Raw genomic sequence first — 70,235 nt, 5'->3', positions numbered from 1 at the left:
CCGTGGCTCATGACTTGTGTATTTCAGTTAGCAGGAACATCTTAGCCTGGGCATAGGGTGGAAATTGCCAGAAACAAGCTTACTCTGTCTTCTGACATGTACTCAGGCTGCAGTGGCTTTGTACCACATTGTCCAGCACCTGACACCCCGTACACTCATACCCCCGGCCAGTGTCCTTCTACAAAACTCAAGTGAAATAACCACCAGCTTTGGGCAGCTTCCATGACGCTGTGAAGGTTCCATGGTGAACTTGTGCTTCCTCCAGGCTCGAACCAGGATGCTGGTAAAGCTTCTTGTCTTGGGCATCCTTTCTTCATAACAATAATCACTCTTTCATTTAAACACTGTCTGCCATTTTCAGAATAATTTCAAGGCTCTGTCTGATTTGATCCATAGCTTCTGAGGGTAGGTGTGATTGTCCTCATTGTTGAGACCAGGCAAAAGAGAAATACTTGAAGGCACTCTGCAGCTTCCGTTCTCTAGGTTGTACCTTCCTGGGAGTTTCCTTACAAATCAGTGACATGAGCCCTGCAGATCGTACTGTAACTCCTTCATGTCTGCAAGCCCTCACTGGTTTGTATTCACCTATTTTCTGATGCTAAAATCAAAACACCACTAAGTTATAAAGGAAATATGTGATTTTTGTCCCATAGTTCTTTCTTGCTGGGTATCCCATGGCAAAACAAACAAACAAACAAACAAACGAACAAAAAACTTGTTACTAAAATGCCATCCTAGAGCTGAGTGTGGCAGTGCATACCTACAATCCTAGCACTTAGGAGGCTGAGACAGGAGGATTACCATAAGTTTAAGGCCAGCCTGGCCTACATACTGAGTTCTGGTACAGCCTGGCCTATAAAGTAAGAACCTGTTTGAAACAAACAAGCATTCATGTTAATATTAAATACAATGAAGCTTCTTCATATTCTAGCTTGCCTATGTTCCACGTGGCTACTTTTTTCCTGTTTCTCGTATTAGGTATGGCTTTACTTTATACCTTCAAGATACCCTACCTGGAATATTTTCATCTTTATGAAAATCTCTGAGGTTTCCTTAGGATCCATAATATTACTAGGAAGTGAGTTATGGAGCCAAATCTAGTATATGATAGTAGTCTAGTATAGTGGATTCAGAATCCGATATTCTGACTGTTAATTGAAACAGTCTTGTGTGTTTTCGAGGTTTAAGAGGTTTTCCCCCATTGACAGAAATTCAGTCTTAGAAATTGACCAGGGGCTGGAGAGATGGCTCAGTGGTTAAGAGCACTGGTAGCTCTTCCAGAGGGCCGTGAGTTCAATCCCCAGCAACCACATGGTGGCTCATAGCCATCTATAATGGGATCTGATGCCCTCTTCTGATGTGCAGTCATACATGCAAATAGAGCACTCCTATAAAAAAATTATTTTGGGGGTTGGGGATTTAGCTCAGTGGTAGAGCGCTCCTGGGTTCGGTCCTCAGCTCTGAAAAAAAAAAAAAAAGACAAAATAACAAAAAAGAAATTCACCAAGCTATGGACACTAAAATGATGTTATTTGTGTGTTAGATCCTGTGTGATTTGCTGTTGCTGCTGCTGCTGGCTGCTGCTGGTGTGTGTGTGTGTGTGTGTGTGTGTGTGTGTGTGTGTGTGTATGTTTGTATGTGAGAGAGAGAGAGAGAGCACTCTAGATACTGACACATGTCCTTCAGGTCTCACCTTTTTGGCCTAACCCCAAATTGGTGAAATGTTATTTAGAGATGTATTACTGAGTATGAAGGAGCGTGACAAAGTAGAGGACGGCAGGAAGGAGGAAGTAGCAAATGGCAGCTTGGGATGGATTCATTAATTTACAGCAGAGACTTTAAAAGCTCCTACTAGGTGAGACCCTATGGGAAATCACACAAGAGTTACCTCACAGAAACTTGAAGAGGCTTCAGCCTGAGGTGTGGAGCAGTGAAGATGCAGCACTGGAGAGACAAAGATGGATGAGATGCCTGTGAGGATTTTACTGCATAGCCAGTGGGTAGCCATTCCAGCCTTGGCCAGGAAGTTCCAACCCCCATTGAGGTTTCGAGGACACTGAAGACCCAGGATCGAGATGTGAGGGCTCTCTCTTGGTCCCTAGACCTGGGACGCTGGAGGTAGACCAAGCAGAGTTCTCCAGAGAACACCGCCGGACTGTGCCATACCTTTCCCAGACCCTACAACCTACCTATCCCTTCATTTGTAAGTTATCCCACAAAATAAACCTCCCTTTTAACTACATGGAGTGGCCTTAATAATTTCACCAATAGGTGACAGTGGCCGATAATTATCAGCCGGTTCCTCTAGACATGCAATGGCCACCTCGGCGTGACACTTCCAAAACAGAAGCCTAGACCTCCCCCTGTACCTGTTCCCTCTTTGCTGCCTTCCTTGTTTGTTAAAGAGAAAGAAGGAATGCATGTGTGCCTCAGCTCCCTTTCAACTCTTGCACAACTCATGACTCAGACCCAGGGAAGAGTGTCACCTGTTTTTAAGTCACGTCAGTCCCCCACAGACTTGCCCACAGGACAATTTGGATCTAGACAACTCATAATTGAGACTCTCTTCCCAGGGCGATTCCAGACTGTCGATCTGACAATTAAAGCTATCCATCGTGTTGCCTGCACAGGATAGAAATAGCATGTCAAGCCAGTATTCCACCCTGGTATGAGTGCCATCCCCTCCACCAACAGTCTCCTACCTTCACCCACTATTGCAAGGCCTCTCATTCTTTCTTCCCAAAGAAGCCAGACTGAGTTGTAAGTATCAGACCATGATGTTTGCTTAGTTAACACTTAGATTAAAATAAAAGGCTTATCTTTTAGGGCCATGTATTTTACAGTTTCTATATCCTCTGAGCCTCATGAGCCTCAGGGCTACTGCACTTAGCTGGTCCCTCTGCCCATGTTCTCTTCCTGGATCTTGGCAGAGTTCTCCAATACTCTTGCAGGATGCCTGAAAAATCTCATGATCAGACCTGCCTTCTTTGGACAGCCTACTCTGACCCATAACCACACACACTGCCATTTTCTAATCTCTTACATTTCTTATTTCTTCTGATAAAAAAATCTCTCTTTTGAACAAAACTTTGTTCCATGTGATAGCTAATCTTGGTTGTCAACTTGGCTACATCTGGAATCAACAAAAACCCAAGCAGCTGTGTATCTGTGAGGGTTTTTTTTGTTTTGTTTTGTTTTGTTTTTCTGTCTTTCTTTTTCGAGACAGGGTTTCTCAGTGTACCTTTGCACCTTTCCTGGAACTCTCTTTTGGAGACCAGGCTGGCCTCGAACTCACAGAGATCTGCCTGCCTCTGCCTTCCGAGTGCTGGGATTAAAGGCGTGCGCCACCACCGCCCAGTGGGATTTTTTTTTTATTAGTTTTTGTTGTTGTTGTTGCTTTGTTTTAGTTATGTTTGTTTTGAGACAGGTTCTCTCTTTACAGTCTTAGCTGACCTGTAGCTTGCAATGTAGTCCAGGCTGTCCTCAAATTCACAGATTTCCCCCTACCTCTGCCTCCTGAGTGCTGGGATTGAAGGTGTGTGCCACCATGCCTGGCTTTTGATTGGATCATTTGAGGTGAGGAGACCCATCCTAGATCTGGGCCTTCTGGTGGCAGCCCACATCAGTGTCTTCCCTGCTAGCCCTCACTCTTGGTGGCAAACTCATCTCTCCTCTTCCTGAGGCATCCCTTCGTTGATGGTAGCACCTACTTATTTGGATTCCAACACAGATTAGAGACTGGCTGTCCTCTAGGACTTCCCTGGGACTCCAGCACCAGATTGAGACATTCGGTCTCATGGACTGAACAACTACCAGATCCGTGGCCTTTCCATCAGGAGACAGCTGTTGTTGGTCTACTTGAACCACAGTCACTCTAATAGATCTAATGGATGTTTTAATATACATAAATATAGTCATTCTATCTGTTTGTTCCTTTAATGAACCCTGACTGACATAGTTCATATTTTTCAGGATTTTGAAATTCATGTTTTTTATTTCACAGTCAGTCAGTGGCTGTTAATAGAAGCAAGAACTCTGCAGTTAAGATTACCAGTGGTATTTAGAGCACAGGTACTAGGAGATGTTTATGCAGTATGTAGAGAGCCAGGAAAGGCAGCATTCAGATGCAGTAGAAATATTAAGACAAGAGCTGCTACAGGGCAGATGTACAATATGATTCAGATGATGAACAGCAATGTCCGTGAACATTCATTTTAGAATAATAATGCATACAGAAAGGCTTTGCCTGCAAGACTTTCAGGAAATTGTTGAATGGTTTGATACATAGATAAAGACTTGAGTTAAAATTATTAAACTCTTTAATTTAATAACTTTAAATTATTTCCTCTACACTTTTATTGTTATGTGTGTCTGTGTGTTGTGTTGTGTTAATGTGGGTATGTGCACATGTGTGTGCAAGTATGTATGCACAGTGTTTCTCATGCAAGTGAAAGCCAGAAATCAATGTCATGTCTTCCTCTATTGCTACCCACTTCTACTTTTTGAGATAGAGTCTCTCCCTGAAGCAAAGCTCATCGATTCTGCTAGGCTGGCTGGCTAATGAGCTTTGAAGACCCACTTATTGCTCTTTGCCCCAGTTCTGGGGTTACAGGTCCACACTGGTATCTCTGACCTTTTCTTTCTTTTCTTTTCTTTTTTTTTACAATTTTATGTGGTGTTTTGACTGCATGTAGGTCTGTGTGAGGGTGTTGGGTCCCCGGAACTGGAGTTACAGACATTTGTGAGCCACCAGTGTTCTTAACCACTGAACATCTCTCCAGGTCCTTCTTTTTCTTTTTTGAATGTAGGTGCTGGGGATACAAATTCAGGTCCTCACACTTGCACAGCAGGTACATTATGCTTGAGACATCTCTTCATCCCCTTTCTTTTTTCTTTTCTTTTTATATAGTTTTGTATAGCTCAAGGCTCACTAGGTGGCTGTGGGTGAACTTTAGCTCTTGATCCTCCTGTTTTGACCTCCTGGGTGCCAACATACCTGGTTTATTGCAGTCTTTCAATGTATGCTGCTGATAATAGAATTCTAAAAATGGGGTTGGGGATTTAGCTCAGTGGTAGAGCACTTCCTCAGCTCCAGGAAAAAAAAAAAGAGAGAATTCTGAAAATAAGGAATGCCTTGCTGGGCACTGTGGCCTAGACATGTGATCCTAGTAATTCGAAGGTAGAGGCAGGGGGATCAGGGGTTCAAGTATAACCTCAGCTGTAGTTGAGACCAACCAGAACTATATGAGAACCTGTCTCCAAAAAAATGTATGTAGATAAGTGTAGTACAGAAATAACTGCTAAATGCCTTAAGAGACAAAGCACTATGGTTGTTAAAGAAAATATTGAGAGAAATTCAGCCCATCAGTGAAAATATAGTGTGCCTCTGGTTTTCACAAAAACAATTTGTTTTGCTAAGAATGGCATATACTTATGGGCCTATGTGGTTTTATTTATCAGTAATGATACATTTTATAGTTATAGACAATTGAAGTACTATTGTTGGAATTTTACTATGATTTTTTTATTTTTAAATAAAAACATAATTATTAGTGATTAAAAATGAGTCAGTGCTGTTAAAGTTTACTGCTCCATGTCTAGAAAAAAGCTAAAGAAAATAAAATTTTTCAGCAGTTGTATTGGGAATATGTTATTGCTATAACAAAAATATGAGTCAAATAAATCCTTAACAACATTAAGAAAATCCTGGTTTCTATGCACCTGAAAAAATGAGGTTGGGTGTGGTAGCTCACACCTGTAATCCTCCCACCTCCCGCATCGGGAGACTGAAGCCAAAGGATTTCTGTGAGTTTGAGGTTAGCTGGGCTACAACAAACTGACAGAAACAAACAAACAAACAAATGCTTTATTTTAAAAAGAACCTTGTTTTTAAAATGCTTTATTCAGAAAGCTTTAGGATTTTCTGAAACTGTAATCTTGGGGAAAAAAATGAACAACTTTGTGATTCACAGAAGTCTCAGGAGAAAACAACCCATGGAGACATTATCGTATCCTAACTGTGGGTCAGTGAGAGAAAGTTTATAGACTGTGTCCTAGCTTTCTATTGCTGTGATAAAAACACCAGGACCAAAGGCAACTTGAAGAGGACAGGGTTGATTTGGCTTACACTTCCACACACATCACAGTCCATCATCAAAGGAAGTCTGGGCAGAAACTGCAGCAGAGATCACTGGTACAGGCTTGCTCCCTGTGTCAGCCTGCTTTCTTACACACCCTGGACCACCTGCCCAAGGGTGGCATTGCCAGGCTGGTCCCTCCCATACCAATCCTTAATGAAGAAAATGACTTATAGACGTGCCTATAAGCCAATCTAATGGAGACATTTCCTAAGTCAGGACTCATCTTCCCAGACAGCTAGCTCTTACTATTATTTTGTCAAGCTGACAAAAACTAACTAGGACAGACTGCTATATGCTATTTGTAGGTATCTTGTCAGCCTCAATCTATTAGCATCCTGGCTGCTACTGTCATAAACTGCACACACTGAATAATCTTATCAATCACATCATTCAGAAATCCCTATCCTTGATGTTCCCACACTGAGCCTTCATCATAGACCCCCACTTCTCTTTTTGTTGGACTCAGAGTTAAGTCCACTCTCCCTCTCCCTCCATTGCAAAACAATCACAGTGACTCCTACCTGCACTATTGCCATGACCCCACCTTGAAGAAAATCTCTTGCCATTTTTTTGGATTTCAAAAATAATTTTTAAAAACTTTGAAATTATACTTTATCATTTTCCTCTTCCCTTTCTTCACTCCAAACCCTCTCATGCATCCCTCTCTTTCAAATTCATAGCATCTTTTTTTTCTCGAGCTAAGGACCGAACCCAGGGCCTTGCGCTTGCTAGGCAAGTGCTCTACCACTGAGCTAAATCCCCAACCCCCATAGCATCTTTTTAATTGTTACACACACACACACACACACACACACACACACACACACACACCACATATCTATCTATCTATCTATCTATCTATCTATCTATTCCTAAATATGTAACTACAACCTACTCAGTTCATATAATGTTACTTTTATGTGTATGTTTTCAAAGCTGACCATTTGGGATTGAATGACTGATTGGTGTGCTCTTCCCTGGGGAAGACTGTTTCTCCTGTTCTTAGCACCCCTTTGTTGCCTGATGTTCTTTGTCTGGGGTTAGCATGTCTAGTGCTGTTGCTCTTGTCTAGGCAGTCGTGCTGGTGAGACTTCATAGGTGCAGCTTCTGACATTTCTAGGAGACACAATCTCACCACAAACTGTTCTGGCTCTTACGATCTTCCCACCCCCTCTTCTACAGCGATCCCTGGCCCTGAGGTGGATGAGTTGTGTGTGGATATATCAGTTGCCACTGCTGCTTGCCATTTTTACAAGAGTTCTTTGGTAATTTCATACATGTCTACAATGTATTTTGATCAGATCCTTCACCACCTCTGTGGCTTACCATCTTTAACAAGTGGCATAGATAATTTTTAACGATTATGTTGCTGTGGCTTAGACAAGATCTGATTTATCATTCAATTCCAAGACCTCAGCTGTGAGTGTTTGAAGCCTTTGTCTTGTTCCTGATGGACTGATTGGTGTAATGGTTCATTTACTTGCCTGAACCGGGATCACTTGGGAGGCAACCCCCAGGCGTGTCTGTCAAGGCATTTCCAAAGAGGATTAACTGACACGAGAAGACCTTCCTCAGATTGGGCAGTGCCATCCTGGGGCGAAGGGCTGGGGGAGAGCCAGCTAAGTTCCAGGAGTCCTTTGTCTCTGCTTCTTGACTGTTGATGCAATATGACCCGCTGACACACCCCTCACCAAATCCCTGCCGCCCTAGACTGTACCCTCGGACTGTGAATCAAAACACATCCTTCCTTCCTTAAGTTGATTCTGTTAGGTATTTGTCACAGCGCTAAGAAGAGTGGTGAGCAAGAATTTAATGACAAGTTGAGTTCGTGCACATCGTCAAGTTGTGAGTCTCAAGATTCTGAGCAGTTTCTGAAGCAGCAGTGGGGTACCAAGCTTCCTGTGAGGGGCACCTGCAGGTTGGGCGGTCTTCCTGAGTGGGAATTACTCCCTGCCGCCCTGGGCTGGAAGTCCTTACTGGCTCCGTGGGAGGTCTTTCTGTTCTCTCCATTATCCTTCAGCTCTAACGGAACTTCTCGGTTGGCTGAATGACCTTCTTAGATCCCTTCATGTTCAGTTCTGTGCTCTGCCAGACTTCTCCCTTTCCCAGTCCAGAACTCAGTGCTTTTAAAAGACACCGGAATCCCCAGGAGACTAATTGCAAATGGAATGACTCTTTTTTTTTATGATAATGGTGGAATGACTCTTTTATCTGCTCAACAATGCTTTGGAAACACTCAAACAGCCTCTGCTTCACTCCAGCCACTCACCTAAATCCAAAGCCTCCATTAAACTCACCTCTAAAAGACAAGTATGACTTAAAACTCCTTCCTAAAAACAAAACTCCAAAGCTGAAAAATAAATTTAAAAAGCAAACAAAACAAAATAAAGAAACACAAATTTAGAAAGCAAAAAGGGGTCTTGGAATGCATCTCACTTGTGCTGGCTGGGCACGGATGACTCCCTTCGCTTAGTCTTCACTATCCCAAGACAAACCAACAAGGATCATAAAGACCAATGGAAACACCCCCAACACACACACACACACACACACACACACACACACACACACACACAGCAAAAGAAAAACAACTTACCTCTGTGTTTCAAGACATGAATCTTCTACTTGGCCATCTCTAGGACCCGAGGGATAGCCTCAAGAACTGAGAGTTCAGGAAGAGCAGAAGGAATAAAAAAAGAGGGCCTTTCCACACAGAGCAAACGCTTTTAAATCTTCAAAGTTCTCCCCACAGATCCTGGTAAGAAAACTCTTTTCTGTGGCATAGGTAACTTACCCCACCAGCCAGGAGAGTGGCTTTGATCTACCTGAAGATCTTGTACAGAGAGTTTGGTACAATTACTCTGGCCCAAAGGCTTTAGTTTTTGAGTAAGAGCTTGAGGACTTCTGTTTGCATCTGTCAATATGTTAGTGTTCGTCAGATGTGTCATAAGTATGCTATCTTCCTACAAATAAGCTCTTATGTAATTAAGTATTCCTAAAGTTCACAGGAAACAAGAACTGATCCACACACTTAAGATTTTGAGTATCTTCTTTAAATAAAAACACTGTTGGATTAGGGGAGAGATTTTGAGGTTGGGTGTGGTAGTGCATACCTGGTCCCAGCTCTCAGGAGGCTAAAACAAGAGAATCACAAGTTCAAGTGTAGCCTGGAGCACATAGTGAATTCCAAGCCTACTACCTATCAGGATCTTATCTCCAAAACAACCTACCAACCAACCAACCAACCAAAGAAAAAACAGTAAAATGGGGGGGGAGGGGAATGGATGACCTCTCAGAGTTGTCAGCATTACAAATAATCCAGACATATGACTTTGACTGCACGCAGGTTTACCTAGTAAGTTCATGTAATTTCTGTCACAAAGTTTATAAGAAAAAGATGACATTTAAGTGACTAATATCTCATGAGATTTTTTATTAGTAAACCAACTACAATTGTTACAAACAAATGAATTATTAGACAAAAACAACATAAATAAATAAACTGCTCAATTCTGATTGTTTTGTATTATGTATGTATCATAAATACTTAGAATAACTTCCTAAAGTGGGTGTGGTGGTTCACTCTACAGGCTGTTTCATAATGAAAAGGAGGCTGAAGGGCACAAACTAAAAAACAAACAAACAAAACCTAATATGATGTAGCAAGCTGCAGAGAGAAAAAAGAGAAGTCAAATTGTCTAAACTTGAATGCTTTTATTATAATGTTTTAAAATAAGCTGTAATATACAACACATTGATACAAAAGTAAACTTTTGCCTCACCTCTGTTAAGATGGCAAAGTTTCCCTGGAGACTGAAAGTACGAAGTTTGCATAATATCAGACAAAACTGGCCTGATATCTTGCTTTAAAATGTTTCCAGCCGCTGGCCAGTGGTGCATACTCCTTTAAAATCCCAGTACTTGGGAGGCAGAGGCAGGTGGATCTCTGTGAGTCGGAGGCCAGTCTGGTCTACAGAGTGAGTTCCAGGACAGCCAGGAGCCAGGGCTGTTAAACAGAGAAACCCTGTCTGGGGGGTGAGGGGAGTTTCCAGCCTTATTCCCAGCCTTACATACGAATGTTTGGGAAATTCCCCAAAGTAGAAGAATTAACCAAATTAAAGTCTAACATGGAGGTTGGCCTTTCTATCCTTCAGGTCAAGGGGGCTTTAAAAGTACCTTCTGTGATATGGGAGATTGCTCAGTTAATAGAGACTTTGTCTTGCCGGATGATGCCCTGGATTCATTCTCTCTCTCTCTCTCTCTCTCTCTCTCTCTCTCTCTCTCTCTCTCACACACACACACACACACACACACACACACACCCTTCATATGAAGAGTTCCAGCAAAGAATACTTAAAGTAAACCGGTGTGTGGGTTGCTATTCTTGATGAACTTCTGTAAACAATCAGGCCACCGCCTTTAGCCTCACTCTGATTATCTTTAGTAGAAATGAGGGTGACTGGAGAGAGAGAGCTTGTGTTTTGGTAGAAAACTAAAGCATAACCATTATGAGCATGTTCATTGTCCCCAAGCTTTTGTTACCTGTAGGTAGGTGGTTGATACCTGAGTCCTGTCAGCTTCCTCCAACATCTGGCTATGAAGACCTTCAAACTGTTTCCAGTTTGGCTCTCGGCCTCCTGAATTTCTATCACTGGAAACTAAATCTGGAAAACTGACGCTAAGACTTGATATAACCTTTTAAAAACTCACCGTAATAGCTCAGGCATGAGCCACCTCACGGCACTGTTATATGGGTTATTCAGAAAGCTCACCTAAATACCCAATGCCACAACCAGGGACATTCACAGAATGTCCAGGAAAATCAGCAGAGTGCAGCTGCCATCTGCATCCCACCAATTAAAGACGCCTAGTGCTCATTCTAGAAATCCTGACTCACTGTCCTCTGGATCCAGAGACTTTGTTCTACTTGTTAAACTTCCCTCTTTTTCTTTTCATAGAAAGTCCCCTCATCAAATGCCTGGCTGCTTCTACAATCAAGAAAACACTCACTTTTACCAAACAACTAACTAAGCGAGTCCTTAAGGAACAGCACAGTTGTTTAAAGGAGATCGCCTCTTCCTTCAGTGACTCAGGAAACTAGTGACTCAGCTTTGACTTTCCTTGGTGAGGCTCCCTTCAGTTCCCTCCTTGACCCGGTGCACCTGTGGTGTTCTCTCTCTGTCCTCATTGAATCTGATTTGAGCAAATCCTGATAAAGCCAGGCATAACAGCCCAAGCCAGCAACCCCAGCACTTGGAAAACGGAGACAGGAGGATTGCTACAAGTATGAGATTAATCTTGACTACATTGCAAAATCTAGGCCCTCTGCCCTTGGCGCCCTGGCTTATTTTGGGAACAATCCTGTGACCGTTAAGCCCGAAGCCCTTATCTTCAATGTCAGTGACTAGCAATTTCCACCCACAGCCCCCACCTAACTACTGCCGTCAGCACTCCTTACCCCACCCCACCGGGCTGGAGAAGAGTCCAGTCTCTCTCCTCCCGAAGACCTGGCTGGAAAACTTCCTATACCAATTGCCATGGCTCCTTTTGAATAAAGTCTGCCTTGCCATCTTTAACGAGTATCATTAAAAGTCCCATTTCTTTCTTTAATGACTCTGAATGTGTATCAACATTTTACATAACAAACACATTTTAAATTAATGTATATTGCACATATTTACAGTGTGGTATTTCAATAGATGTATGCTTTGTGTGATGACCAAATCAACTTGATTTGCTTAGCTATCATTTTAGATATTTATCATTTCTTGGCATTGAGAACACTTAAAATTCTTTCTATAAATCTACTTAAAATACGTTGACAACCACAGTTATCCTACTGTGTTAAAGAAAATACTGGAAGTAACTCTGTTCTGAAGTCACAGCTTAACGGTAGGGCCCTTGCTAAGCATGTACATGGCTCTGGATTCAATTTCACTTCCTAGTAACACACACAAAACTACTCCATCAAACTACACTCCTGTATCCATAACCAAAGTTTTAGGGCGAAAGTTCTGGCTTTTGCAGCTCCACTAGTTCAAGCTCCACCACTGTCTCCAAATGCTCACTAAAAAGGACAAATGTTGGTGAAAAGCAGAGATTTCACCAATGTGCACATTGGAAAGAGGAACCGATAAAGGGTCTACTGACCCCAAATCTGTCTTTGGGGAACTTACAACAGCTTTAGATTTAGAGGAAGAATTGAGGTTCAGAGCAAGAGGAAGGAACAATCAAGCAGACCTGGTCAAGTGTGGTCTAGCTGATCACTGTCTCTCGGTGCTGGTTCTACTTTCAGGTGCCTCTTGGAGAGAAAGGTTTCTGGAGGGACACTAAACAGTGACAGTACAGTGTCTTGGTTACTCCTCTGTTTGACATTCAGACTTGAAGGAAAATAAGGTTAGACACCAGAGGTTTTAGACAGCTGATCCTCGAGTAATAGACCTCAGCACAGAGGTGAGCAGGTAGTCCAAAGTAAATGGGACAGCTGAGAAATGAAGACAGGGGCCAGGCTTTTCTGCTTTTGGTTACCTTCAGGCCCACATAAGGAGTTAAGGCTTTTTAGCAAGAGCAGTTTCTAAGCGACTGTAACATATATCCCCTTCCCCACGATTTCTCTACTGTTACATATATTTTCATTTTCTGTTTTATTTACTCATTTGTTTATCTCCCCCATGTGAATGTAAACCCCACGAAGATCGGAATTCTAGCCATTTTGTTCACTATTATAGTCCTAAAGTCTCTGTCAGTGGTTTGGGGACAGAGACACAGTTCCCCACTATCACCCTCAGCAGCCCAAGGATTCCCCTAGTCTTTCAGGGATATCAACTCAGGCCAATGCAGGATTGTGATTTTTTTTATTTAGATGTGTATGGGTTTTTTGCCTGCATGTGTGTCTTTGTACCATGTGCATGCCTCAAACCAGAATTTGTGTCTTCAATGCAAAAAAGAATTTCAAGATTCCCCAGCATGAAGCAAAGTTGGGGCTTTTTAGTAAAGATAATCTAATCTAGACTTTAGGCATGAGGGTTAGGAGAAAGAAAGGTGTTAAAGAAAAGGAAGTAAGACATACCCAAATGTGGGCGTGTCTTCCTCAAGGAAGAGTTTTCATTGGGTGTCTTAGTATTAGCCATAGTTACCATTTTGGTGGCTCTCAAGTTACCAGGCTAAGAAATCCCCCCACTCCAGCCAGGTAGTGTGGCGTGGCGGCGCACTCCTTTAATTCCAGCACTCTGGAAGCAGGGGCAGGTGGATCTCTGAGTTCAAGGCCAGCCTTGTCTACAGAGCGAGTTCCAAGACAGCCAGGGCAACAGAGAAACCCTGTCTTAAAAAAAAAAAAAAGAAACCCTCCACTCCTGTGCATTTCCCCCCTCTCTTTTGATAAGATTATAATGAGGCTCCAGAGGTGCCTTGGGTGGATAGTCTGACAAAGCAAAACTAGGAGTCCCTAGCGTCGCACCAGGGGTTCCCTGCAGAGTCCTACAAACTTGCAGGTTTTCCAGCTTGGGCTGGGGAGACATAACCAGTTATTAATTGTACTGAAATTCCTCTCTGCTAGTAAGAGGCTTCAGCTAGACCCATGGGTAAGGGATTCCTTTGTTTACTGATGTCTCCCTAATTTCCCCTTTCATCTTGCCTCACCTTGAACAGGGCTGTGACGACAGAAAGGAAAAGACAACTAAATTAACTGAAGGTGTTAAATCTCACCGATCAAAAGGCACCTGATGGGATTCCTGCGAGCCCAGGGGCACGTCTCTTAGTTCCCCTGGAAGGAGGGAAGAGAAACTAATGACAAAGAGAGAAACCTGAAGATGATTGACAGTTACGGCTTTCAACACACGCCGCCACACTGTATGTGGCGATTGGGGAAATTTCCTGGAGGAAATCACGCGAGAGTTGCCTGACGGAGCACGTCCGAGAACTGAGCCGGGGGTGTGGAGCAGCCAAGATGGAGCCGGCAGTCGCCGGTCCCGGCCCTCTGATTGTGAACAACAAGCAGCCCCAGCCGCCACCTCCTCCGCCGCCCACCACCGCACAGCCTCCTCCGGGGGCGCCGAGGGCCGCTGGAGGCCTCCTGCCGGGGGGCAAAGCTCGCGAGTTTAACCGCAACCAGCGCAAAGACTCGGAGGTCAGAGCTGCAGGGGGGCGAGGCTGCCACTGGGCGGGTGGCAGCGGGGGTCGCGGGGCCAGGGCAGCTTCCGGGCCCAGCCGGCCTTCCGGGTGGCTTGACAGGCGGGCTGGGGGGTGGGGGGGCTGTCACTTTACCGAGAACCGTGCTGCTGGAGAAACTGGCAGCTCCCGCGGCCCCACGAACTCCTCTGCGGCCCCGGGGAAGGTCCTGGGGCAGCCGGTCTGCTCCTGGGGGCGTGGCCTGAGGCACAGCCCAGGGGGACGGAGTAGGTGGTCTGCATGAGTTCTTAGCCCCTCTTCATTTCCGGCCTCTCATCTTAGGTGGGCGGTGGGCGACGCCAGTTGTCAGCGAAGGGACCAGGAGAGTTTTGTGGACCCTTAGAACAGAGCTTGTATCTCTAGTGCTGCTTGCTTGGCTCCAGGTTGTGAGAGTAGCAGAGAGAGCGTACTGAGTTCCCTCCGAACTTTAGTCAATGCAGGATCAGGCCATGGGTAGACACTGACAAGTATTTTTGGATGCCCAGTGAACCCAGTGCTGAACTGTTAAGGATCAGGAGTACACAAAGGGCGCAGGATTCTCCTTGCTAGTGAGCTGTGATTCCCATTGCCTGAGCAGTATCGAGCTATTCACCTCAGCCCAAGTTGAAATTCCTCCCACTGCTTCCGTTTGCAGAAATCATGAATGAACACACACCCATGGCAGCATTTTAGGGCTTCTTAATCAGCACATTCATTCCCAGAGCACTCACTATGCAATCTCCACCTGAGACAACTCCCAATATGATGAGCAGTCAGGCACTTACTGAGAGGGAATCCCTCATTATCCAAATTTGATGCTCCAGCTCGAACCAGAGACTAATGATACTGTCTTTAGAGCTCTGAAATCAGTTCCTTTCAAACATTTTTTGTTGCAGGCTCAAACCCTGCTAAAACACATTGCAAATGAACAAGCCCAGAGTACAGAGGTTGAGCTTTGAGTGGCCTTTTTGAAAAAAGCAGAAGATGGACCCTTCAGGAATCTTTTATTGTGGAACAATGCATCATCACTGGCTACTTCTCAGTGGTCTTTCAAGTATGAAGGAGTATGAAAGTTTTAAGTTTGGAGCCTACTTTTTTTTTTTTTTTTTGACAGGATTTCTCTGTGTAGCTTTGGAGCCTGTCCTGGAACTCACTCAGGAGACCGGCTAGCCTCAAACGCACAGAGATCTGACTGCCTCTGCCTCCCCAGTGTTGGGGTTAAAGGTGTGCACCACCACTGCCTGGCAAGAGCACACCTTCTTTAATGACCAGACTTGTTCATTGTTTCTGAAGAGGATGCTGAGCATCGAACTATACTCCCAGACTTTCTTTTCTTTATGTTTTAAGGGGCTGGAGAGATGGTTCAGTGGTTAAAAGCAGTTTCTGCTCTCTCAGAGGACCTGGGTTTGGATTCCAGCACCCATATTGGGTGGCTCACAACTGCCTACTACTCTAGCACCTAGGGATCCAGTACCCTCCTTCTAACCCACATGGGAACTTGCACACATGCACTTACACACACAGAAAGATGCATAAATAAAATCAATCTTTTTAAGAAATATTTTAGGGCTGGCAAGATAGCTCAGCAGGTAAAGAAGTTTTACATTTTCCTAACTAGCTGAAAAATAGTCAGATAAATACACTTTTATGCATTTTTTTTTATTATTATTCTGTGGTGCTGAGAGTCAAATTCTGAACCTTGTGCCAGCTAGGCCAACACTGTCCTGCCAAGCTACATCCTCAACCTCTGTTATACATTTTAGTTCCTCGTTCTATCCTTTAATTTCACCAGAGTCAGCATCTGGAAGGCCCATCAAATACAGAGATCTGTCTCCTTGCATTAGAGATGTTGATCCTGCACACTTCCTCTAGTGACAGCTGAAATCAATAGTTTGGGAGACTGATCAGTGTCTAGAGGACAGGGAGGCTGACACTGGAGGAGAGCTCTAATGTGTGCTACGTAAATTTTATTAGTCCTCAAAAATAGCCAAGGCAGCCAAGCATGCTTCTAGTCCCAACACGCAGGAAGCTGAGAAAGGAGGATCAGAGTTCAAGGCCAGCCTGGGCTGCACAGTAAAACCTTGTCTCTACATAAGTACATTGGGAGGGGATAAGAAAGAATAATGGATTTTTGTGGTGAATGTGATCACAATGCATTATATATACAACATGTATGAAATTGTCAAAAAAAAAAAAAGTCATAAGAAAAGTTCCAAGCAGATTTTTGTCATTCCTGTTCTGTAAATGGAAAAACTTAACCTCAGTAATGTGCTGCTGTCAATTTTAATTGTGTTTTGGTGGTACTGGGATGTGAACCCAGGACCCTACACATGTTAGGTAATCATTCTACCACTAGCCTAGAAACTCAGTAGTTTGTGAAAGTGTCCACTATTGCCCATTAGTAAGGAGTAGTTATTGTTTGAGGGTATGTGATTCTGTCAGTGGTCATTAACTGTTTTAAGGTTCTCCCTGACCCGCCCTCCATCTCACTTGCTTCTCCCCCAACCCCAATGCTGAAGATTAAACCCAGGGTAGTACATACTAGGTGCCCTACACTGAACTGTACCCTCTGGTCTTCCAAGTACATTTTAATAAAGACTGCCTTCATCGTTTTTTTTCTTGCTGCTTCTCTCTTCCCAGTACAAGTCTTCCAAGATGGCCCATTCTCAGGAATCACCTCTCTCTAACAGATTGTCATTGCATTCTATCCTGTGTGTGGGAGGGAGGCCAATCTGTTCCATTTCTGCTTTCTCTGTCTGTCAGGTCTCACTAAAAATTGAGATAAGAGCAGGGTACTGAAGGTTTCAATACTCATTTTGTCCTTAGCTGTTTATAGCCCACAGTCCAGAAAGAAGTGTAACGTCTAGATATTTATTACTGTATGGTCAGTCACTGCACAAAATAGAAATTTTGTGTTTATGTTGAACAGCTATGAAATGGATATCATTGGTCAGCAAAACAGAGTTTCTGTTTCAAGGAACTTGCGGTCTCATGGAGAGGAAAATGATTAAAAAAGAAATGCTTTGAATAATTATGGTTTATAGTAGGTGCTTTGAAGGTAAAATACAGGGTGTTGGAGAGGGCTTTAAGAGGACTTCAGCTAGTTTAGGAGACAAAATTCTGTGATAAAACATCTAAAAAGTAAAGGTAGTGATGTCATGTAGTACCACAGTGTCTCTGAGGCATTTGTGTTTATCCCTTTGTAAAACACTCAGGAGGATTTTTTATGTGAAGTTCTTTCCATTCATCAGGGCTATTCTGAGTCTCCAGACCTGGAGTTTGAGTATGCTGACACAGACAAGTGGGCTGCAGAGCTTGCAGGTAAGGTCTAGACCTTTGTGTCCTTTACAGGAGTTTTGACTGGGGTCTTAAGAAAATTAAGACTGGATATCATTTTTCCCTAGTTATTCCTATCAATGGTATATAAGACATCGAATAGCTATTTAGCTTGGACACATGTCTTGTAATTTTGAATTGTCCTTTATCTCCATGAAGGATCTTGTTTGGAGTCAGCTGAATTGGTTATTGCCCAGTCTCCGGGTAAGGCAGTTAGTGGTGCTCCTTGCCATACACCAACTGGACAGTGATCTCTCACACAGCAGTGAGTCACAGGAATGCTAGCAACTGTGCTTGAATCTTTGCACATCTGTCGCTGTTACTGTTATTGGTGTATGATATGAGGACAGCATGAGCTGCCTCTCCAGCCTTCATGATCCTTATTCAGGAGGTGACACTAAAGACATATTCAGGGTGATGAGCAGCCTCTGACACAGCGTAGTCTAATGCATATCATACTAGAAATGCCCAGATTTATGCTCCACTGACATTCCAGTTCTAAGTGGCCAGTGTTACCTCTGTCGAGTGCATCAGAACACTAAGGCCTTCCCCACTCAGTAATTAGAAAGAGTAGCCTGAAAATCATTGTGACTTACGCAGGAGTAGAGTTGAGTAGAATGCCTTACTTCCTCTGCTGCATGTGAGAACTGATGTGGAGTGTGGTAATGGTGAGGAGACTTTGTTCTTTGACAGAGCTTTACAGCTATACAGAAGGACCAGAATTCCTGATGAATCGAAAATGCTTTGAGGAGGACTTCCGGATCCATGGTGAGATCATTTTCCCCACTTCTTGGTTCTCTTCATACTGTATCAGGAGAGTACAGGGTTTCTTTTCATCATCGAACTGATCTAAGGCATCCAGGAATATGAAAAAATTGTTGTACTAGTTGTTCGAGGCCAGATGTGACATGTAGAATGGGCCTTCTGGGCATTCTGATGCAAATTCCAATTCACAGAACAGCAGTGTGGCCTTATCCCTTATGAAGGAGTAACTTGTCTTTGCCCTGATTTGAAAGATTAACTCAGTCCATTCTATTGTGAGGAATTATGTGGGTTCATTTATAAGTGTCTCTTGACCTACAGTGACAGACAAGAAGTGGACTGAGCTGGATACCAACCAGCACCGTACCCATGCCATGAGGCTTCTGGATGGCTTGGAAGTCACTGCCCGGGAGAAAAGACTTAAGGTGGCCCGTGCAATTCTTTATGTTGCCCAAGGTATTGTGATGATGTCCCCAGGGACCCCCTGGTACCCCTACTAGTGACAGTGCCTAGTTACGCATGGCGGGTCTTGGTAAGCTGTGGCCTGTATTTGCAGGTACCTTTGGAGAATGCAGCTCAGAGGCAGAAGTGCAGTTCTGGATGCGTTACAACATCTTTCTGCTCCTGGAGGTGGGCACGTTCAATGCTTTGGTGGAGCTTCTGAACATGGAAATAGAGTGAGCACTTCTGTTGAAGGGCTTTAATAGGGAAGAAGGGGAGGGAAGGGTAGGGGAGGGAGAGGGGAGGGGAGGGGAGGGAAAGAGAGTAGTGGGAAGTGGCCAGAGCTTACAGAACTAATAACATTGAGACAGGTAAATAGGTCACTGAAGGTGAAGGGTCTGTTCTTGGGCTGTTTGGAACATATAAGGTTGAATAATGGAAAAGCTACTTAATGATTCCTTGGAAAATAATATAAGAGAGAGATGAGAAAATATAATAATAGAGGTAAGAGGTTCCTAGGGTAGTAGAAAGTGATGGGTTCCTGTGCTGGGTTCAGGTGGTCCATAATACTGGAGCATTGGTACCTGGCAGGTTCTACCCATGCCTAAAACACCCCTCAGGAGGGAACTTCTCATCTTGAACTCCCCTCTGTGTTTTCCCTTCAGCAGTACACCAAGCCCAAATCTGACACGTGCGCACAACAAAGCTTGTCACTCCGGACAGGGCAGCTGCTACTCATTTGAGGCTAACAGCTGTCATAAATAAGGAAGATTGCTGTAAGTTTAGTGAGTTCCAGGGTAACCAGAGCTACTTAGAACATATCCAAAAACAAACAACAACAAAATTAAAATCAATGTCATTGTAATTAAAAACACTCACCGAGTACTACATCTTCAGGCACTGTTCTCAGGACATTATGTTTACTAAATCATGTTACTGACTCAGGTACTGTTGTCACCCTGATTTTGTAGATGAGACAACTAGACATAGAGAAGTCAACTCTACGTTGCCCATGTATACCTAACTAGTAAATGTAACAGCTAGGGTTCATACTTTGAGACTTGACAGTTTGGTCTAGGGCTTGAATTCTTTTTTTGTTTGTTTGTTTCTTTCTGGTTTTTCAAGACAGGGTTTTTCTGTATAACAGCCTCAGCTGTCCTAGAACTTTCTCTGTAGCCCAGGCTGGCCTCAAATTCACAGAGATCCGCCTGCCTTTGCCTCCCGAGTGCTGGGATTAAAGGTGTGTACCACCACTGCCCGGCTCAGGGCTTGAGTTCTTAACTAGTGTGGTGTCCTAAGGTCTCGTGTAGAGCCTAAACATACTGGCATCTTGTTGCTTGATGGGACAGTACTTGTCAAGGGCATCACTTACCTCCCTTGCCCTGTCAAGCTGATTTAGATCTCTCCTGCAGTAACAGTGCCGCATGCAGCAGTGCAGTGAGGAAGCCTGCCATCTCCCTGGCTGACAGCACAGACCTGAGGTGAGACAAGCTACAAGCCTGGTACCCTGAGCCAGAGAGTGAGCTCAGAGCAAGACTGAGCATTTCTTAGCTGTGTGTGCATTCCTCAGCTCAAGTGATAGGCTCTCTGGGAGTCGTTAGTAGGCCTTGATGAGGTGCCGTCTTAGGGGAGAGGAGGGACCTGGAAAATCTAGAAGAAATCAAGGTCAAACCACTTAATAGAGCTGCTAAGGAGTTGGTTGTAGAGGTTTTTTGTTTTGTTTTTGTTTTGTTTTGTTTTTCAAGATAGAGTTTCTCTGTGTAGCTTTGTGCCTTTCCTGGTACTCACTTTGTAGCCCAGATTGGCCTAGAACTCACAGAGGTCCGCCTGCCTGTCCCTCCCGAGTGCTGGGATTAAAGGCCTACGCCACAACTGCCTGGCCGTTTGTAGAGTATTTTATATGTAGACAGAAACCAGGGTGTTGCTCTGGGACTCCACCACCCATTGTACACAACTTGATCCCCATCTGTGTTGGGTTATCCTGACAATGCCACCGTGCTTCCTGGCTGCACAGGAATAGCCACTGCTAAAGAACAGGGTTGTCTTCCCATGCTTGAGGGTTGCAATCTGGTTTTGGAATCTGAGCTGTGGTTCTCCTCACTGTAGACAGGATCTCTGCATTTCACCTCCTGTTTTCCACTCTTCTGGTAAACTGCCCTCTTTCTGTAATCCTGCCTGCTTTGATCTCAGTCACTTACTCTAGTCAGTTCTGTTTTTCTGTTCAGGAGGCTTAGGGCAGTACATTCTTTAGGCCATTCTTGTTCATGTTTGTCAGCTTTGAGTAAGCTCTTCAGGCACTGGAGATACAGAATGAGTTATAGGCTCTGCCTGAGCAAGAATCCTCAGGTGTCACTTCTCTTCCTAGGTTTTCTCTGTATGACAGCCTTCTCCTACCATGTGCATGGGTGTTTACATCTTAGCCAGGAAGTGAGAAAGCCCAAGGGTTCCTCCTTCACATTTTTGTTTGTTTGAGACTGACTCCATATATGATTTAGGCCAGGCTAGAACTCACTATCTAGCCCAGGCTGGCCTGAAACTTGAGACCCTCCTGCCTCAGCTTTTCAAGAACTAGTATTACAAGCATATACCACCACTCCCAGCCAAGAATGCCCCTTGGTCCCTGTCTTACTCTCTTATGAGCTGGTTCTTATGCTCAGGGTTCTGCTCAACATCATGTACCTGATTGTGGAGACTGTGCACCAGGATTGTGAGGGTGACAAGGCTGAGTGGAGAACAATGCGACAGACCTTCAGAGCTGAGCTGGGTAGGACCTGGGGTCCTCTGTTAAGGCCTTGCCTGGGAGCTGAGACTGGAGGGCTTTGGGTGGGTCCTTTTGCTGCCTAGGGTCCTGATATCTTTGAATCACTTCCAGGCTCCCCTCTGTACAACAATGAGCCATTTGCCATCATGCTATTTGGGATGGTGACCAAATTTTGCAGCGGCCATGCCCCCCACTTCCCCATGAAGAAAGTTCTCTTGCTGCTCTGGAAGACTGTATTGGTGAGCATCTTCTTGGGGGCATTTATATGCTAGGAAAGAAATGTCTTTGTATGGTTGGCCCTCTGTACCTGTGGATTCTCATCCATATATGCTTCCAAATACAGGTCATAGAATGAAGTTTGCATCTGTGCTGCTGTACAGACTTTGTTGTTACTGTTCCCTAACTAGTATAGCAATGACTTACGTAGTTTTAGGTAGTACAGATAATCTAGGGATGATTTCAAGCTTGCAGTAGGTTATGCACAGGTGATATGAAAACACCATTCCATCTTCTGAAGGATGTGATATCTTCTTGTGGGGGAGTGGGGAGGGGAAGTTCCCGGAGCCAGTCTCCCATGGATAATGATGAATAACGTTTCTTTTTGAATACTGAATTCTGTGAATACATAGCTAATTTGTTTAAAAGGTATTTGTTTAGTGGTATTGCAGATTGAACCTAGGACCTTGTGCATGCTAGGCAAACAGACTCCAGTGAGTTACACTGGTGTTCTTTTTACTTTTTATGTATTTGCTTATTTCCTGTGCATGTGAGTATTCATTTGGTACATGTATGTAGTGCATGAACACGTGTGTATAGCTGCACACACCCATGCTCAAGAGACCAGAGTTTCCTGCGCTGTCATTCTTTGCTGTATTCTCTTATGGCAGGTTCTCTACCTGAACCTGGTGCTAAGCTGGCAGCCAGCAAACCCCTTGCTTCTGTTGGGTTACAGGCTAATGTGTGACTTCTCCAGCTTTTTACCTGGGTACTAGGGAATTAAACTCATATCCTCATCTTTTTGAAGCAAGTGCTCTTACCCACTGAGCCATGTCCTCAGCTGTTTACTTTTTATTTTGACACAAGATCTGGCCTTAAACTTGAAATATTACTGCCTCAGCCTCGTCAGTATAGCTCCCAGGCTCAGTTTTTAAAAAGTTCAGAAAAGAGATAAAAAAGAAATACAGGGCATGGTGGTGCACAACTTTAATCCCAGCACTCAGGAGGCAGAGGCAGGCAGATCTCTGTGAGTCTGAGGCCAACCTAGTCCACAGAGTGAGTTCCAGGACAGCCAGGGATACATGGTAAGACCTTGTCTCAAGGGGAAAAAAAGTGCCGAGTAGGGGCAGGCATGACATGGTCTTCATGTCATACTAGATTGACTCCCGGCTTTTGTTAAAGCCATTTCTAATCATACAGCAGCACCATCCTCAAACAAGATGCCTCTTTGGAGACCACTTCCAAACCTGTGTTTGTAAAAGTGGTTTGAGGCAAAGATGGAACTGATTTAGTTATAGTCTAGTGGGCAGATAACTTGTTACCTGGGTTGAGCTTAACTTTGAACAGCAGAGCTCTCTCTCCAACCCAGTAAGATGTCTTTTGAAGGAAGCAAGAGTGAACCTCTAGCTAGCCTATTTCCGGAGGGTGTGTTGTGAAATGGACTGTTTCTGTATGGGGAGGGAGTAGATTCTGGGTGGGCTGGCCATCACACTTAGCATGGGGCATTGTCAGATACCAAGCCCAGGGTAAGCAGGGAGCCCTCTCTCCAGGAGGAGCACTGTGCTAATTGGGTCTTCCCTCTACTCTGCAGCCAGAGTTTAGTGAGTTTAGAGCATCTCAGGGTCTGTACAAGCTTTATCTTGACCAGACCTGCTGGTTCCTCAGGAAGCCTCCTTCAGGCTGAGAGGAAAGCTGAGTAGTCACAGTGACTATGGGGCTAGAGCTTGATCTTCTAGTAAATTTAGAAAGGTTTTTATTTTATTTTATTAGTATATTATTTTATTTGAGCAACACACAGTAGGTTTTAGTTTTGTTTGGAAGACTGACATGCACAGCTTTGAAGCATCAGTCAGCTGACATTTGTAAGAACTGGCTCTACTCTACTTCATTTGGTTGGTTTAAAGACATGGTCTCTCTGTTGCCTTGAGTAGCCTGGAACTTGCTATGTACACTAGGCTGGACTTCTAATTTTGGTGATCCTCCTGCTTCAGCTTCAGAAGAGTTGGGATTATCTGTGTGTGCCACCACACCCTGCTCAATCTGCTTCTTTTAAAAATTAGAGACTATATCATATGTAAAGAATTACATATATCCTGCACCAGCTTCCACCAGCTGGTGTTTCTTTCTTTCCTTGCTCTTTTTCTCTTGTTCCTTGTAGAGGGAGCTCTGAATTCTCCTTGGATGACTTTAGTTTTTTGTCCAAGGGGCTGTGTGGGTCTCTATAAAGGCTTGGGTTCTGATGGTGTCTTGCATGCTTTTTAGTATATGATATCAACAAGGTCATGGTGACCTAGGCTCTGCACCTCCATTTTACACAGTGCACACTGGGTGGCTTTGAGGAGCTGCAGAGCATGAAGGCTGAGAAGCGTACTCTTCTTGGCCTTCCCCCACTGCCTGAGGACAGCATCAAGGTGATCCGAAATATGAGGGCTGCCTCTCCACCAGCCTCAGCCTCAGACCTGATTGAGCAGCAGCAGAAACGGGGCCGACGGGAGCACAAGGTGAGGCAACAGAGGACCCAGGACTCCTGAGAGGTCTCAAAGTGCACACGGGATGGGGTGCGAGCGCGTGCACTTGGGGCACGCAGGATATTAGAAATCCGCTCCTATCAGGCTGATCAGAGGAGTCCACAGCAAGGACTCTGTCTACAGCCCCAGGCCCAGTGGATAGTGGATACTTAGATCGTGGCAGCTCTGGAGGCACTGGAGCAAGAAGGGACTTGCCATTTCACTCTAGTCCCAGCTCCTCCCCTGTGTTCCTAGCTCCCTATCTGACACCTTTTGTTCCTCTGAACTGTTTCCCTCTGCCATCACCTTGTTAGTTGTCCAGCTTTCTCGGCCCCTCCCCTGTGCTTTCAGGCTCTGATAAAGCAGGACAATTTAGATGCCTTCAATGAACGGGATCCCTACAAGGCTGATGACTCTCGAGAAGAGGAAGAGGAGAATGATGATGACAGCAGCCTGGAGGGGGAGACTTTTCCCCTTGAGCGAGATGAGGTGATGCCTCCCCCACTACAGCACCCTCAGACAGACAGACTTACCTGCCCCAAAGGGCTCCCTTGGGCTCCCAAGGTCAGGTAAGTCTCAGAGTTCTAGAATCGTCTTGAAGTGAGGGCCCTCATATCCTCAGGCCAGTGTGGACCTAAGCTCTTCTGCAAGGCTAAGATAACCTTAAATTGTCCTGTGCTGTCCTGGGCATGACTGGGAGGATGGTTTTGCTGATAACCCTTGTACAAATCCTGTGTCAGTAATTTGAACTTATCAAACTTGATAGTGAAGAGAGAGAGGGAAAAAATAAAATGTGTATCTAGGCAAACCTATCCCCACTCATATTGGAATTGTATATGGCTTTTTATATACAAATGATAGATGCAGAGTTTCACAAACCACTTAGTGCATTGAACAGTATCATTGGGTGAGTCAATAGATGGGGAGGTAGCTGGAGATGTGTATCTAATGAATAGATAGATGTGTACGTGAGCTGATGTAAAAGCCCTCAGCTTTCTGGGTTGTGTGAGAAGAATATAGAACAGATCACCCCAAAAGCCAAGGCGTTTCTATTGAGATAAGAAAATAAGCCATTCATTTATTTCTTACACTTCTTAGTGTTTGCAAGTATTAAATATTACTATTGTTTAAATAAACTGTGCTTTTAAGTTTAATATACCTCCCTGATTTTGAGTCAGCTGGACTGACATATGGACATATTATAGAAATATAAACATACTTTAAGTTTATGAACCCAACAAAATTATGTGAAAATCAAAGTAGCTGGAATTCAGATTTTTTTCCCCCTTATTGTAAGAGATCTTTCCTTGTCTTGGAATTACAATTTGGAAATGCTTTGTCTATTAGAACACAGGCCTGTGACAGTAGCACACCTTGAGAGAGTACTTGATAAAATCTGTCCCTACTTCTTTGGTAGAGAGAAAGACATTGAGATGTTCCTTGAATCCAGCCGCAGCAAGTTCATAGGCTACACCCTAGGCAGGTAAGTGTGACCTGAGTTCCTTTAGAAGTCCATTTGCCTGGCCTTGGGGCAGCGGACAGGTGCGTGGATGTCTGGGCTCAGCACAAGGCCTTCTTTATTCTCCAGTGACACCAACACAGTGGTGGGGCTGCCAAGGCCAATCCACGAAAGCATCAAGACACTGAAACAAGTAAGTGGCCCGAAGGGAACTTTTGGCCTTGTTTGGTCCCAGGTGAATAAAGTGAGAAGGGACAAGCCGTTCAGGATTGTTGTCTGCCAGCAAGAGCCTGGGAAGTACCGTAAGTGTGACCTCTTTTAGGGATGTGTTAGATAGCAGACTGAGAGTTCAAGGAGCTTGTAAGTAGCCTTCCTGTAGTTAGAGTTGTCCTGCCTGGCCCAGTCAGGACAAATCTCTCTCACCCGCCAGGCCCATAGACGCTCAGACCCAACCAATAAAGCACACAGAGACTTACATTGTTTAGAAACTGTATGGCCATGGCTATCTACTTCTTCTATCTTAAATTAACCCATTTCTGTTAGTCTATACTTTGCCACATGGCTTGTGGCTTACCAGTACCTTACATCTTCCTTGTCATGGCAGTGGTTGGCAGTGTCTCTCCGCCTCAGCCTTGCTGTTCCCAGAATTCTCTTCTCTCTTGTCCCGCCTATACTTCCTGCCTGGCCACTGGCCAGTCGGCATTTTATTTACACAGAGCGATGTCCACAGCACTTCCCTTTTCCTTAGCCAAGTTCTAAGGTTTGAGAGGAGCTGCAGGTAGAGATGACATTGTCAGCTTTGCTGTTTATAGAATGGTTGGGGAGCAAGATATGAGCACCATCGTGGGTGTGCTAAGAGCATGCTTTAGAAATCAGGCAGGCTCAGTTAACCAGTCCTAGATAGCTGCAGGCAGACAGGCAGGTGGAATCTAAAGACAGGGTTGGAGCCAAGACCATCTTGTTTTCTCCCGTGCTCACTGCTGGGGGTGGGGGCAGAGCTGTGAGGGATCAGGAAGAGTGCTTCTGATGTATCTGGACTATAATATTTTTAAGTCCAATTTTGAAACTGGTAATGACAAGTGATCTCAGCATATAGGCTTTTGGAGTACACAGTTAGTTTGACCTCTGATGTCTTTTCTCCTGTATTTTTGTTGTTGAAAGCCCTTTCCTCCACTTTAGTTTGCTTTTTGCTAATTGACTATGGGTTTTTCACAGAGGTTGTCAGAGTAGATGCCTCCTTAGAAAGCTATTAGAAGTTTACAGTTTCATTAGGGAATCTTTGCTGTGACTTGGCCCTCTCTCGGAAGACCAGAGTAAAATCTTGGCTCTTTGCCAGTGTGTATGTGTGGGTGGGTGGAGGGGAGTGTGGCCAGAGAATTAAGGATATTTTTCTCAGCACCTTCTCCTGCCTCTCTTTAGCACAAGTACACATCGATTGCAGAGGTCCAGGCACAGATGGAGGAGGAATTCCTTCGCTCTCCTCTCTCAGGGGTGAGTTAAGAGGCCTACAGCCATGGAGTCCCCAACTGCTCTCATCTCTGAGCGGGGCCTGGTCCTCAAAGCTGCTCTAGGGCTCGGCCTCTTTGAAGAGATTCCTGTCCATATCCCACTCTCTCAGTCCCTGAGGCTGCTTGAGCACAAAACCTGACCTCTCGGTGCTCCGTTCCCTGCCTGCAGAAGAACAGCAGTGATAGACTAGTACCTTCGCTCTGTTATTTACTTGTTGATTTGATGGCATCTACCTATAACCCAGATAACTTTGCTGTACAGCTCAGACTGGCCTCAAACGCCTGTCTTGGCCTACGCAGTGCTGGGGTTTACCGGTGTTTGCTAGCAGCGTGGCTGTGGAACCTTATGGAGAGTGTTATCTAAGAACTGACTACACTGTCCCAAGTGACACTTTGGGCATGCCGTCATCAGTGTCACTCGGGCTCAGGAGATGTGTAGCCTGGACATAGGTTTGTGTTTGTGACTTCTGTATTAAAGGGAGAAGAGGAAGTTGAGCAAGTTCCTGCAGAAACCCTCTACCAAGGCTTACTCCCCAGCCTGCCTCAGTATATGGTGAGTGCTCTGGGTCTGGGACCTCTCTCGGGGCCTGTCAGCAGGCACCTGTGGTGAGATACCCCATAGGCTGGTCTCCTTCACCCCACAAGGCTCCTGCCACCTGCAGACCTGGAGGGCTTGCTCCATGATGGCCCTGTGCTCTGATGCCCATCTGAATGGTCTGCTTTTCCCAGATTGCCCTCCTGAAGATCCTGCTGGCTGCAGCCCCCACATCAAAAGCCAAAACGGACTCAATCAACATCCTGGCAGATGTCCTGCCTGAGGAGATGCCGTGAGTATCAGTGCTATGAAGGGGTAGAGGGAAGAGGGCCAGTGTTTCTCAGGTTGGTGTCTTTTGTTGGCCTAGCTTTGCTGCTGGTTAAGTCTAGGGTATTTCTGATTCAGACAAAGGGAACCACTGCGTAAGTTTCCCTGGGTAGAGAGATGCTTAGCCATAATCCCAGCTCAGACTGTCACAGAGTGAACTTCTAAGTAAATTAGGAATGCCAGTTTTCCGTTGTAAAATAGATGGGGCAGTAGACTTTCTCAGAGCCCTCCAAGAGCCATGTGGTTGGCACACCCTGAGTGGGAGGGTAACTTCTGGTCTGTTTGCTAGCCACCACAGAGCCTGTGCTGGTGGAGTCTCTCCAGCCAGTGAACCAGTAGGCTGAATCCTGGCAAACATCTCAGAGGAGAGAGTGAAACTCTTAGGGGTTCTTTCTCTCTGGCTAACGGGTCTTTTCATGCGAGAGAACAGCCTGAGGTCTATTCTAAGGTCATATTCTGTGTTGAGAAAGGACCCAGGCCCACACCTGATTCACCTGCTGGCTAGGACCACCTTGTTCTGAGCGGATCCCGCCCTGGTCTGGTGATGGTAGCCAGGTGAGGGAGGAGGCAGGGATTGGCTCATACCAGAGGGAGGTTCACCAAACAGTAGGCCATCTTGTTGGTCCTAGGAAATATGATCAAATACTGCATTTCTTCTGAAGATTTGCAGTGAGAAGTCCTGAATTAAGAAACTGATATTACAATGCTTCCTAAATCTATCCGACTTCAGGGACCCTCATCACACCACTGTAGAGTGAAACTTCTTCACATACTGGTTTTCTACAGTACACACTTTGGGGAATTCAAGTTAATAGGGTGGCCAAAGCTTAGGGAGAATTTGGGAAAGAAGTTCCTTTTTGGAGGAGAAGCAGAGGAAGGGACTGAGACTGTGTTGGGCAGATCATGGGAAGATAGAAATGGTGCCAGACTGGATCGCTTGGGAGATGGGTAGATGGAGCCCTAAGGCTGACCTCTGAAATGTTGGCGGGCTGTGGGCCCTTGCTAGAGGGTTCTGGACTCCGCCCCCACTGTGGACACCCGGGAAGAAGGTGCTGTGTGTGCTGGTGACTCACCAGGCCCTTGTGTTTCTAGCACCACAGTGTTGCAGAGCATGAAGCTGGGGGTGGATGTGAACCGCCACAAAGAGGTCATCGTCAAGGCCATCTCCGCTGTGCTGCTGCTGCTGCTCAAGCACTTTAAGTTGAACCATGTCTACCAGGTACCTGTGGCCCTGCCCGCCTGCCTGTGTGCTGGGCCGGAGCCTCAGGCCCTGCTGCTCCCCTAGCCCAAGAGAATAGGGCTTGGCTTTTGAGCATTCTAATATGAGCCAAGGCTTTTTGTCTCTGGAGAAAAGAGAATACGGTTCCAAGAGGCATGCTTAGTTTTCTTTTGTTGGTTTCAGTTTGAATACATGGCCCAGCACCTGGTCTTTGCCAACTGCATCCCTTTGATCCTGAAGTTCTTCAATCAAAACATCATGTCCTACATCACTGCCAAGAACAGGTGATGAGGACCAGGGACCAAGAAAGGGTGGTATAGTCAGATGGCAGGACTTCCAGCTGGTCTCTCCACTGAGACTGTTCAGCAGACATTTTTCAGAGCGTCTATGAGTCAATACTTTGTTGACATCAGGAGACAAAGTGAAATGACAGTGTGTTAGCTTTGAGGTTAGCTAGTCTAGTGACTTTGTTTGACCAGGAGCTCTCATCCTAGGTCTGGAATTGTCCTCGACACCACTTCTGCCCTTCTGCCCTTTCCCTCCCCGTTCTCTGTGAGGAGCTTGGCTTTGTGCACTGTAAAGCTTTGATATTTAATACCCACCTGTGCCAGCTGTACCTGATAGCACCTGCTTATCAGTGTGAGCCATCACAAGGGAAGTGTCCAGCTAGCTGTGGCTTCTCAAAGGGCTTGGTATAAACCAGTTGTCTTGAGTCTCACCTTCTAGATTCGTGTAACGGGGAAAGCTGCAGTAGTGTCTCCACCCCTTACAGTTACTCATTAGACTAACTGGTCCAATCACAGGGAAACTGTACATGTACACATGTATTGTAGCAGACATTTCCTCATCAGTCAGGGAAACTGAGGTAGAGCAAGCAAGGTAGATTCCGACTTCTGCTTCAAATCAATCATGGCTGTTCTGGCAGACCCAGCCTTTGCTCACGGTGAGCACCTGGGTCTTCTTGCATTCTGCAGCATTTCCGTCCTGGATTACCCTCACTGCGTGGTGAATGAGCTTCCAGAGCTAACTGCAGAGAGTCTGGTGAGTGGCTGAGATCCTCCTGGCTATCCCTTTGGTATGAGGGTTGCCTCCTCCAACCCAAAGATAGAGGTGTCTTCCAGAATAGGTCACCTTTGGCTTTTAAAGTACCAGAAATGGCCATAAAGTCAGGTGGAGGGATGCTGTAGAGAAGAATGATTGGGGATTGGGCTAGGGTTAGTCATAGAGCATGTTCTGCCGGGCTACTAACCTAGAACTTGCCTACTCAAGCTGCCTGCATCTTCCCACTGAAGTCTGGGGCCATATTTCCTACTGGAAAAGTCTACTGAGTTGCTGTTTCTCTGTCCCCTTGTGGGGTGGAGTTTCTCTTTAACTGGCTGTGAGACAAGGGGACTTTGTGCCAGAAACACTGAAGCATGGCCAACTGTGGTGTATTTGTCAAGGCCTTTGCACCCTGCTGAGCAGCGTAGTGTGAGAGTTGTGATTGTCTCTGGCTTTTCCTGCAGGAAGCTGGTGACAACAACCAGTTTTGCTGGAGGAACCTCTTCTCTTGCATCAATCTGCTTCGGATCTTGAACAAGCTAACGAAATGGAAACATTCAAGGACCATGGTGAGTCAGTGCTGCAGCAAGTGTGGAACTCACAGAACAGTACCACATGCAGCACCTCCCCTCACCTGGGACAAGGAGACCTCAGAGTGGGGCTTGTGAGGCAGCATTGTCCTCACTCAGTTCTGCAGACTTCTGGTTCTTTGCTGAGTAGAACTGGAAGCTGGAAGAGACTCTTAGTCATGCTCTGAAACAAACCCACCCTCACAGATACTTTTCCCGTAGCCTCTTGGTCCTGATTGGGAAATGATAGTCTGGAGTCCAAGAGCCACCTTAACCCTGGGATGCTTTAGGGACAGGGAAGGTCCATGAATTCTCAGAAATTAGATTACAGAGTGATCCATTACTAGGGTGACTAACCTTTGTGGTTTGCCTGTAGCTCTGCTAGTTTTAGTGATTAAAACTCCGTGAGTTCAGGAGAAACTGCATGGCTTGTTGCCCTCTTTCCACCCTGGAAGTGTTAAGTGACTGTGGGAGTGGCACACACACTCACCTTTGCTCACTGTGGCCACACTGTGCCTGCCCAGATGCTGGTGGTGTTCAAGTCGGCGCCCATCCTGAAGCGGGCCCTGAAGGTGAAGCAGGCCATGCTGCAGCTCTACGTGCTGAAGCTGCTCAAAGTGCAGACCAAGTACTTGGGGCGGCAGTGGCGCAAGAGCAACATGAAGACCATGTCTGCCATCTACCAGAAGGTGCGGCACCGGCTGAATGACGACTGGGCCTATGGCAACGGTGAGGCCACTTGCGAAGACTCCTCGCCCGGGAGACCCAGAAAGGGGGCCTGCCTGGCTTTAGTTTTTGTGGGAGCTCTAGGCAAGACTTTGGAAAGCTGCTCAGTGTCTGGGCTCATCTGCTTCTCTGTCCCTCGCTCTAAATCATGTCTTTTCTAAAATTGCCAGGACACTCTGCCCCTCTTCATGCCTACTGCAACTGCGTCTGGCTGCCTAAACCCAAAGCTCCCCACCGGCTCTGATTGTACTTTCGCCCCTCTATCTGCCTCTGGTTTGGCTCCTGTAATCTTTTCAGCATACCCACCCTATACTGTTGCCTCCTGAGTACATTTCCTGATTAGCTTCTTATTTCCCTTCAGGATGAAGTCCAACACCAAGAGAAGGGACACTCACTTACCTCCCTGGTCCCATAGTCCACAGCTTTCTTTTTAAAGCCCACCGTCTGCTGGCAGCCAGCCTCTGTCACGCCCAGGACTCTGGGACAGAGTGTGATCCCGAAGTACCTGCTAAGACTTGCTCTACAGATCCCAACACACACAGAAGCCTGTGCTCTTTAGCGAGCCCTCTGTCAGAATAGACTGCACTTGGTCCGTGGACCTTAGCATGGCACTTCCGTTTCTGGGTCTCGGGTATCTTCTCCTGTCTAATGTTCTCTGGGTGTTGCTGTGAGTTACATTGTTACAGTCACAACACTGCAACATTATACCCAGTATCTGGACTCAAGGTGGCAGGTGATGTCTTGTCAGGGAGGTGAGAGGACCAGCAAATGAGGCAGTCTCAGGGCTCTGTCCCCGGAACAAAGGAGACTTCAGGTTTAGAAAAGTGCTTTTTCCAGGAGCTCTCCCATCTGGTCTACAGAGTTTTGGGAGCAAGGCTCTTTCTCAGTGGATCTGGGTTTTCTCTGTATATTTGATTATCTTTTGCTTTTGGGAAAGAATTTCTACTCATCTTCCTGAGGATGGGGTTTGGAGGTGATCTCCTGGTTAAAGATCACACTCTTACTCATGGGGAGCTGCTTATAGGGCTGGACTCCTAACTGAGCTTTCCTGCTTTGTCCCAGATCTTGATGCCCGGCCTTGGGACTTCCAGGCAGAGGAGTGTGCCCTTCGTGCCAACATCGAACGCTTCAATGCCCGGCGCTATGACCGGACCCACAGCAACCCTGACTTCTTGCCAGTGGACAATTGCCTGCAGAGCGTCTTGGGCCAGCGGGTAGATCTACCTGAGGACTTCCAAATGAACTATGACCTGTGGCTAGAAAGAGAGGTCTTCTCTAAGCCCATTTCCTGGGAAGAGTTGCTGCAGTGAGGAGGACTGAAACAGACTGGGATCTCATCACACCCGAGGGACTGTCCTCATCATTGCTGCAGTGCTCCAATTGCCCTCCAGGTGGCAGCACAGCTCCATTGAGTCCTCCACAGCCAGCCCTGGGCCTGTGAGTAAATCTAGGTTGGCCTCTGGTTGATTCCCAGGATCCTACTCAGGAGCAGTCATCTCCAAGCTGGGATTTACTCTTCCTCCACTTACCCAGTTTATACCCTCCCCTCTTGGATCTGATTGATTGCAACCCATTTCACAGTTAGCCCTAGGCTAGGAAAAGCTGAGATGGGCCTCACATCCCTTCTCATTGACAGCTGAATCTCAAAGTCACACTGACTCCTGAGCAGCTTTGGCACGTCAGCTGGTCAAGAAGGAGGGGTTGATGTGAGGGCCAAGAACAGAAAGTCAGCACCTTGGGGTTGTGCTCTGGGGGTATCGATGCCATTCCAGCATCCTGCTGAGTTTTGCCCAGAAGTGATAGATACCACAGCTTCTGCACCCTGGTTTTGGGTATGAGCGAAGATAGAGGAAGGCTTCCCGAAGTCAGATGTGCCAGTTTCCTCTTGATTGCCATGGCCTGTAAATATATAAAACTCTGTGTGTTCTCTTGTGTCATGGTGGGGTTTTTAATGTGTTTGTGTATTCTGTTTACATTAAAAGAAAGCAAAAACTCCCTGTTGCCTTGTCTGTATACAGGCTCTGGAGGCTAGGGATGTAGCTCAGGGGCAGAGTGCTTCCTTAGCAGGTAAGAAGCCCTGGGTTTGATCCCCAGCGCCACATCAACCAACCATGGTTGGTTGGAATCTCAGCATTTGAGAGGTGGAAGCAGGAGAATCAGAGGTTCTAGGCCATCCTTGTCTACCTAGTTCAAGGCTAGCCTAGGCTCCATGAGATTCTCTCTCAGAAATACAGTCTGAAAATCTCCAGTTATCCAAGTGCCACTTCCCACCAGCACGGTAGACCATCCACTTCTTTCTGGTCTGCCTGTCTTTCCAAGACAGAAGGAGAAGTTGATACTTCCATTATCTGCTCATAGCAGTCTGGGATTGCTTTAGGGTTCTGGGTCCTGGGATTCTAAACTACTGGCCTTGCTGTAGCTTCTGTAGAAACCTCAGGTTTCTCAGGATCACACTCTGGAGCTGTCCTCAGTCAAGCCTGTTAGTGCTAGGTTAAAGGGTTAGCTGATTGGGTCTTCATTGGAACGGAGGTGTTTGGGACAAAGAGGAAAGTTGTGTGCTCTCAGCAATCAGTTTCACGGTGGGAGAGTGGTGGAGAGAGCCTGTGGCTCCTATAGGTAGCTAAGGGAGAAACAAGGGAAATGTGTCAGTTTGAGTCCTCAGGTACCTGATCATGTCTGCCTCAACCTTCTTTTCCTTCAGATTCATCCTCCTCATGACTTTAGTGACAAGCTGCTTTTTCATAATTCCTAGAAGCTCCCTGTAGGCAACATGCAAGAGATCTTAAATCTCTAATGGGAGAGTCTTGACTGATAAAGGAAATATTCCAGGGCAAGTCTGTCTCGTTGGTGTTTAGATTCAATGCCTGCTGGGCCTCAGGCTCTGCTTTAATGTGGCAGCATGGTAATAGTCAGGTGGAAAGGTCAGGACTCAAAGTCACGTAGCTTTATGGGATGGAAAGTCCCTATGACTGGCTCTTTTCCCCTAAAGTAACCTGCACAGGACAAAGAAGTCCTGTCATTCTTGTGTGCCTGGTGTATCTGCTGCTGCTTGCTGGAACTTAGAGGAAGTACAGATGCTGAGATTTTGGTCTGGGAAGGTGGGTTTTTACATTCTTACTCCAACATGCATCTAGGTCTCTGAAATTGCTTAGCCTGAGGCATTGACCAGCCCTGCTTCTCTTTGTAGACTTCCCCAGACTCTTTCTGCCTTACAGAAAAACACATGAGGCCATTGAACCTGGGCTCGTGAATCCCTTCATCTTTAGATTCAGGCCGGGCCCCAAGGAAGGGAGCAAAGCAGCTTCCTCACAACTGTGGTGTGTTACTGGCATGTTGGCCCTTAGAACCCAGGTCCTTGTATGTAAACAGCTTGGAGACAACCCAGTTTCTGGCTATCATCTCATCTGGGTGACGAGATGGACATGAAGGCACTCTGAAAATGGCTGAGTTACACAGGAGGGTCCAGTGTTCCTTAATGTACCAAGGGATGGATTACCCCAAGGCTTGTATCATCTCAAAGGTTCACTTACTGGAGGCTAAACAGGGACCGGATGCACTGTGAAGTGTCTCTTAGTCACATTTTCTACACAGTAGTGATTCACAGAACATCTGTTGTAATAGCCCTGTTGATGGTTGCTCCTCACTGTCAACCTGGCTGGGTTTTAAATCACCTAAGAAATGCACTTTAGGGTGTGTCTATGGGACATTTCTGGAGAGGTTTAGCTGAGGAGGGAAGACTTATCCTAGATGTGGGTGCCACCATCACATAGTCGAATAAAGAAGAGGGAGAAAGTGGACTGAGCAACCACATTCGTCCCTCTGTTTTTCTGACTGTGAACAGACAACGTGTGACCAGCCACTTACACTCCTTTCACTGCGCCTCCTCCATGATACCTGTGTCCCTTGAAACTATGAACCAAAATAAACCCTTCTTTAAGTCGTCTTTGCCAGATATGTTGTTGCCATAGCAACAAGAAAAGTAGCTAATGCACCATGAAAGGTAAATGCTGCCGAAAGCCCAGTTTTGAAGATGTGCAAACTGGCACAGAAGGGGTGAAGAACTTGCCCAAGGGCATCCAAAAGTAAGGGAGAGAGCCAGGATTCAAACACAGTCTCTGCAGTTTCCATGTACTCCCCACCCCCACCCTCTTAATCATTGCCATCCCTTGGCACTGGCTGCCACTGCTCAGTTGTTCATTTGTTTACCATACTTACTTGGTATTGGCTCTGACTAGGTCCCCTAGCACAGAAGATTCATGGCAAACGTCCCTTGCTTTAGGCCTTAGCTGGGCCACCCAGGCTTAGCCTTGTTTTAGCTATTGGCTAACCCTGATATACCCTCACAGTGACTTGGGTTACTGCTGTGTTTTGGTTTGGTTTGGTTTGACACATTAGGGGTTGAATCCAGGGCCTTATACATGCTAGGTAAGCACTCTGCCACTGAGATACATCCGCAGCACTCTCTACTTTTTATTTTAAGGCAAGGTCTCGATAAGTGTACACAGTCTACACAGTCTGGCCTTGAACTGACTTGCAACTCAGGCAGGCTTTGATCTTGTAATCCCCCTGCCTCAGCCTTCCAAATAATTGGAATTACAGGTCTGTGCAATTTGGTCTAGCCTCGAGCCTCAGTTTATTTCTTTCCTTGTCTCAGAGGACTCCTATGCTAGCGCCCCTGCTGTACTTTGTTGGGTTTATCTCTCTGGAGGCTGTCTTCCTGTCGGCTCTGTAATGAACTGATAACTTAATGGCACAGTAGCGGCTATCATCATTTGGCACTTGGCACAGTTAGCTTTAGACCGGTGCTCTAAAAAGGGGTTTGCTCCCTTGGGAGTCAGACAGCCCTGGCTTTTTCCCCTTCTGAGCTACGGGTCTCACTGTGTGGAGGGTCTCACTCTGTAGTCCTGGTGGCCTGGAACTAACTTCATAGTTTGACTCTGCCTCCGAAGTACTGGATGAAAAGTGGGTGCTGCCACACCCACCTGGCCCTGTCTTTAATCCACGCCTTGACCTTTACTCACTGAATATCCTTGAGCTAATGGGGCTCCAAGCCTCATTATCTGTAATGTTTGCCTTAGTGATAGCAGCTGTTGTAAAGACTGAATAGGGTAACAGGTAATGGAGTCCCATATACCTGGCTGACAAGGGACAACTATAAATAGGTAAGCATTGGCATTGCTGATACCCTTCTAATTCTGACCTGTGGATTTGCATATACTTCCTGTATGTCCTAGAAAACAAGTCCTTTAAGGACAAAACTTCCTCCCATCTTCTGCTCTGGGCCAGGTGCTGTGCTAGGATAAGGGAAGGTCCAGGTGAAGAGGGTAACCAGTCTGCCCTTCCATCCAAAGGTCCCACCATGGGCTCGAGAGCCCGGGTCCATGCCTTCCTCTTGGACAAGAGACTGGGCTGGGGAGCCCTACAGTAATGAAGTGGGAAGGGAGCCAAGGAGGCTGGGGTGAGGGTAAGTTATATGCTTCCTCAGCTGGGTCAGGAAAATGTCTACTCAGGTCCTGTTAGGCTGGTTCTGTTCCTGTCTGGGGCTGCAGAGAGTCTGCACTTTGGGTTGGTAATTCAGATTGATGTATCCATGCCTGAGGAAGGACAACTAAATACCTCTGATGGGAAACAGTCTCTACTGCTGACTGAGGTAGAAGTCTGGGTGTAGTGGTATTTGCTCCACCCATGACCTTGGACCTGGACTAATGTGTCATCTTGGCTAGGGCCCTGCAGTTCTTCTGTGGAGTCAATGCACTCAGCACAACTGAGATTTAAAGATGGAATCCGTGACCCTCCTACTTTGTTTCTTTGGCATAGCCTCCTGGTGTACACCACCACAACTAGCATAAGCTTGAATCTGTGCTTGGTTCTCAGTGGGACCTAGAAGAGCCTCAGCAAAGACAGTACAAGAACTCTCCTGAAGTTGGGATTCTGGGTAGAACCACTCCCTTTTCCCCAGCCAGGAGTGAGTAGAAACCCAGCCTGACCTTGGTAAACCATAGGCTCTAGCTGGGAGTCTTGGATCACCTCTAGAGTGAGCTTGGAGGCAGAGTATCTGGAGGCCTGGGGGCTGTGTCTTAAAGGCATGGAGGAGGAGGGGTGTATGGCTAATGGGAAGCAGGTGAGGGGCTGTCTGTGCCCCAGCCAGGGGACAGGCTGGCTGGGATGACCCAGTCAGTGGGAGGACCTGTCAGCTCACAGATAATCCCATGAGACAGGCTCCGGGGTGCCCATTCGTATTCATTATGTGTGAAGTGGGCGGTTGTAAAGTTAGCTTTCTCTTCATTTAGTTGTCACTGGACAGAAAAATATGAGCTGTGGGCAGATGCACCTGGATGGGAGCCAGTAGCCAGCATCCGGCCTCCCTGTGCCCTCCCCACAGTCCCTCGAAGTATTGCCCGTGGCCTCTAGAGTCTACCACTCTTGCTGACTTGATCTTGGATGCAATGTTATTTTCTTCTGTCTGGTCCCGTGGTCTGTAGTTCAGCTCCTTTTGCTTGAACTTCACAGAGTCTACTTCTCTCCTTCCATCTTTCTTTCTAAACTTTCTAAACGAGGAGAAAAGAAGTGTGTGTTTCTTGACCATTTGCTGTCTCTGGCATAGCACAATGCCCGGCATGGGGTAGGGCTTCAACATCTTCCTGTATCTCTGGTCAATACCACCCCACAGACTGTGGCCCCAGACTGCAACAAGGAAAGTGAGCTGAGCAGCAGCACTCCTCCGTGCTTCCTGACTGTGAGCACAATGTGACTAGCTGCCTCACACTCCCGCTGCCATGCTTCCTTCCAGCAGAGTGTAAACTGTGCCGTAGCCGGGCAGTGGTGGTACACACCTTTAATTCCAGCAGACTAGGCAGATCTGGGTTTAAGCCCAGACTGGTCTATAGAGCGAGTTCTGAGACAGCCAGGGCTACACAGAGAGACCTCTGTCTCTGAAACAAAACAACAACAATAACAAACCTGTGCTGTGAGCCAGAGTAGGTCCTTCCTTCCTTAACTTGCTTTTGTTGGGATTTTTGTCTCAGCAAGAGAACCAGCTAACAAAAACAGCTCTCTGGTTTTTGTAGGGCCTAAGGGCCAAAATGTCACTGACCATCCCTTGGATGAAGACATTTCTAGTGAAGTGGTATGTACCCTGGAATCAGAAATGGGGACTTGAGCCCCGATCCTCTGACTGACCGGCAGGTAAAAGTCTAGGAGGCTCATCCATGAGTGGTAGCTCTGGATAGCCCTCTCTCTCTGCCAGTGTTGGAAGAAGGAAGTTACCAGAAGCTTTCTCTGGGAAAGGAAGAGAGAAGGAAGATACTCACTGCTATGGGGATGCATGGCCACCTCATGGTAACTGTCTTGGCTAGGAAATTCAATCTGATGGAAGACTTGTTCCCTCCCTGGAAATAAGCACAGCATTGATGTGTCTTTGTGTGCTTGGCTTTTTCTGTGCCTAAAAGATGAGGCATGGGGTGGGGGATGGCTGAGCTGAGCTGAGTGGAATTCTTCTGAGCAATGTGGTTGTGTTTACTGGGAGGGTGGGAGGGCCAGGCCTGCTTTTTTCCTGCCTTCCAGGCTCCAAAGATAAGGCAGGGGATGAGGGATAGAATGGGTAATACTCTAAAACCACAAGAAAGAGTTCTGGCTTTTGTCTCTGCCCCACAGCTCAGACATGCTCTCTGGGGCATCTGGGAGAAGACAGCTGCCCCACCCCCAGCACTTGGGGTCCCGGCCCACAGGCACTCAAAACCTCCATAAGATCCCTGTCCTTCCATTCTCTCCGTGGTCAGTTCAACCACAAGCTTTCCTCAACTTCTTACTCCTGTTCCCACCTCCAAATTTCCCTGCCAAAAAGCCCTGTCACATTAGAGCCTCATGGGTCCTGCCAAAGTCACCTAGCTTCTGCAGATAACAGAGCCAGACATGGCATACATTGACCTTGAGGGTTCTGCCACTGACCCTGCACCTTTTATTAGAGCCCCCTGGATTCTTGTCCCACAGGAGAGCTTGGTCCAGCCTAGATCAAAGATACCGGTTAACCCCAAAGCAACCAAGGACCACACGCCGGGGAGAGACAGCCACCTAGACTGAAAAACACCTCTGTGTTTATTACTACAAAACAAAAGCATCTTTACAAAAATAGGGATCCGGGTCTCAGGGGCTCAAGGATTGGAAAAATCTGTTTTATTTTGATCAACATCCAATATGGTTTCTATGGCATAGCCCTGGCCCTGATCCCTTGAAATTTAATGTTTGGTGAGATTTCTTCCCCCACTTGGAGAAAATGACTCCACAGTATGTTGGCAGACTGGGCACAGGGCAGAAAGAAGTGAGGGATGCTTGGAGCAGAGGGGACTCCCACCTTTTACTAAGCCGATTTAGCCTTGTGGGCACGTGTCAACTCTGGGCGCTGAGCGAACGCCCCCTGGTGGTAGAAAGGCAGAAGCGAGGCCAGCCCTAAGTGCCACAGAGAGCTACTTCCTGCTCAATCAGCATCCTCCTCCCATCTTCCTGGGCTGGATCCCAGGAGTTAGAAACCGTCCTGAGGAAACAGGACATCGTCTGTCACCTTTTCTCTAGCCCAATTTGAATGAAGGGACCCAGTTTATAACTAAGAGTCATTCTGCCTGCTTTGAAGTCTCTTTCTCCTAGGCAGCCCCACCTTATCTTAAGAGATAAGTTCCTGTAGCCTGTTCCCTGAAGGAGGCTAAGGGTCCCAGCTCTTCTGCCAAGCTTCTGAAACCACCCGGGATACGGAGGCAAAAGGGTTTGCTGTCTGGTGTCCAGGTAGAGCTGGATGAGGAGCAGGCAGCTCAGTCTGTGTCCAGGTAACCCATCACGTGGTCCAGTTCAGCAGGCTGGGGGGCTCTTTGGGCTTCACTCTGAGCGAGACGAGGCTTGGAGACTTGTAGTCACCATCCGGAGAAGGCTCAAAGCTGTGCCCTCCCAGGGCAGGAGGAAAGCCATGGATGGAATAGATGCCAGGGTGGGCTGCAGGGGAGGCTGGCACTCCCATGAAGCCAGCCACATTTCCATGGGAATGGGAGTACGGAGACATGCATGGAGAGGGGATGCCATCTGGAGACATGAGGCAGGGCCCCCCTGGGCTCCCAGACCCTGGACTGGGCCACAGGGAGTTCTGCAGCTGAAAAGAGAAGGAAAAAGGAGGGTTATGAGCTGCTTGACCCAGAAGCTGCGTGCCTTACCCTGGTGGCTCTCTCCTGGAAGCCTCCGAAGCTTTCTAGAAGTCTCCACTAGGCCCAGGGTCATCCCCCCTACTTCCCATACTGGCATCCAGGATGTCCCCACCATGGCTTCTCAGAACTATACTTTCTTCCTTAATTCTTCCATGTTCTGTATGTATCAGAGTAGGCAATAGCCCTGCTCTGCAGAGGAAGAAGTGATTTGCCCACATTACGCAGCACCCAGATGCTGCAGCTCCCCCTCCCCCAGAGCACATGTTCTCACTGGCAACCCCACAGGTCAAGGACAGGCCTCACGGAAGGGAGGGACTAAAGGTCTCACCTGAGGATGGCTGTCAGTTCGGGGCAGCACAGAGATGTCATAGGCCGTAGTGAAAGGGTTCCGCCCCTCCTGCATCTTCCCATAACGCTCACGCTTCCGCCACTTGGCTCTGCGGTTCTGGAACCAGACCTGGGGACCATTGGGGAGGGTTAAGGGATGCCAGAGCAGCCCTGAAGACTGGAGCCTAATGGGTGAGGGTAATCACTGAGTCCTTTCCTGGGATCTAGAGCCAAGCCAGAAAATCCCAAGTGGTAGGAGCTTAGAAATCCTCACTGTTCCCAGGGCCAGTGGAGCCTGGGACAGGCCCCATTCGAGAACAGTACTACTGGCCCCCAGGGCCCCCAGCATTCCCTAGGCTGAGTCACTCTCTTCATGTCCAGCCTGGCTAGGTCTTGTCACAGGGTTAGAGGGGAAGGGGGCTTATGGGCTCAGGATACCTCCTAGGTGTGCCAATGTGTGGGCATTCGTCTGGTTGATCTACCTTGTAACATCCAATGAATCAAGGCATTTCTATTCAGTTAAGGCATTCCTGTTCAGGTCATGGTCCTGTTTAATCCCTCAGTGGCTCCTTGGAAACCCTGACCTGGAGTCCATTTCCTAAGCAAGGCTCCTTAGGTCTCTACTCTCTCCACAGTCTTAGGTCCTGGCAGGCAACAGCACTTGGCTCTTCCTAGATGCCTCCCAAGCTCCCACCACCTCTCTTTTAAGATACCTGCTGTGGTTCCTTCCCACCTGTGAGTAAGTTTCCCTGTCCTGGACTATCTGTCTCTTCAACATATCATCCAGGCTGGGTTCTTCTAGAATGTCCTGACCTTTCTCAGTGTACTCGTCACATTCTGTGCCCCTGCTCTCTTTGGGAGTCTACCTCTCGATTATTTATGAGTTCTTTGCAGGTGAGGGGTCCTGTGTCTTATACTTATCTGAGCATACATGTGATTAATATGGCATATACCCGATCCTATTTCATTTATTTGTATTGGTATAGATAGTTTGACTTCTTTCATTTAATGTCGTGTCTGCTATGGAATAGATGTTGGTAATATTGGAACCAAACCAAGGTGGGTGTAATGATACACACATGCCTGGAATTCCAGAACTTGGAAGTGGAGACTACAGGATTAGGTGTTCAAGGCCAGCTTCACATACTGAGTTTGAAGCCAGTCTAACATACTCGAAGCCCTGCCAAAATCTGAACCCCAAACCAAAGCCAAAATGAACCACACACAAACCATCACTGTTTTCTAGGGATGCATCTAGAAATAAAAATAGAAAAAAAGCTGTGTATGTGTGTATATGTGTGTAAAACCCCACTACCCTGTTTGGGATGAGGGCATCCCTAGCCCTCATATATGCCTTTTTCCATGGTCACCTCTACTCACATAGGCCAGTACCTTGATAACTGCGCATCCCCTATTCTCCTAGCTTCCAGGTTGTTGGGATTCCAGGGTAGGCCTGGCCATATAAGGAGTGTCCACCGTGAATGCCCTTCTCTCTCCTCGCCCTCCTATTTATTGGGAATTACTTTCCTGTCACCACCCACTTCCCCTGGAGCCTCTCCACTGTGGACCTCTGCCTGGGCTTGGGACTTCGCCTCTCCATTGTCACATGTGTGTTCTTAATTAGCCCTCTTCATGGGGTGGGGTTTATGGTGAGTATCATGGTCCTGCCAGAGAAGAACTTCCCTTTTCTCCAGGGCCTTGGTGGTTGAGGAGGCTTCTGGACAGTCCCATGACTACTCTTGTATTCCTCCAGGGTCGAAAAGGACTAGGAGCTAGGCCTGGGGGCGCATGCCCATAGCGCGTGTTATTGCCAGCACTCAGGAGGATCTTTAGTTTGAGGCCCTCCTGGGCTGTTAAATGAATCCAGGGACAGCCTATGTTCTAGAAAGAATGAGACCCTGTTTCATAAGCACCCCTCCTCCAAAAGTTAAAAGAAAAAGAAAAGGAGGAGGAAGAAGAGGGAGAGGGTCTAGGAGAGGAATGAGGGAAATGCCCCCCCCCCACACACACACACTATGCATTTCCACAGGGAGAAGCAATTCAGATACCACCCCAATACAGCATTCCAGAGCCTCCCTGTTCTGGACTTCCTTACTTATAAAGTCTGGGTTGTTCTCATAGTGTGGAGACCTTGGCGGACAGTCAGATAAGACAATTTTAGCTGCCACCTAGATGGGACAGGAAAGCATGGGGACACAGCAGAGGAGAGGAAACCGCTTTAGCCCCTCTCTGGTTTTGGATCTGGTTGTCAGGCCTGCTTTTGACCGATGGTGCTGGCTTTGGTAGAGCAGCCTGTGGGGCCCCTCAGTCTCTTAGAGCTGGCCCCCACCTTAGCATCTTCTCAAGTCTCTGGAAGGGCCCTGTCCTGGCAGTGATAAACAAGGGTTTCACTTCTCTTCCCTCATGGTAGGAGAGGTAGATTCCTCTGCCAGGGTAGTGACCTCACCTTTCTCTAGAACCCCAAACACCCCTTCCAGGGCCTCCTTCTCCTCCACTGGGAAGCTTGTTCTAACCAAAGCACGGATCAAAGCAAGGCCACAAGTGACCAGTCTTCCTCTTAAGCCAGACTCTTTTTTTTCCCCCAAGACAGGGTTTCCCTGTGTAGCTTTGCACCTTTCCTGGAACTCACTTGGTAGCCCAGGCTGGCTTCGAACTCACAGAGATCCGCCTGGCTCTGCCTCCCGAGTGCTGGGATTAAAGGCGTGTGCTACCACCGCCTGGCCTAAGCCAGATTCTTAATGAAGGCCCTTCCCATCTCAGTCCTGCTAGTCACTTCCATGTTCTCCATCACTTCCAACCCGTTTGGGCACAGCTTTCCTTCTCCCTCTCCCAGCATCCTCTCTCCTGCTTCCCTACTGGCTGGGTTCCCCACTATGGGAGGCAGTGGTCATAGCCAAAGGCCCCGAAGGTTAGTTTCTGTACAGAAGAGCCTGTTGGAGTAGGGAAGGGTTCCTGGTCAAGTCTTCCTAACTAGAAGCTGGTTGTTGGCTCATGATGAGTCTGACACAGCCTTCAGTGACCTTCCCGCTCTTGCCAGCCACCTCAGAAGCAGCACTGATGCATGCTCAGCACTCACTTCTTCTAAAATGCTGCCCAGCCGGTGACCCTCAAAGATTCTCTGGCTTGCTGCTGGCAATTCCTTTTCTAAAAGTGGGCAACAGAAACACCAAATCATCTGGCTAGCTAGTAAATAATAGAGGACTCCCATATAGATATTTGGACTCCAAGAGACCATCTGCAAATCTACGCCTAAGCCCTGACCCAATGATGTATTTCATTAGAAACAGAGAAGAGTCTGTAGCCACAGTAGAGCTGAGCATGAAGGGTGAGCTCTGGAGGCCAGCCTCCAGGAGGACCTGGCCAAGGTGACTCTGTGAGACACTAGTGCCCACCTTTCCTAGCTCTTCCTCCTTGGTCTGGTCCATGGCCTGAGTGGCTGTGACAGCCAGAGAGTCTGATGCCCACTATGGCCTCACCTGTACCCGGGCCTCAGTCAGGTCCGTGCGTAAAGCCAGCTGCTCCCGGGCATACACATCAGGGTAGTGGGTTTTCTGAAAGACTTTCTCCAGTTCTTCCAGCTGGAATGTGCTGAAGGTTGTGCGGTTACGGCGCTTCTTGCTCTTGCTCTTGGCCAACTCCATGGAGTCAGGAAGTCCGGGAGAAAGAGGGACACGCAGGCTGGCCAGACAGGGTCCTGGGGAACCTTGTACATTAGAGGGCCCGTCTCTGGGGCCCCCTCGGCAATCCACCGGCAGCTGGGGGAAGCTGGCGGCTTTGGAGGCCTTCTCCTCAGCTGCAATGGAAAACACAAGAAGGAGGATGGAAACCTAACAGGGGGTTTTGTGGGTGGAATAGAGGGAGGGAAGGAGCACTGAAGCTTTAGTCTCCTCCTCCTCCTCCTCCTCCTCCTCCTCCTCCTCCTCCTCCTTCCCCTTCTCTTCCTCCTGGCAGCCACCCTCCCTGGGAGCCTGGCATTCAGAGGCCTGACTGCTGAGCCTCCAGCTGGGGAGGGGGCCCTAGGGAACCATGTGCTCTGTGGTCTGGGCAGATCTTCTGGGGCCAGAGGGGGGTTCATTTCGGGGAAGTGCTCTGTGGTGGTGTCTCCCACAGGGTGTGGAGGTGCCAGGATTGGCGCCACAGCAGGGACTGCCACCCCAGCAGGGCCAAGAGTGGGGGCAGGGGTTAAGGATGGGGTGGTTGACATCTCCCAGCCCTTCTAGAGTGCTCTCTTGTTCTTGCTGTGCCGGCCTTGGTTCCCAGGCCCTCAGGCTCATGCCTCTGCTACCAGAGCATAGACCACCTCTGGCTGGCTTCCCTGTGCCCCATTCTTTGAAGCCCAAGTCTCACATTAATATTAATTTTCCCAACTCTGGGGTATGAAGAACAAGCTGGGACAATGATGATTCCATGGGGATTACCTGCCTTCATTCATCCCTAAGTTGTGATGTCAGGGCAAGAACTTAAGCTCCAGCTTAAGAAAGGTGGAGGCCAGACAGGCTGTGCTTTGGAGGAGTTCTGAGGGGCCAGTAGCACAACTCCCTTTCCCATTACCCTCAACAACTTCTGCCCCTCTCTCACGTCAGGGGTTTCTGAGTGCTTCCTTGTCACCTCCAGTAACAGGCAGTGAGGGAACAGTTCCCAGCAGCCTCACTGATATGCTCTCGCTCAGGAACCCCATATGACTGACCTGGCATGGTGAAAAATAGGTCCCCACAGTCAAACCCCACCCTTCCCCTCTGGAAAAGACCCCCAGCAGTGTCCCCACAAAGTTTCTCCTCAACGGTCTGCTGGGATGGAAGCCATGACAAAGAGGATGCCACAAAGAGGCCCTGCTGACTCAGAGGGCTCCTTCTTTGGCCCCAGGCCCATCTCCAATGGGGGCCTGGCCCTCAGGAGGCCTAGCTAGCTGGCACCATGAAGCAGTTTTCTTCCTGGGGACTTAATGTCAAGATCATAGCTATGAATGTGTGTGAAGAGGGGTACACTGAGTCAGACTATCTGAGTCCCTATCTGGAAGGCAATTTGGGTTAAATCCTTTGCAGCTGCAAAGTGGTCGAGGACTCCCTCAGGACCACCTAGGCTGTGAGATAAGCTTCCCATGTGTGTCCTGAGGACCTAGGACAGTCACACAAGGCCTGGCCTCTGGCAGCACCAGCGAGTAGCAACAGTCTCCTTCTTGACCCACAGGCAGCACAGGGTGGAATTGTACTGCAGTCCTGGCTTACATTCTGCACCCCCTCGTCACATTTGGCTAGGAAGGAGGACTCAAAGAAGTCAACCTAAATCATAAGAAATTGTCAGAGGGAGTCAGGATCTTGGAATGGGTCACCCTGGAGATATCAGGCCCTCAAAATGGCCTGGCAGGGAAGAGCCTTGGGGTCTTGGGTTCTCAGGGAGGTGAGTGAGGGTGGACTTCAGGCAGAAAATGAGTGAGAGGAGCCCAGGGCAGGAGCTTGGAAGTACTGACTTCACTACACAGAGCTCCCAACGTCTTCTGCTTCCTTACCCCCAGTGTCTGTTCCCATAAGAGCCAGCTCACAAGAAATACTCCGATCTAGGGCCCAGTCACTTGCGTTGGTGATCTTGAGCCCATAAGCTTGTAAAGTCAAGAGATCAAAACACAGCAGAGCAGCTATCCCCTCCAACAGAGGCTAAGCCTGCTGACCTCTGCTCCTCTCTCATGCCTGTTCTCCACAGTCCTCTCCAAGTGACAGACAACTGCTTCCCCTCTCCACAACTGTTTCCCTAAAACCTTCCTGATCTAGCCGGAGGACTCCAGGGCCAGAGCCACTTTTCAGAGATCCCCAAGCAGCTTCCTGAGTAGTCAAGCCTAAGGAGAGCAGAGACGGAAATGGGGAAAAGGGAGAGTAACAGGAAGGGTGTCCAGGAGTGGACACCGGCAGTTTAAGCTCTCCAGGGGAAGGTCGTTCTGTTAAGGAGGGCCCATTTGAGGTTTGAACTATTATCAGTTACTACAGCACACTGGGGGTGGTCCAGAGAGAGTACTCAAGTTGGTTGTTGGTCACTGGGAGCCTGAAGCAAAGTGTAAGGAGTGTCCTGAGCCTGTACACCCGCAGGAATGCAACAGCTCTCTGAGTGAAAGGCAGGTGTGAGGACCCGGACCTTTAACGAACCAACGGGGGTCAGGATTCTTTATCTCTGACCTGGCCTTCAAACCTGTGCATCCCTGACCAGGGAGAAGCGCACCACAGCCCTACCACATGCTGTCTCACGCCACCGCAAGCTTGGTTGGTGAGCAGCACCAATCCTGGCTGCTCCAAAGTCCAAATTGTGGCATCCACTGTTGTCACAGAATCAGCCACCTGGCTTTCAGCATTCACAGCCGCCTTGCTCTAAGGTGAGCTCCTTGTTTTCTGTCATCCTGCTGGGGTCTCTAAATGAGTCAGAGTAGTCTCTGAAGCCTGGGCTTCCTCAGCTCTGACCATAATAAGCTAAGCGCCAAGCTCCGGGACCCCAGCGAGATGGTAGTGTACTCCGCAGTTTCTTAGTCAAGGACTTAAATTCTCCCCATCGGCCGGGGCTTAGGGCTGTGGACCTCAACTGAAGCAGGTGGGTAGAACTCCAACAGGAATCGTTTCCAGAGGATTCGTTCCCTGGTCAGAGAGCCATGATTAGGGACAAACTGGCAGCCCTGGAGAAGCCTGAAGGAACCATCCCTGCACACACAGGTACTACCCGAGGAGAGTGCATGGGTGGCTGGAAAGGATGAAAAGAGGCCCGGGTCCGGAGAAGGGCAAAGCGCTTTCTGCAAAGTGCGGCCAGAGGCAGCCCGGATGCAGACACCCCTCCGGGTTGAGGGAGAAGAGATGTGAGTCAGGCTTGGAGCGAAACAACCAGGTCTCAGCAAAGACTAGCCAATGCTCCTCTGAGACCGATAGTTTAAAGTTTGGGACATTGGTGTGTGTGTGTGGGGGGGGGGGGTTGGGGGTCACCTTTACTAAGGATCCACGTACAACCAAGACCAGAACTGAGGAGTTTCAGTCGAGAGGGAGCAGTGGCCAGGATCCCAGCCCAGGCTCGAGCTCGCTCGGCTGCGCCTCCTTTGCCTTTGGCCCGTCCCTGGCACAACCCACATCATTAATTTTCCTATCTCATTTGTTCCTATTTGGTGTGCGCTATCCCTTTAGGAAGTACCCTCTTCTTTCGTTTGTTCCGTTCTCTCTCTCTCTCTCTTTCTTCCTCATTTACCCGCTTCGTTCGATCTGCTGTTTGCTCTTTTCGTTCGTCCATTCACTCCCTTTCGTTCTTCCGTCCGCCACACCGATTGACTTCCCCTGTTACCTTTGTTCTTCAACCTCTAATCCGTTATTTTGTTCAACTTCCTCATCTCCCTTTGGGTTGTTGCTTTCTTTCTTTCCTTTTCTTTTTAAACTTTCTTTTACTTTTCTTTCTTTCTTTCGCCACATTTCGTTGCGAGAACAGACTCGCTGCCCGATGCTTTTCGACAGGCGCCCAACCCCTTGGCTGTCCAAGAACCCGAACCGTAGGTGCAGGATGCTGTGCAGCGGCCGGGATGCTGGACTGTGGGGTGGGTGCTGCCGGGTGCGATACCGACCCAAGCGGGTACCTGTCCCTGGCGGTGCTCTGGCCACTGCGCGGATGCCGCCGCCGCCGCCGTCTGGCAGGGATCAGAGGAGCCAGGCCAACTGCTTCTCATTAAGTCCCAACTGTGGTTTTTATCAGGAGAGCCTCTTTCAAAGGGCATTAGATGCGAAGCTCCGCGGACTTGCTCATTTCCTCCGGTGACCCCAACACACCTCCCGGGCCTTCCCTGCACACTCCCACCACCCTGACCGGACGAAGGCCGGAGGAGGAGGCGGGTGAGGCACAGGCGATTGCCGCACGGGCGGATCTCCAGAGATCCAGCTCTGAGTCTGGGCCGCGAAATGTGGGTGGGCGTGGGCGCGGAGACTCTCGTGGGTCAGCGGGTATAGTGGGCGGCAAACTAGTCTTGCCAGGCCCGGCCATTCAGGCACATTCTCAGATAATGGCACGGGCTACCCGTTTTAGCACACAGGGCACTGTCTCCGGAGCGGGAGGCGCCTTGGGGTTTAGGAGTGTCCAAGGCCGCTTCCGACGGCTCAGAGGTGGCGATTCGGTACCAGGGTGCCAACTACAAGGAGGGCAGCCATCCCCGTGCAGGGGGGGGGAGGCCGGGTTAGTCTGAGAAACAAGAGCATAATTATTCGATCTTGACAACGGTCCCGGGCACCGAAGTGCATCAGCCACCGCTACTTCGCGGAGCGTCTAACGGCCACGGCGGCACCCTTTCCTGAAGAGGCTGGGCCCGACAGGGAGAGCTGGGTAAGTCCAGGCCGCAGCCCTTCGCTGAGTCCAGCTTGGCCACTAAAGTCGAGACACAGCCTCTGCGCCCTCAACGGGCGCCAGACACAAAAGCCGAGCGCTTCTCTCCCAGCGTCGAGGCCCAGCGAGGCTCCCGGGCCCTCGATCCAGTCCCGGTTTCTGGGTCGGTGGCAGCAGAGGCCCGGCTCCAGATGAGCATGATCTCTCCTTTCAGGTTCTGTCGCCTTCGGGGCCGGAATGGGCCCAAGATCGTGACCACTCTAGCCTCCTTTGACCTCCCGCCCCCGTGGCCACCGCGCCGGGGACACGGGCGGCTGTGCCATCCCCACCGCACTGGCCTTGCCTGCCCAGGCCGGTAGCGATCAAACGAGGGAACCGTGGGAAATGCGAGACGGGCCCAAGGTTGGGAAGCAGGAAAGCGGGAGAGGGGTTCAGGGAGACGAGGAGGGACCGGGGGAAGGGAACGACATGGGATCGGGCTACTGGTTACCTTCCGCGGGGCCCTCGTAGAAGTGGCCGCCGTTGAGCACCGGGCCTGGCCCGAGGTCCTGCAGGTACTTGGCGGGCGGCTTGGCGGGCTCTGGGAGGTACGGTTCCAGGGGCCCGCAGGCCGGGAAGCGGCTTAGCCGGGGGCCGCGGGGTGGCGCGGGGTGCAGGTGAGGCGCGGCGTCGGGAGTCCCCTGGGGGCCTGGAGGCTCGTCCCCCGCGGCCGCATAGGGACCCGCTGCCGGCCCCACCGCGAAAGGCGCGCAGCGCTCAGGGTCCATGCCGGCTCCGGGCGCACAGGCCGCCGGGGCTCCGGGGCTCCTGCTACCCGCGCGGCCTGTGAGCGCCTGCCAAGGGGGAGGGACCTGGGCTCGGGGGCGCGGAGCCCCCGGGAGCGGCGCGCGCCGCGGGGGGTGGGGGGCAGAAGAGGGGGCCGCGCCTCTGACTTAATGCTGGAACTATCCACGTCACGTGCGGCCCCGCGCGGGTTAACCCCTCGGAGCCCAGGAACCCCCTGATTCACCCCGAGCCGATATCACAAGCAGTTGGAAGAGAGGAAGAGGAAGGCTGCTTCCTTTGGAGGGCAGAATCCCCTTTGTCTACCAGTTCGGGTGAGTCTTTGGCTCTGAGCTACACCCTGAGTCCTGATAGCCATCTTAGTGGCTCTTGTCCCTGGAGAGGTGAGGCAGTGTGGGTAGACGCCCTCCTCCAACATACTCTCTGAGGCCTGATCTGACCTCGTGGGCATGAGAGGAGAGCCCCCTACAGTGGTTGAGCTACAGGTTTCCTGGCTCTTCTTGCTGGTAGCTGGAGGAAAAAAGCAAGCACACCTCTCTTAGACACTTGTTTTGCACAGGCATATCAGTGATTGGAGTGGAAACAGCTCTAAACTAAGTGGGGGCTTGGGAAGCTTGGGCCTGGATACTATCATTAATTTGCTAGGGTGTCTTGAACCCATCACTTAGTGTTTTCATCTGACTGTGGAGGTCCTTCTATATATTAGTGGTGAGTTCCAAAGCCAGGCAGGCCAGAGCAGACAGGTTCCCAGGACTTCACGGTGGTCTGCCCAGGTAGCTGTTGAGTCAGGTATGGAAGAAGTAGAAGGGTCATTGTCCTTCTGAGCAGCATGAAATGCCTTTCAGAGTGTCCAGGGACCCACCGCAAAGGGACAATTTCAGACCTGCTATTTTGGACATAGCGAGGTGAGGTGAGTCTCCCCACCCAGCCCAAAGGAAACCTGGGATTAGGGTATAGTTTTAGCTTTTCTGAAATAGAACAGCCCTGGCTGTACCTAAGATTTGGGAAGAAATGCCAGAGGTCCTTTGGACCCTAGTTTAAAGATTCCTTAGGTCTGGGTTAAACCATTTATATTTTTAGTGCCCCTGGAGATTAGCGAGAGGGGTAGGGAGTCAAACGTCATTTGTATTTCATTTGAATTCTCAATTTTTAAAGGAATCTAAGAGGCCTGGTGTGAACACCTCCCTCTTCCGTTGGAGGCTTAGAGGGGGTTTCTTGGCTGTCCTCAGCCAGAGTTGGGCTGTAAATCAAGGCCAAACAGGAACCAGAAGCCTTGCGTCTCACAAGGAGTCATTAAGCCATTATTAAACATACCGTAACTTCTCTGAAGCCTTATTGGCTTAAACACCACATTGGAGGCATTATGGCCATTAGGGCCCCTAATCACAGACTGCAGGCTGGGCAGAGATGGGAGCACCTGGGGCTGGTATTTCCAGCTAGGGAAGCTTGGCTCCAAATGACGTTTTCCCTCTGCCTATACCAGAGGGGAGTCCACTGGATCTCAGCTGTGGATGCCATTAAATTGATTACTAATAAAAGTTTTCAGTGCTTGTCAATTGGATATTGTTGACTGTCTAAGAGACTGTACCATTTCAGGACATCTAATCAACAAAGCTACCAAGCACCTTAATTTAGAGGATGAAAGTGTGACACAAGAACATTGTCACTACCAAGTTAAGACAGCCTGGATTAAACGCTGAGCCATTTGCCTCAGTTTTCTTATCATAAAAATGGGCCACACACCTATGGACATGGGGTATTTGAGAAGCACTTGTGTTTTGCTGTACTGTGTTCATTTGCTGACAATAATGATTTCTCAAGAAAATGGGAAGATTCCAGGGTTCTATCACTAAATCTGTGGAAGTATCCTGACTCCAGATCGAATGGCCCTAGCACAGGAGCCAAACAAAGGATTCTGTTGCCCCACAGACCTACTCTCATCCCAGCCCCAGAGATTCCTCCTGACATTCCTTTGCTCTGCACAGAGGCCATTTCCACGCTGTCATGGTGTTACTAACTGAACAAAGGAGACAGGAGGGCCTAGATGACAGCTGAGGTCGGTGAAGTTACCTCTTCTGGAAGGGTTTTCTCCCAGAACTGTGGAGAATAAGAAGCCCAGAAGAGCCTCTCCTGCTCCCCTTAAATCACCGATCCAAATGCAGGCCTTTGTCTCCAGTTGAGAGCAGTCTGGTGAAGCAGGTGCATAGATAACACAGGAGAACTTCCAAGGTCTAATTTTCCTCCCTAGGTGGCCTGGGAGTTGGGAAGCACTGGGAGACCCAGGAGCCCTCACTTCATAGCTGTGTGCATGTACACAGTGTGCTGGACTTAGCTCAGATATCCAGCATACACGGATTTATGTATGTTCACAAACAACCCATGAAGTAGGCACAATTATTAGACCACCTTCACAGAGTAAGAGAGCAGATTGTTCAAGGTGGACAGAGCTAGTTAGTATCAGAACCAGAATTTGCTCTCAGATCCATTCTTCCCACCCTACAAGCTCTCTATTCTTTTTCAGCTAACAAAATAAGGTAGAAATCATTTCTTATACATTCTGTTTTCCCAATGGAAAAGCTGGAGCTTGTTCCCTAAAAGGAACTTGAGACCAGATGGGGACAGAGGTAATTTGAACCGAGCTGCCCCAGTGGCTTCAGGAACACCAATTGGCACCCAGCTATGGTGGCCAGAAAAGGCAAGGGAGCAGGCAGGGGTTGGCTTCTGCTAAACGGAGACTGAATGAAACAGGTCTAACACCTGAGTGGTTTTAAGACTAATTTGGATGTGGGGCAGAGTTTTAAGAGGATTCATGAATTTACTGTTCATGCTGTTCAATAACCATTGAATTAATAGCATTTCTCACTGATCCATTCTCAACAGAGTAAGAGATGAGCCCATAAATGATCCAGAGAATTCTAGGTCCTGTAATTAAAAAAAAAAAAAAAACTTTATTAAAGAAGTTCTCCACTTGCCAAGTAGTACAAGTTTTAAAATGGAAATGATACTTTTATTGATGATTGTTGAATTATTTCATCTCCCAGGAGGAGATGACAGTTAAGAGACAAAAGGTATCCTTGTTGCATGGGGCTTAAGCTTTGTTGAAGTGAAGAGGGTCAGTGGCATTAAGCACACCATCTCTTGGATGTGAATTAGTGGGGGTCAGTCCTAGCTCCTAGTTCAAGTGTAAGGTCAGCTCTGTGATTAGGGAAACAACAGTTCCAGCTACCTTTCCCCTTTATTTTCTCCATCCCTCTGTCTCTACCCCATGAAGTTGAATATCATTCTGTGATGACCAAAAGGAGCTAGAACAACAGTACAAATGGAACCTCACATTGGAGAATTTCTCAATAAATACAAGACTGCCTTCCAGTTGCTTGTTTTTCCCTTGGAGGGGAAGATAGTCAGCATTGCTCTTGTTCTATTTAGACACTGAAATCCAAATTGATCCTTATGAAAATGCCGGGTTTGGGAGCCCAAGTGGATTGTTTCTCATTAGCTACATTCTTCCTGGAAGGTCAGGCTAAGGAATGGTAAATAAACCTAAAGATCCGGTGTTCCTCGCCCATGGATGATACTTTTAAGAAAGGTTTGTATTGTGGGAACTAGGATCCTTGACTAAGTTTTAACAATGTAGGCTGGACCCTATGCTTTATAGGGTGAAATTTCTGGCGAGTTTAAGGACTGTTTTTCCTTTTCTATCAATTTAATGTGTTTGATTGAAAAGCCCCTTAAACTCTCCATACCTAAGTTCTATACTACAAAAGTGTGAGGAATTATTCTTGGACTGAGAGAGCTAGTGTTTATACAGATGTTTCTTGAGCCTAGATCTACCTTTGAGCACTCGAGTGCACGTACGTGTGTGTGTGTGTGTGTGTGTGTGTGTGTGTGTGTGTGTGTGTGTGTTCTCTCTCTCTCTCTCTCTCTCTCTCTCTCTCTCTCTCTCTCCCTCACCAGGGTTAGGTGGAGTGGAAGGAGGGAAGCAGAGGTAGAAGAACGGCTGTAGTGTGGCTGTGTTGGAGGACCTGAGATAGTACTGCTGACTGGCTTTTTTGTGTGTGAAAAATAAATGAATTCTCTAGCAAGTGCCCCATGTGGACCATGTGCCACGTGGTGGAGGAGTTTTATGAACTCATTCTTGGTATAAAGCAGAAATGGGCAATAGTCGACTTTGGGGGAAGTTCTAACACCTTGATTAATTGTATGCAATGATGTGTGTTCATCAAACATTTGTTCAATGCATGCCACATGGCCGAGAGTGGGATTGCACAGAGGATCAGGCCAGAGACAGTACCACTTACATCCAGGGCCTTTCCAGACGGTTAGGAGAAGGATGCAAAGCTTTATCTCACAGAATATGATTGTGTTCAGGAAGCTGTAAGGGACTCACAAGAGAGATGCCTAACTCAGTAATGGGGACAGCAGGGGACAGGCAGTCATGAGGTACTACTCTAAGGTTGAAGGTAGAGGGGGGGTTGCCCAAGTAAAGGTGAGTGGAGGGGCAGAAAGAGTAGCTCCCAGGTGAGAGAGGAGGCCATTTGTGGGACCCCCAGACATGGTGAATGTTGCTGGGCCTAGGCCGGAGGAGGAGGAGGAGGAGGAGGAGGAGGAGGAGGAGGAGGAGGAGGAATCCACAGAATCTAGAGACATTCCAGAGAGCAGGAGGTTGGTTCCAGGGGCATCAGCTTAGTCTCTAGCTTCAAACACTCTCTTCACCCACGGGAAGAGGAGAAAGCTCCAGTCCTTAGGAATTCAGTCTACTCCAAGAGGAGGGCCCCCAAGACCAGCACCCAGCCCAGCAGGCACACATTAAGTCAGCAGAGAAACAACAATGATAAGAAGACTGAGACCAGAGAGCCAGAAAACATACTCCCAATGGAAGCCTTGAAGTGGAGACATGAGTAGAAAGGCAGAGTGTGTGATGTGGGCTAGGCGGGTCCCTCTGTGCAGCCTTCTGTGGCGGGATTTTGGCTCTCACAGAGAATGCTGGCTAGGGCACCTCTTGAACTTATTTCAGCAGGAAATCCATTGGTTCCAGAGTGCAGATTCCAGATTTGTTATTTTATAGGGCTAATAAGTATGTAATTATCACATTTGGGGCCCTTGGAAAGAAATGCAAACATATACCCCTGAACACCCTGAGAGATGCGAGTGGACCTACCCAAGAGTTCTTGGAGGAACTCTTCACCACATTTCAGGTACGCCCACTCCAGACCAGAACATGCCAGGGATAAAGGGAGAGAGCTGAGACTGGGTCTTAGCTTTAAAAGGAATTGGGAGGGACACACAGTAGCAAGTAGAAGAAGCTCTGCCCAGCTTTCTCAGTTCCTCTGGAATATTTGGGAAGGAGAGGAAGTGAGTGGTGATACCACGTTCATTGTTTACAGAATACCTGCCATGTGTCAATCAAGCTTAATCTTTACAGTGCTATAAAGTTAGTGTTAGCATTCCCATCTCACAAATGGAGAAAATGACTTAGAACTGTATAGTGTCATTTATCTATTGCTGCGTAACAAAACATCTCAAAGCTTAAGGACTTAGTAGTCAGTTCCTGTGGGGAGCTGTGGGTACTAATGGGAGTCAGGAAGTTTGAATGGCTTTGGTTCTGGTTGGGGATCATTCAGGACCCCAACTCAGACTGAGTTTAACCGGGGGCTAGGAGATTTGTTTCCAAGTGACTTGCTCACATGGTTGACAAGTTGGTGTTGGCTCACCCTGTGGCTGGTTGAATGTCACCAAGCACATCCAGTGACTGGCTCTCCCAAACAGTGAGTGGTAAGAGTTATGACCTGGGAACTGCTCCTCTCTCTCTCTCTCTCTCTCTCTCTCTCTCTCTCTCTCTCTCTCTCTCTGTGTGTGTGTGTGTGTGTGTGTGTGTGTGTGTGTGTTTTGAGACAAGGTCTCCTGAACCCAAGACTGGACTTGAGCTCTTGACTCTCCTCTTACATCTACCTCCCAACCGCTGGGGGTATAAGCATGCACTACCATGCACAGCTCAACACACCACTGCCTCTGTCGAAGTCTGCTGTCTACCAAGGTCAGTCTCAATTTAGTGTGAAGAAGGATTTCAGGAGGCAGAGCTCCTTGGAGGTCACTTCAGAGGCTGGCTACAATAGATTGATTCAGGCCACTGCTCAGACCCTACTACTGGTCCATGCTTTGGGGATACCCTTAGTGAGGTGCCGGTCCTATGTGTTGGGGCTGTATTGAAGGGTTAAGATGACTGGAAAGGGCATAAGGGTGCATGGCAGGCAAGTGTCAAAGCCCGCTGGGTGAGAACTGCCTGTCTCTGAGAAAGCCTAAGAAGTCCCAAAGGTAGGAAAAGTGTGTTCTGGTTTTCTCTCAGCACTTGTGTCTGGTCATAGCAAGCGAACTCCCTGGCCTCAAACTAGATACAGATTAGCACTCTTGGGTGCTAACATAGGTATCCGACACTCTGCCCATCTTACAGAGGAAGAGAATGAGAAGTGTGCTTGGATTCATACATTCACTGTTGTGAGGTCAAGGCAGTCACATGGTAAGCTTGCACTGTCTCCAGCATGCAATGCTTTCAGAATCAGATCATCTCACACACACAGTGGCTATTCTCCTTTTGTAGCCATTCAAAAGGTCTAAGATTTCAAGGGAACAGAGTCTGTACCCAACAGAGTGACAGAACTGAAAAGACACCATATTTTTATGCCATAGCCTAGCTGGATCCTTCATATTAGGAGTTTTTTTTTTCTCCTAGGTAGACAAGATTTAGAATTATGGATGATTCCCTAGAAACATAGTATGTTGGCTAAATGTGCAGACTTGTCCTTGATGAGAAGCAGACACAGTCAGGAGGGGGCTGTTCTACTGCCAGGTGACATTCAGGTAGAAAAGGAAACTACTAGATGGTCATGAAATGTTCCTGGACTCTCAGATGCATGACTATAAAGACTAAGGCTAAAGAATTTCCCCACAATTCCCCAGAGGATCCTCAGAGGTTTTTGAGTTTCAGCCTGAGAAAACACAAAGGGCCATCAAAATATGGGCAGATGAGGAGGAGAGTGATTTCTGATTCCATGTGTGAAAGGGCTTGCCAGGGCTCAGGGAACTCCTGGCCACCTCTAGCAGAGGGTTTGCCAGGGCTCAGGGAACTCCTGGACACCTCTAGCAGAGGGTTTGCCAGGGCTCAGGGAATTCCTGGCCACCTCTAGCAGAGGGCTTGCCGGGGGCTCAGGGAACTGCTGGCCACCTCTAGCAGAGGGTTTGCCAGGGCTCAGGGAACTGCTGGCCACCTCTAGCAGAGGGTTTCCCGAGGGCTCAGGGAACTACTGGCCACCTCTAGGGTTTGCTGAAGGAGGAGCATCAATGAGGACAAGTGTGTTGGTCAGGATGCGAAGAATCCCCTTTTCCTTTTAGACAATAGGGAGAGCCACTGAACAGTGTTGAAATGCAACTGGAGCAGGGCCTGGCCTGTTGTAAGTATTTGGTAGGTGTATTATTACTGCTCTTGTTCTTTAGTTGGAAGGTGAGAGATGTGCTTTGGTAAGATAATTTTGAAAGCTTGGCCAGAATCATGATTATAATGATGAGACCTAATAGCTACTGAACACGTACTTGAGGATGAGGCCCCTTCTAGGCCTTACTTGTACTTAGGTCTCATCTTACAAGTTGAGGCACAGAGAAAGTAACTTTCCCAAGGTAGCCAGTGGGCATGAGCAAAGTGAGCATACTCGGCAGGTGAGAGGTTGGTTCAGGAAGGAGATGAGAAGTCTGCACTGGAATGTAGCTGAGGAAATGGAGAGAGATGACTAGGGGGAAAAAGGTATTCATTGGAAAAAATGACAAGACTCATTTCCAGATTGGCGTAAGGTGTGTGTGTGTGTGTGTGTGTGTGTGTGTGTGTGTGTGTGTTAGGAAGATGTATATGTGATACAAAGACCAGAGAATAGGGGCCACAGAGCCTCTCTGGCATTGAAAGAAGGGATAGTTGATTTTTCTAGAATAAAGTACAGGAACAGATCTTCAGGGCACATCTTAAACCTCTGAGCCAGATTCATGCAGGAAGGACCTAATACCTGTGCCTCATATGCATTGAAAACAACCATGTTGGGGCATCTGTAAGGCCTGGGATAACTCTCTGGACTTAAGGAGTCCTGTTAGCAGGGAGATAGGAAGAGGAGAGCTTAGAGTGGGTTTACCAGGCTTAGGAACAGTACCATCCAGCTACTGATGAGTTTAACCCTTGGGGTTGACATTTCAGCAAGAAGGATGCTGAGGGAGGAGGCAAAGGTCTGGGAGAAACCAGGCCTGTGGCTGTTTTGAGTTTTCCTGTGATGATTATGAAACACACATTCCCTTTAAAGGGGTGCAGAAAGTCCAAGTCTTGCCTTCATGGGATGGGGCTCTCTCCACAGAGATCCCAAAATTTTAGACTGAGATGGTAGTGATGATTTTAGGAGCAGCTCCTGCTGTTGGGATGGGCTCAATGCCAGGCTGATTGGGATGGGGGTGTACAGAGAGGCCAGTCTGCCATGGCACATGGGGCTCTCTAGTGGGTGAGAACATAGTGTGTGCATGTGTAGCATATGTGTCTGTGTGACCCTATTCGGAAGTCCCGAAGCCCCGCATCTGCTTTGGGGGCTCCTTGCAGCAAGAAATGTGCAAGCCCTGGATTTTGCAGGGTGTTCACAGGGAAGGGGATCCATATCCACAGACAGACCCCAGGACGTCTGGGGAAAGCAGATCTGTAGGCACATTCACACCAGATCCATAGGACAAAGAGACCGGATATTTTGCTGTTTGATAAACTTCATAAAACAGTGGAGCTGAGTGATTTTGCTGCTGTCTGAATAGAAGTATCCTAAGAACCTATGCCAAGAAGATAAATAAGACCGGAGCTCCAGGAGAGGAGCTGAAACAAATGTGCAGTGAGAGATACATCAAAGTAAAATTAGTTCTCTTGACTGGGGCTCCGTGTGTGGTGAAGTGTGTGTGTGAGAGAGAGAGAGCATGTGTGCGCATAGGCCTGTGTGTGTGTGTGTGTGTGTGTGTGTGTGTGTGTGAGCATGTGTGCGCATAGGCCTGTGTGTGTGTGTATGTGTGTGTGTGTGTGTGTGTGAGCATGTGTGCACATAGGCCTGTGTGTGTGTGTATGTATGTGTGTGTGTGTGAGCATGTGTGCGCATAGGCCTGTGTGTGTGTGTGTGTGTGTGTGTGTGTGTGTGTGTGTTGGCAGATACTAGGCCACATTGAGGAGCCCAGAGATGTACCCTGGGCTGTTGCCAACCCTTCTGAAGGCTGCTGTCTACACAGCAAGCTTGCCTGGAACTTAGCTAGGATTAGGCCCAGCTCTGCAATGGCACAAAGAAAAACCAGCATTGGCTGTAGTTGGAGCACTTGGTCTTGTAATCAGCCAGCTGAAGGGCAATTCAAGCTGGGGAGCTTGCACTCCAGGATCGGGAATCCCTGAGTGGGCAGGGTTAACCTCTGTTGTTTTGCTAAGAACTTTCTCCTGCATGGATGACAGGAGCTAGGAGCCTGGGTGTAAGACATCAATCTGCTCATAGTTGGCTCCAGGTTCTCCAGGGGTTCTTAAAGACACATAGGGACACAGAATAGAACAGAATGGGAGGCCTGGATATGTGTTTAAATGTCATACAATGCAAAGGTTCTCAAAGTGTAGTCCTTGATCAGGCAACAACAGCATCAGAGTTAGGAACAAGGCAGTTTAGCAGGCCCTACCTCAGACAAAGTCAAAAGTCCTTGCTGTAGGGTCCAGCCATTTTTGTTTTAGCATGTGGTTCACCCCCGACCCCCAGGTGATTCAGTGGCATTCTAAAGTTCTGAGAACCACTGATATAGTCTATCACCTTGACTTAGAAAGGAGGATTTGGAGGCCAAGCAAGGACGTCAGCCCCAGTTCAGAGCTAATTAGTTCACAGCTGCCACTTTCTTCCTCACCCATATGGTCTCCGCTTTTTATTTTGCAAATTACACAAGGAGGGATTTTAATAACTTTTTTTCTTAGAGGTAATTGTTGTGTGTTTATATATTTTCCATTTGCTAATAAGCTATTTAGGTCGGTTGTATCACCGGTGCCCAAACTGTGTGCTCCCCCACCTTATGGTGCTGGGGCTGCAGTTCAGGGCCTTGTACATGGAAGACAAGCACTCCAATGCAGAGCTACACATCCTGCTAAATTCTGAAGTTATTTGCTATAAAGTTCAGGCTCTGGGGAGGCTCCAAGGTCCATTTCTCCTTTGGCCCTAAGCCCAAGCATATGTAATGTTTCCCTAGCTAGCCCCTCAGGCACCAATACCATGCTCTTCCTCTCTACTGGCCAGATCCTGTCTGTAACTAGCCCACCAGCCCCATGGTCTCACACTGCAGATGTTTTGGCCAGTAATCCCTCCCTCAGTCTGCTCTTGCTAAGTGAGGGTGGACTTAGTTTCCACACACTGGCCTCTGCTGCCTTCCTGAGGAGAAGGAGCTCTCTTTCCGGCTCTCACAAGTGGGCCCAGCATATATCACACCAGTGTTTTCTTCAACAGAGTAACTCTGTAATGGGACAGATTTGTTCTCTGTGTGGAAACATGTGGGTTCTTGTCAGAGGCCATGAGAATGAGTAAAGTGAGCATGAGTGGGTTGCCCTCCACATCTGGCTTCCCTAGCTGAGCTCAGAAGGGCAGTTTCCTAGAGTCTGTGTTGTAAGGAGTGAGGGGCCCTCTGAGACTTTTGGGTGAGTAAGTCCTTTAAAGGAGTAGAGCCACCATAGACAGTATTTTTTATATCCACCCAGATTCTTAGGGAAGCCATATAAAAATTCTCTTTGGCTTGAATTTCCTAGCAAACAGGGAAGGAACCAGTTTGCTTTGTCCAGTAAACTACACCTTGCCGGAGGATTTTTAAATGCTGTTAAGAGGGTAGAAACCCAGACCCTTCCTCCTCCAAAGGTTTGGAAGAGGGTTTGAGGGAGGAAACCCAGCGTGGGACAGAGTTTCTTTGGGCCCCAGAGCTCAACAAACCAAGCCCCTGCCCTCCTGGAAAACCCCTACCCCGATCCAGGGCTCTCTGAAGGAGGCATCCTCGCCTCTGGTGTTTGTGGTGCTGAGGATATGTGGTGCTGAGCCTTGTTGGGCTCACCAACATTCAAGATCTATATTTTGTAGCTAAATAATTAGTGCCTATTCAAGTTTCATTTTGAGGGTTTCACAAAGCCCTAGAGATCACCCGGGGCTCCCTGGAGCGTTGCAAAAGCAGGTTTGGAAATATCAGATGAAGAGAATTCTGGCCAGTAAATGACAAAGGACAAGCCACACAGATGGGAAGGAGGAGGAGAAAATTTCAGTTTCCATTGGATCTCCCAGATTGGGCTCCCGGGTCTCTGGTTGGTGATCAAGGAAGCGTTGGATCCTCTTCATCAGAATGGAGATTGGAAAGGGACAAAAGTCTGCACCAGACAGGAGACAAAGCGTCTCTGGGCCTCCTCACCCAGACAAGGACAGCCATTATCGCTCCAAAAAGGGACTCTCTACCCACATCTCCTTCTTCCCTGCCCTCCCAAGTATACTGGACTCGAGGGAAGCCCCTGTTTATGATTTCAAAGTCGGCTGTTTTGATTCTGGCCCCTACAACCTTGCCTCCTGCCCCGGAAGATTTATTTTATTAAGTGGTCCACACCTGAAAGTAATTGAGTCTTGGCGTGGATGCGGGGGCTGCAGATGAAGATTGCGCAGCGGCAGCTCACAGCATTCGGGGAACCTCCCGGTGCCCAAGTCTCTCCTCAACCTTGCGCCGCCCCAGGGCCAAATATTATTTTGAGGGGAAGCAGCGGGGCTCATGTGAGGGAAGGAGAGAAAGTGGGGGAAAAGTGGGAGCTAAGTATGAATGCGGAGATGGGGCTGAGCCGGAGCCGCTCCCGCTCCCGTACCCCGGCAGCTTTGCGGGGCTAGGAGGCCTCGGGCTGTCCTGTTCCCTCCCTCGCATCCTCGCGGATCAGCAGGGTTTGATCCGCACCGGCACAGTTCACCTCTAAAATGGGAATAAGAGAGAGATTGAAATAGATAAAAAGGGTTCGAAGTTTAATGTCAACTTCCAGCCCCTATAAAATAAGATCAAAGGGAACCGGCGCTTGGCTTCCTCCGGGATCGCCAGGGGCTTTGGGGCGCTCTTAGAGTATAGTCCGCGGCCGCCAGGCGCGCTCTTCTCTCCAGCCGGGGCCGAGGACTCAAGCGCCGCGGCGTGGGGCCTGAGTTCCGCCATGGCACGCGCGAATGCAACCCGGCACGGTGTTCGTGAACTTGGGGCCGTCGCAGGGTGCCATTGGACCTCCCTGCCTGCTTGTAGCCCAGGCGGTGGGGAGATGAAAAGCTCCAGAAGGGAGCGCGGCGTGAGAGATCCGAAGGACTCTCTAGAGGCGGGTGCGGACTCCGGCAACGGGGTCTCTGCTGTCCGAGTCACAGGCAGCGGCGAGGATCCGGCAGCCGGCAGCGAAGCACTGGGTCCCGTTGGTTGTCCTTGTCCGTGCTTGCGACGTGGGCTCCGGTGCTTTTTGGAACTTTTGGGGCCCAGGCTCTACGTGCGCTTTCATTTTTTGTCTTCTCTCCTAATTGCACTCTTCTTCGACAAACATTCGTGTGTGTGTGTGTGTGTGTGTGTGTGTATTTCCCACCTTTCCCTTTTGTCTTTTAGAAACCCCTCTGAAATTTTTCTAAAGTGGATGATAAAATGGAGATGCGAGTGGTCGTGGGGAAACTAGGCTTTAAAAACCCAACTCTGTGAACTTAAGATCTAAGGGAGCCTTCAAGGTTATGGTGAGGAGAACCGTGAACGGAGGGAAACATATTTTGAGAATAAATATGGAGAATTTTATTAGTAGTAAAATTATAGTCGCTTACTCTCGCTCCATATAAAAAGAATTATAAATCGTGGGCTTCTTTGCCTCTATCGGTTTTATGCACTGTAACATTCCACCTTCCCGACATAAAATTCCATGCCTGCAGAGCTTGCTTAGAGGTGAAACCACATGTGTTTTGCGTGTTTTTGTGTGTTCCTGTGTGTGCTGGCACAGTAAACTCATGGCGATGGACAGCTCTTGGTGTGTATTGGGAGAAGGGTTCCTAATGTGCACACGGAGGGTAGTTTGTGTTTGGACAACTGTGGAAATTACCCCGGACTCACTGCAATAAATAAACCAGCCCAAAGACCTTCACCTCTAGCCAGAAGTTACAGGAAATTCATGAGCAGAGAAGGAGACAAAAACATTAAAAAAAAAAAAAGTAAAATTAAGGAGAAAAGGCTAGAGGGAGTGTGGGGAGAGAGAGAGAGAGAGAGAGAGAGAGAGAGAGAGAGAGAGAGAGAGAGAGAGAGAGAACCGGAAAGACACAAAAGGAATGGAAAGTCACATGAACATTCTAAAGGGAAAAAAGGAAATGGAATACTTAGAAAAAGGGAAAAAAGGAAGAGGAAGAAGGATGGACTGATGGAGGGAAACCTAGAAGGCACAAATGCAGAAGAAATGTATCAGGAGGTTTGAAGATACTAAAAGCCCTTGCTCAAACGGCTCTGGTGGGGTGGGGAGAAGGCAGAAGCCTTGGTAGGTGGGAGCCTCCCCAGGGCCAGACGCCTCCCCAAGGGCCCTGGCTTCTCAGATTTCCCCAATGTAAGGGAAATCCAGGGGAGACTGTGGGCACAGTCTGCTTTATACCCGGATCTGATGATGCCGTTCATTTGGTTTTTAAACAGTAGGTTTGCAGTCCTCTGGGCTGCTACGGGGGTCTGCTAGCCATCCTCAGAACCTGCAGATTGGATTGAATTTCGGCCACTTTGATGGTCCTGTAATCGGCTCCCAGTTTTCCAATTTCCAGTCCCCTCCACGGGGCTGGGGGTTGAAAGGGACTTTAAAGACGCCTTTCCTTTGATAATGGCTCACGGTTACATATTTCCATAACAATTTTCTTTACCAGATCTGAATGTCTGATGTAGTCCCAGATGTTCTGGGGGGGAAGAAAAAGGGAAGCAGTCCCCTCTGTCCCAGGCTGCCAGACACTTGAAACAGGGGGAACAGGCGCGGGGAGGCAAACTCGATGCCTCGCCTAGCCTTGGAGGCAGACGCTCCGTTAGCAGTTCTCTGCTCTGGCGCCTCCGGCCCCTCCCTCGGGCTCTCCCACAGTAAGTTTACTGATGCTTCTAAGGACACATCCTCTGCATATGGCTCTGGCACCACTGGGCCCCAAATAACCCCTTTCTACCAAAACTTACCTATCCTGCATTCCTTCCGTGCTCTCTTCTTGGTGACTGTCGTGGAGCCGATCAACTTAATGTCATAGGAGGTCAAATTGGTTCCAGGTGTCACTCCTGGAGCAAATGAACAGGCCCTTCTGCAGATCTAACGTCCTCAGGAGCACCCTGAGACCTTTTCTCCACCATTTATTGAATGTCACTGTGGAGAGCCCCGAGATGCATGGCAAGGTCAGCCAACCATCCCTCATCTCCAGCTCCTGATGCAGGCAGCATCTACACTCTTGGAGAAAAGAGGCAGGTATGCAGGGAAGGTTGAGTGAGTGTGAAGAATGCTGGAGAGAGGTGTCATAAAATGGATGCAGTGTTCAAAGGCAGCATCTGGGAAAGCTTCATGGAGAGCATAGCAATTGTTCTGGGACCAGGAGGACATTCAGGGTCAGACTCTGAGAGGATGGGGGAATTTCAGGCACAGTGTTACCACAATCTACAGGGGGGATATTTTGGGGGCAGAGAGACATTGTGCTTCTTAGTCCCACAGCAGATCTGGTCAGACTGGAGCAAGTTTCTCTTATTTATTCCATTCCATCCAACATTTGTGTCCAACAAAGCCTAGACTGGGCATGTGCTGGACTCCAGGGCATGGGGACAGAGAAGACAGGCCCCCACTGCTTGAACACTGTGGCATAGAGCATATTCTAAATAATTCCAGAAGCTATTTGGGGCTGCTCAGCAGAGGAGACAAGCAGGCAGTCTCCCATCTCTATCTCAGCTGCACCCACTCCACTTGTGTGTACTGGTGCTCTGTGCAAGGCTTCCTTTGGAAAAAGGTTGGCAGGAAGCGGGGAGGCTTGACTTAACCGTGAAAACAGAATTTCCCTTGTTCACAGGAGTTTACGTGTTGTGAAAAACAGCAAAAGGAGGAACCAGCTAAATGCAAGTGTGAAATGTATCAGAAATCCAAGACTATGACTGAGTTCTAACCCAGTTCTGAACCCTTGAACATCAGTTAAACAACTCCAGTGCTGAAGCTGGAGACATGACTAGGTGGTTAAGAGTGTTTTGTTTGATTCCCAGGCGCCTCAGAACTGACTTTAACTCTGCTTCCCGGGGATGCAACACCCTCTAGTGGCCTCAGTGGGCACCAGGCACATAAGTGGTTCGCAGATATTTGAGCAGGCAAAACACTCATACATGTAAAATAAACACACCTAAAACAAAACAAAAGTCCCTTCTCTGCCCTCTCTGTCTCTCCGGCCCGTGGATAGAGCACGGCTTAGGCTCCATTCTGCCAGGTTCTATGGCACAGCTCCCTACACCCTGCTTTCTTCCTGTCCCCAGTTGGTTGGGAATGGCTGGGTTGCAGCTGTTCCTAGAATACTCAGCGGGTTCCCATCCTAATGATGGAAGACCAGGCCCCAAAGACTGGGGCGACCAGCCTACTGAGCTCTCCCTTAAACACCACGGATTGCAACATTAAAAAAACTGCCACTAGGGGGCAGAACACACACACCGGGCTCCCCTCTGTGTTTCAACCTTGGCCACTGTAGTTACAGAATTTACCCAGAGCAGAGGTTCTCAACCGGTGGGTCACGACCCTAAAAGACCATCGGAAAGCACAGATATTTACTTTATAATTCATAATGGTAGCACAATTACAGCTATGAAGTAGCAACAAAATAATTTTATGGTTGGGTGTGTCACCTCAACATGAGGAAGTGTATAAAAGGGTCAAAAGTTTCCTTTAATACAGCCTCTCCCAGCCTTTAGCCTATCCTTAACTCACCGTTAGTTTTTGCTGCTCTATGGCTACTCAGCCTCCACACATCGTACCATTGGTTTCTTCACAAGCGGGATCCTAGACTGCATTCTGTCTTCCCCAAATCCCCTCATGTGTACCTGGCATGTATTCTGTGGGCTCTTTGCAGGTGGGACCCTCGAGGGAACAACAGGCTAGAGCCCAAGGCCCAGATCTCTTAGGAGAAGCCAAGCCATCTCCCTTCTCCCCACAGTCCACCTATCCCAGATGTTTCCTTTCTTCTGACCAAGGCTGGGGTCTGTCCACAGGTCTGTGTGTGTCTCCCTGCTCCCCAGCTTAAACGTGGGTACCTGCTTAAGGATATATTAGTTCCACTCTCCCAAGGTGAGGAAAATGTCACTTGAAGGTTGAATGTGCCTGTGAGTATAGGAGAGTAAGAGGCAGGGACGCCACAGATTGCTGAGGCATCCACTCCTCCTGCCTGCCCTCAGTATCCAGACTCTATCCCCAAGGCAAGTACCAAGCACCTCCTTGTTCAGGTCCTTGTGCTAGGAACCCACTGTGGGTAGGGCAGTGTTAGACATGGCGGCCACAGAGAGGATGGCCTTCCAGATGCATGCCTCCACCCCAAGACCCCATGGGGTAGGCTGGGGAGTAAGGCTCCCACCTGGGCTTTGAAGAATATGTCATCTCCAAGTTGAGGGAGAGGCAAGGACATGCCTGTCCTTTCCCTGGGAATTCCAGGGAAGCAGGATAGAGCTGGATAAGAGTCATGTAGCCAGGCTGACCCATCATCTCATTTGAACCTGAGAGTCCCGGTCCGCGAAGTCTCTCAGAGTCTGAGGAAACCAGGATGGTTTGTTACCCTAACTCTCCTTCCCCTTAGGAATAGGCCATCCCTCCAAGACCTTACCTCTCTGGCCCCCATGTTCCCCCTTTGTCTTTTCTACCAAGCAGGGTCTCCTCCAAGGTCCTCTGGGCTGAGCCCTGCCCCAGCCATGACCCCCCCAGCCATGATCCCCCAGCCTGACCTCCAGGCTGCCCACTTCCCTTTCACTCAGCTACCCCTGATAAGAAGACTAGAAACAGGTTTGCCCTTTCACCCCTGCATATCTCTCTGAGGAGCCTGCAGGTCCCCACATCCTGGGTCACATCCTGAGAGGCCCTGTGCCTCCCCCAGGTTGTGAGCCAGGAGCCTTGGAGGGGGGTGTGGGGCGGAGCAGAGGCCACAACCCTCAGGAGACAGGCAGCTCCTTATCTTGGCCTAAGAAGGCCCTAGTGCTTGCTCCTAAGATACAAGAGCTGGCTGGAAAGAATGGCAAACCAGCTGATCCCTCCCCAGGTCTTTGACTGACATTCTTGATGGAATTGGCCGGATGTTTCTCCTTCGTAAGAGACACAGCCTCCGGCAATACAGCTGTGCCTTCCTCAGCCTGGCTGCAGCTGCAGGTATGGAGAGCCCAGAACCCTACACTTCCTACTTTTGGGATAACATCACTGGGTCAAAGGTCTCCAGAGAGGGGCTTCCATGAGGTCTCAAGAGGGTCAGCATGACTCATATCTGATTACCTGCTGAGATGGTCCTCTGGATTTCTGCTCACTGGTATCTGAGGACCCTGCCCTGACACGCTCATCTGACTGATCTGCAGTGCTAGGTGGACCACTAGATCTAAGAGCTTGCTTGGTTGGGGTCTGGCTTTGGCCAAGTGCTGCCTAAGACAATGTCACACCAAAACCCATTCTGAAGATAGTGTCCTTCAGAGTTATAAATGTGATCAGGTGCCACTCTTACTCCCAGAGTTCAGCGCCATCTTTGCTGATACAGAGGGTCTTTCTCAAATTTGCAGCAGTAGGAAGACATTAATGAGCATTTGAATTTGTGGTCTTGAAGTGATAAGAATCAAACAGAGAATTTTTCCCTTTGGTGAGCTCCCACCACAGGGGTTAATTGGCCACAAAAAGGGGGCATTGTCCATCTGTGGTCTGCAGGAAGTAGGGAAGGGACAAAGGAGGGGAGATGAATCTCCCTAGACCCTGGGGAGGTTTGGGTGATTGTAAGCTGTGTGTACAAGGATGAGTCCAGGGCTATGTTTTGTTTCTGTATCTTTTAGGGTCATGTTTTTCAGACTTTAATTACTTGAGTAGGACCTCTGTGGTTTTGATTACATCTGAGTGTGCTTGTACTACTAATATTTTCCTTTAACTACTACACACACACACACACACACACACACACACACACACACACACACGTATCTTTGGGAGGAAATTTCACATCCTTACTATAAACGGAACATGAGTAGCACTTGCCATAAACAGAACAGCTATAAAAACAAACAGGATGACAACGTAGTAGTGTTACTGTGCCGTGGCTAAGGCTGCCTGAGCGGGGCTTTGAGCCTCAGGTTTGCTTTCTTTTCTTAACAGGAATGTTGGTGGGTGTTAGGGGTCTTAACCTCCATTTGCCACATTTTGGGGGACCTGATGTGGTTATTGTTTGGAGGGCACATTGTATTCACATGGACTGAGAGCTGGAGGGATGTGTGTGTATCTGAGATGCCATGGAAGATGATCTCAAGTCCTCCCTGGGAACTGGGTGGCTCGTGGGAGTGTCCAGTTGTCTTCCCCTGGCTACTGTCCCTCTCAGTGAACTCCTGAGGATGTCTTCTCTCGTGGGCTTTGCTGTCAGACCTCTGCTTCACTGCAGCTGTGGTCTTCCGAATACAGGGTGGGGGGGGGGGCACTGAGGGAGCCGCTGGAAACAAGACAGGAAAAGAGGCAGGTCTCTGGTGCTGCCAGAATATTCCAGCCCTGTTGGGACAGCAGTACAAAGATCTTTTCCACTGGCCCTAGTGGAGCTGCGCGGAGTTTTCCCTGAGGATTTCAAGACAGCCCCAAGCTTTAGCACAGTCCAGTGTTCCAGAGGCTGCCTCTCTGCCCCTGCCAGCTCCCAGGTGACATTCTCTTATTTCCCAGCGTCCTGGACCTACATTCCCAGAAGTCTAGTGATGGACCTAACAGACCCTCAAACATTACATGCTCAAACAAGCAAAGTCCGCCCCAGCCCACTAGAGTCCCAGATCCTCACAACAGCTGTCAGGCCAAAAGTCCACACAGCCTCTTTCCACGCTCCAGGTCCAACACACTTGAGAGCACCTTCTGGATACGTTCAGAGTCCAGTGGCTTCTACTGCTACTCCGGATCCTGGCCTGCTGCAATGCCCTGCAGGTAGGCCCTTCTCCACAAACCAAAGCCCGAGGGACCGTTCCAAAGTTTAAAATGGATGCTACCACCCTTGGCCACAGCATCTCATGATGCTCAGAGCAAATCAAAGCTCCTTCTGCAAACTGAGCCTCTGCTTTACCAGTCTCTCTTCACACCCTCTGCCCAAGGCCTGGCGTGCTTCCACTATGTGAGCCCCTCGATGGCTATCATACCCTTATCCGGATTCAGGGCTTCTGCCTCGCTATTCCCTCTGCCTGGGTGCCCTCACATGACTCAGGCCCCTCTCTCACTTTGTTTAGGCGGCTTCTTAGAGAGAGGTCCCTGAAAAGACAGTCCTTCCACCGTGTGCTGACCCCTCCCGTTTTATTTTGCCTTACAGCTCTTATTGCTACTGACATTGTTTGTCTGAGAGTCATTATTTCACTTTCACCTTGATGGATAATTTCACCGGAAACAGAATTCTAGGTATCTCATGTCAATGCTTCAAATCCTCACCATCCTCTGGCGTCTGGTGAACCTTATCATTGGTTCCTCTGTGAGTAAAGTGTTTGCACTTTTTGGCATCTTTCATGATTTGTTCTTTGTCTTGATTTTTCACAATCTCAATGCAGGATGTTTGGTGTGGTTTTTTTGAATTACATTATCTACTTATTTGCTTTCTTGTTTACTGTCTCTGTCATGAGACTAAATTCATATAGACAGGGACTTCGTCTATTTGCTTCCCACTGGCA

General features: G+C 48.2%; 2 protein-coding genes across 2 annotated transcripts; one reads left to right on the top strand and one right to left on the bottom strand.

Moving 5' to 3' along the window:
- Positions 1-14,041: 14,041 nt before the first annotated feature.
- On the top strand, positions 14,042-33,686 carry Strip1 (striatin interacting protein 1). The gene is made up of 21 exons (XM_036190680.1): positions 14,042-14,265; positions 17,537-17,606; positions 18,315-18,389; positions 18,705-18,839; positions 18,940-19,060; positions 20,237-20,305; positions 21,482-21,588; positions 21,697-21,824; positions 24,120-24,302; positions 24,660-24,877; positions 25,726-25,791; positions 25,897-25,960; positions 27,187-27,258; positions 27,754-27,828; positions 28,005-28,102; positions 29,230-29,356; positions 29,540-29,640; positions 30,331-30,397; positions 30,862-30,966; positions 31,491-31,695; positions 32,755-33,686. Exons 1-21 carry the CDS (start codon positions 14,086-14,088, stop codon positions 33,000-33,002), a joined length of 2,514 nt encoding a protein of 837 aa, XP_036046573.1. The 5' UTR covers positions 14,042-14,085; the 3' UTR covers positions 33,003-33,686.
- A 6,079-nt stretch (positions 33,687-39,765) lies between these two features.
- Positions 39,766-50,441, bottom strand: Alx3 (ALX homeobox 3). Its single transcript, XM_036191444.1, has 4 exons — positions 50,020-50,441; positions 44,681-44,997; positions 41,206-41,334; positions 39,766-40,825 (listed from the first exon to the last, which is right to left on the bottom strand). Exons 1-4 carry the CDS (start codon positions 50,294-50,296, stop codon positions 40,517-40,519), a joined length of 1,032 nt encoding a protein of 343 aa, XP_036047337.1. The 5' UTR covers positions 50,297-50,441; the 3' UTR covers positions 39,766-40,516.
- Positions 50,442-70,235: the final 19,794 nt, after the last annotated feature.

This window comes from Onychomys torridus, chromosome 6, assembly GCF_903995425.1.
Source record: "Onychomys torridus chromosome 6, mOncTor1.1, whole genome shotgun sequence".
NCBI classification, from domain to species: domain Eukaryota; kingdom Metazoa; phylum Chordata; class Mammalia; order Rodentia; family Cricetidae; genus Onychomys; species Onychomys torridus.
The sequence above is the reverse complement of the archived record's forward strand: the minus strand, read 5'-3'. Positions and strand labels throughout refer to the sequence as shown.

Bases quoted from the DNA above. Each gene is read 5' to 3' on its own strand.
- Alx3 (XM_036191444.1), bottom strand. From the start codon at position 50,296: ATGGACCCTGAGCGCTGCGCGCCTTTCGCGGTGGGGCCGGCAGCGGGT. The intron at 44,998-50,019 runs GTAACCAGTAGC...TTTCCATTGCAG, and splicing joins CTACGAGGGCCCCGCGGAAG to CTGAGGAGAAGGCCTCCAAA. The intron at 41,335-44,680 runs GTGAGGCCATAG...AATGGTCCCCAG, and splicing joins TGACTGAGGCCCGGGTACAG to GTCTGGTTCCAGAACCGCAG.
- Strip1 (XM_036190680.1), top strand. From the start codon at position 14,086: ATGGAGCCGGCAGTCGCCGGTCCCGGCCCTCTGATTGTGAACAACAAG. The intron at 18,840-18,939 runs GTATTGTGATGA...CTGTATTTGCAG, and splicing joins AATTCTTTATGTTGCCCAAG to GTACCTTTGGAGAATGCAGC. The intron at 20,306-21,481 runs GTGAGACAAGCT...TCTTATGCTCAG, and splicing joins GCTGACAGCACAGACCTGAG to GGTTCTGCTCAACATCATGT.